At 42.7% G+C, this 72,089-nt stretch overlaps 1 long non-coding RNA gene across 1 annotated transcript; it reads right to left on the bottom strand.

Moving 5' to 3' along the window:
- Positions 1-27,573: 27,573 nt before the first annotated feature.
- On the bottom strand, positions 27,574-62,360 carry LOC147751265 (uncharacterized). The gene is made up of 2 exons (XR_015295552.1): positions 62,227-62,360; positions 27,574-28,733 (listed from the first exon to the last, which is right to left on the bottom strand). It is a non-coding gene; the product is annotated as an uncharacterized LOC147751265 (long non-coding RNA).
- Positions 62,361-72,089: the final 9,729 nt, after the last annotated feature.

The following is a 72,089-nucleotide window of genomic DNA, read 5'->3' as shown; positions in this document are numbered from 1 at the left end:
ATCATAGCCTGAATGTCCAGCATCCTCTGGGGAGGAGGGGAGGCTTGATTCACTGTACTGTCCAGTACTGCCCCTATGAACAGGGTGTGCTGAGAGGACTCTAGGTGAGATTTGGGTACGTTGAACAACAACTAAGTGGTCAACTGAAAGTGATGCAACACCAACTCTGGAGTCTTGGCTTTGATCAGACAATCGTCCAGGTAAGGGAATAGAGAAATCCCTAGTTTTCTGAAATGTGCTGCAACCACTGCCTTCACCTTTGTGAAGACTCGAGGTGCAGAAGTACGACCAAATGGAAGGACCGCAAACTGATAATGTTGAGACCCTACTGTAAAACAGATATTTCCTGTGTGATTACAGAGTGGGAATCGGAAACTATGTATCTTGCAAATTGATTGAAACCATCCAGTCCTCCTTATCCAGTGCAAGAAGCATCCGTGCACAGGTCAGCATCTTGAACTTTTCCAGCTTTAGGGATCAGTTCAAGTTCCTGAGGTTGAGGATCGTGTGCAAGTGTACATACTTTTTGCGAATCAGGAAGTACGAGGAATAGCTGCCTTGACTCCACTTCTGCTCTGTAAACCTTAATGCATCCTTTTGAAGTAGAATGTGAACGTTCTGTTGGAGGAGCAGAAGAATAGGCTCAGTGAGCCTCATTAAAATTCAGCAAAGCTCAACGAAGAATTTGAAGAATGCAGTATCTCTGTTAATAAGTTACTTTTGAGTTCAGTAGATGGCAGAAGAAACTCCAGCATCTCTGCAGCCTTTCTTATCACAGAGTGGTATGATCATCAGGCGGATGAATGCAATTTTGGGAATAACAACTCCCATTCTGGGGAAATAGTCACTTGCTACTTCTGGCCTTCAAATTCTGCCTCTAAATAAATTATTTTATCTTCTTCTACATCCGGATTTTCTCCCACAAAGTACTGCTCCTCCTCAAGACTCCGGGAACTATGTTGCAGCACCGGTGTAGATGAATGTAGCACTGGCAATGTCGCTGGGGATTTTGGCTCCTGCATAGAAGACGTCCTAGGCACCGGAGTTGAGTGATGTGACGCCGGTACAGATCCAGTCGATGCCAAAGAAGGCTCAACTGTCGCAGGAGACTCTTGCTGAACCTCTTCCAGTAGCGATGGCGTCTCCTTTTTCGGCTCCAAGGGTGCCAGGAAACGTGGGCCATTGGCATAACTGTCAGGAATGGCATCTACTGATAGTGTGCCAGAAAACCTCCCAAGGAATAAGAAAGCAGACCCATGGGGCCTGCAGGCTGACCTGAAGGAGTCATTGCCCTACTGAAAATGCTGTACATACAATTCAGGAAACTCAACGGGTTGGACCCTGGAGTCAGGAAAGCTGGATAGTCTGGCTCCTGTATAGGAGGTATAGACTGAAGTGGAGCCGGAGGGTGAACTGGATCAGGCAATTACTAAAGATCAGGGCGCTCGGTGAATTTGGGGCTCTTGCACTCTAGGGTGACGCAGGAGTGACCCCCGGAGACAAAGTCAGTAACGTTTTTTCCCTGCAACAACGTTGCGATTTTGTGTGAAAAAAAATTGCAAGACTCTTAACACTATGGAAAGCCTAGAAAAAACTGTTACGCACCAAAGGTGGGGAAAAAAGGAAACTGACGTCAGCACAGCGACAAGAGCTTCTTATGGATCTGATGATGTCAAGCGGAAGGGTCATGTGCGGCGCCGTGGCATTATGACAAGAAAAGTTTCTGTGGAATGCTGGCGCATTGGGATATTCAAAAAGTAAGGAATCCACAGGCAGATGTATCCATCAGAATTACAAAACTCTCACACAATGCAGCACACTACCCAGAAATGCTCTTGAGGGTTGAATGAGAGGGAGAGAGAAGAACGGCGTTATATTTACAGAGATATGGCACTCTCCTCCCCTTTCCCTACCATACAATCAGGCTGCCGAGCACCACGCACACGACTTTGCGCTCTAGTGCAAGGGTGTGTACGTTAGTTTAGTATAGGCTTAGTTCTGGAAGGAAACCCTTCTAGGACAAAATACTATGCATAGACTAACTTTAAAGCGTTTCCCACATTGGATGGGTGCTGTACAAGCAAAGTGGAAGTGTTAGGGGCAATAAAAGCATTTCTCTTTTTTAACACCTGCTACAAAGCGGCGTTATTTTTTGGTGCAAAGCCTGTTTACTAATGTTAGTAGGTAGGATTTTGCATCAAAAAGTATGGGTGGCTGCATGGGAATGCCCATTTACCACTCATCTAATGCCCCATATGGCTAAAGCGAAAAACTACTTTGCTTTACTTTTAGGCAACTTTCCAGCGCAAACGTTTTACGTGGGAAAGTAAATAACCATAAAAACATTTGAGCCGGTTTGCGTCACTTTTTGTACGTATGATTAACTGTTCAAGTGAATTAATGAATTCTGACAAGAAGTCTTGTCTTTTTAAAATCCTAAAAGTTATTATTATTTTTATTGAAATTTAAATTCATTTTGGATTTTAGAATATTGTGAATACGTCTTCCTGCACAGTCCTCGCTACAGGAATTTGCCCAGGTGCCAGACTGGATCCGGAAAATTGAAACAGATCGCTCGCACCCTTAAGCTCAGAGCCCTTCCTGAATGTGACATCACAGAGCTGTATATGGGGCCACCCCTGCACTTTGACGTCAGATCCTTGTTTTTATTTTGCCCTTCACTGCGTTCCTACCAAACTCGTTCTATCTAAAGATAAAGGCTTTCATGTTAAGAACAGTAGTCAGATGGACACACCACTCTCTCAACCGACTCATCAAGGTCCTGTATTTGGGTTTCCACAATTCCAGTGACTTTTATACTTCTAAATAAGTGGATCTTAGTTGACACACAGTGATCTATTTAAATAGCATTCTTTTATGGAGGTCTTGTGCAAAACAGCCAAGATCCTAGCAGTGGTAAGACTAAATCATTGATAGAACTCCTGCAGCCCAGTTCCTCCACATCAGAAACCTTATTGCTTTTTCATGAGGTCCTCCTATCCCCTATTACCTTTGCTTGCTCTGAGCCAGCCTTAATCCAAGGCGGGTGCTCCCCGGTTACTTTTTATCACCATCAAGCTCCAGACGATTCCGAGTTGGGAAGCAGGTTCTTCATTCAAGCAATGCCGAATACCTGTTGCCAAGCTACTCCCATGATGCTCGAGAGATGGGCATGTGGTGCTTCCTCTTCTACAGGTTTCTTCCTCTCTTTGATAAAAAGGTGTGTGTGACCTGAGAAAGACTTAAACAAAGGTGTGCTAATAACCAATCTTGAGGCTTAGGTTCTTATGCGTGAATGACCCCTTGGCAGTAGGGGATATTCAAATGCTGTATGAGAATACAGTATGATAAGGAACACCAACACTATGAACCTGGTCAATAGCTGTGTGCTCCTTCCCCTAAAAGCAGGGGTCATAGTGTTTACTGATGTACCAAGATGAACAGGAGCACTATCCTTCCTCCTCTTCTAAAGCGTCCCCTGCCAGACCATTTTAGTGCATCCCAATAGAAGCACGAGTAATATCGGTTGGAGTCCCTTCTGACCAGGCGTGATAGCATTACATCAATGACTGAGCAAGGGGACATACCCTTGCTTTTTAGAGTCAATGCTCTTAATTGTGTGTCTTTTTGCCGTACATGACGTTTCTTCTAAAAGGGTACATCCTTAAATGCATCACTGGAACCTGGGTATATGGCAGTATATAGGAACAATAATCCCAGTGAACAATAAGTAAACACACAAAGTATATCAATCCAAGGCAATTATTCAAAAACACATATTTTAGTTGACACACAGTGTTATTTATTCACACTGGGTGTATGTATTTTTATATGATTATTCAATTGTTTTCAAAAGTGCCCCTAGAGTAGAGATGGGAGAAAGGGAGGTGACGTGTTGGAAATTAAAGTGAGGATAGAAAGGTGAGTAGGAAGTGTAAATCACCCACATATATTATTTACAAAAACACACAGGCTTCTATCTAAAACCCAATACATTTGCAATATAGCAAAACATTAAATCGCCATGATTTATGACATTAACACTGTGATGAATCGCTGTTGATCAAACTGGCTAGAAATATAGATGACGTTTCGACCCCTGGTTGGTAGGTTAATGTATCCCTTGCAGTGGGGTCTTCATCCGGACAGGGTCGGGGGGGATTGAGGGGGGAAGGGCTGGTCCCTAGGGATAAAATATAAAATGGCCTTAGTGTTAGATTCTGCATTGGGGTCTGTTTGAGAAACGGGGGCAAGAGCCTCAAAATTTATAATGAAAAAAAATCACTCCACCGATGTTGGAGGGATGGGTGTGGACACGTAGGCTCCAAATCAAGGCGGGAGTGAAAGCACCTGTGGAAGTAAGGTGCAAATTCAGAAAGGACCCTTTAGAATTACGAAAAATTGGGGACGAAATAGGCAGAGGAACATCACTCACTTGTATGAGAAAATGTTCAGAAAGGAAAAGTCCTGCCCGGCGCATCCGATGGGCCTGGGAATGAATCCGGTTCTAAGTGGAAAGAGAAATGCGGGGTGTTCAGCACGATCTAAAAGCCACCATTATGGCTTCATTGTTAGATTGGTTGCAAAATAAAACTAAAAATTAAAGCCATCCACTGAGGAAAGCGGTGAAAGTACAGTTGTGGCCCCAATGCAGGGTTAAATTGTAAATTATCCACTAAGGAAGCGGCAAAATACCTGGAAAGTCAAGGCATGCCAAACCACTATCCAAACCAAAGAATTCACATACAAACATCAAGTGATTACTTTGAAATCCTTTACAAACTGTAATACGAACAATGTGATCTATGGTATCATATATCCTTGCGGGCTCATATACATAGGTCAAACACAGTTGAAAATTAAGGCATGCATTCTCCAACACTGCAGCCGAATAAGATGCGAGGTGCAAGTGGCACCCTTAGTGGAACATTTTAAGACTGCAGACCACAGCCCAGATGACCTGCAATGGTTGGTACTAGAGAAGGCATCCCTTGGACCTAGGGGGTGGGGGGGCAACATTGCAGCAATTCTCAACACAAGGGAATGCAAATGGATGTCCCTCCCAGACTCCATACAGAAAGGCCTTAACAAATCCAAGGTCAGTCATGCCCAATTAGCCCATCTCACACTTGAATAAACTTACCAGTTCCACTGTGACATACATCTGCATTGGGTCTATGACATACACAGCAATGCGCAATTTCTCTTGTAGAGATACATTAACAGCTCTGACAACATTGTGAAATTGTTTCCGAGATAAGAAACATGCCTCCGTTACGATATGTCTTTATTTTATTTTATGTAGAAACATTGTCTCAATCCATTTTGTAATGTTTCCCTCCGGATATGAACTATGCTGTGTCACTTCACCAAATAATGACTGCTTATCTCTGTAACCTGTGCGGTTTCAAGAAATGCGAGGAGCAAGATGGCGGACTGAAGCCGCCACAGAGCGCAGCAGAGTGGAGGCTCTCACCGCACCCATGGCAGAAAACCAAGATTAGCGCTTAATTGCTTAAAACTGGACTTTCAGATCCTGAAGCCTTCTGCGAACTGAAAATTGAAAAGATCTCTGATCTGGCATAATAACGAGCACGGTCGAACGGATGTGGTGGCCTCTCAAGATTTGGATCGGGTGGTTGCTGCAGGCAGTGCGGTTGGCTTCAAGGAGATTGGCTGGCCAGTCGGCGTTTGACTGGTTGGGTTTGCTGCTTGCAGTCACTCCCACAGTGGCTCCGGTGCTCGAGGCTGAGACTGAGGCTGCAGTACAGAGGAGGGTGGCGCCACCAAAAAATGCCCCAAGAAACACCCGCACTGGCAGGAACGTCGCCGTAGGAGAAGCAGGTACTGCTAATGAAGGGGATATGGCGGAGAAACCAGGTCAGACGATCAGTAAGCCGCTAACACGCATGCTAGTCAGGCAAAGTAGCAGAGCTCCTTGCTAATAGTTCAGGGAAAGATCTTACTGGCAATAAAATTACTGAGGCTCTACTCACAGCGATCCCATCTTGCAACATTGTCGCTACTGACATTGAGACTGCTAGGGCTGACATGACTTTAGAGGCAGCTGAAGCTTCAAATAATGGCAGTACAGATTTGGGGGATCGGAATGGCACTGTAGTGGCAGAGACTCTTACCCTCACATTAGCTCAGCTGGTGGGTATGTAGGATATTCCTGGCAGGAGCCCGTCTAGCTTACCTGATCCTTCCGACATACTTAATGCATCTAGCCATATAAATTTGCCAAATCTGGGAGTTTGTTCCATTGATACTCTGAGAGCTGATGAAGTGGCAAATTTGGGGGCAAAAGTCTACGCGGCTATAGATGGCATGCTGGAAGAAGCAGGTGCAGGTGATGAATCAGGCTCAAACGAAGATTTTGAGGAGCTAACGGCATTGCAACTCAAACCCCTATGGACACAGGCAAAACAACTGGGGGTAAGAAAAGGAGAGGGAAGCCCAAAAATAAAATAAAAAAACAATTGGTGAGCAGAACACTACAACTCCACGTGGGAAAGCCATCTCTGATAATAGCCCTTTACGGAAATGGGTGCAGGCAAAGGGCGGTGTCAATACTATGGCATTAAGGCTCTCGGGTACTAGTCCTACGGATGGAAATCTAATGAAGGCTCATCCCCCGCCCATAACAGTAGCCAACAGCTCTAAGTTGGTCTCCCAGGATGAGAATCAATCCATACTTTCAGTTTCCAGAGTGGTTCATACTATAGAAAGCACTAATTCGACTCAAGTGGCAACGCAATCAAGAGCTGGGGCTACGGATAATCAGGAAGATACGACATCATCATTGTATCTGATATTACAGTCTCTAAACGAACAAAGGCAGGAAGCCCAACAGCATTATCTGCAGGTACGAGAAGATAACAGCCGAATGCAATATTCCCTGCAGAAGATGGCGGGTAAACTTGGAGGACTAACTCAAGAGATCTCAGAGCTGAAGCAGAGAGTCGCGGGCACTGAAGAACTGTCGGCTTGTACAGAGGTTCTTGCGAAGAAGCACGAGGCTCAGATTTCAAGCATACAGGCTAGGCTGGAGGATATGGACAATCGGAAGCGGCGACAAAATCTTAGACTTTTCAGAATCCGGGAAGGGGCAAATCGGAGGGCTTATATGGTCCAATTATTCCAGAAGGCATTTCCTGACCTCTCAGACTGGGACTGGGACTGGGATATGCAGCTTCAAAGGGTCCACAGATTAACGTTAATGAAGATTTTGCCTAAATTTCTTTATTTGTTTCGGTCCATTCCTTTGCGTGTGAATAATTCCTTCTCTAAACTTCTAGATGGGATTTTTAGCAGTTTTATTTCAGGCTATAAAAAAGCGCATTCAGCAATCGTTTTATTAAAGCTTCCCTTTATTCAGGGGGGGCTTCATTTCCCAGATTTCAAATTCTATTTTTGTTCAGCTTCTCTTGGTCGTCTTTGCAGTCTACTAAACCCTAGTAATAACTTTTTTTCATGTATTTATGCTAGGGGAAGTTTCTAATATGTTTCTTTTTAGAACTAACGACCCTAATGGGTCAAATTCAAGACCGCGTGGGATAGTGTCACCATTTGGCGTGCTATTCTTACTAAGTGCAAGACATCGTTTTATCAGGCTAAACTTACCTTGGTAATCAGACAAAATATCAAAATTAAAATATCGATATACAATAATATTGATGTTTTAATATCGATGGTATAGTATATCGATGTGACATAATATCGATAGACAGAATATCGATATAAAGGTATGTATGTTAGTAATATCGAAATGTTGTTGTTTAGTGTTATGTATTTTATTATGTTGTTTATATGTTTGCTAAATATGTTTAGAAATGTATGTTTGAAAATTAGTAATTTTGTTTACGTTTTGCGTTTTAGTATTAGAGCGGGTTGTGGGTTTATAGGGGAATAGGGTGGGGAGTAATTTAATAATAAGTAATTAATTTATATATGTTTGTAAATATATTTAATTCATAATTAATTGTTAAATAATTAAGACTAATTAGTTAATTACATTAATTAGATTTAATGTGCTAATATATTTAGTTTAGTGTTATTGTTAATTAGTAATTAATTGGTAATTAATTAATATTAGTTAATTTAATTTGATTGATTGTGGTAATATATTTAATTTAGTGTTATTGTTAATTAATTAATGTGTAATAAAATAATATTAAGTAGTAAATTACATTAGAGTTAAAGTGTTAATATTTTTAATTTATACTTTTTTGTTATTGTTAATTAATAATTAATTGGTAATTAATAATTAAGTGATTAAATGATGTGATTTTTTTATGTGTAGTGGGTTGTGTGTTTATAGGGGAATAGGGTGTTATACAATTACATGTAATTCATTAAAGAGATTGTATTTATTTATTGGTATTTATTGTTAATTAATTGGTAATTAATAAGTGTTAATTAGTTCATTTATACTTACATCAATTTAATAATATTTATTGTTATTAATTGATTCATTGAAACTTTTATTAATTGTGTTTTTTTTAATGTTTAGTGTGTTGTGTGTTACGGGGGAATAGTGTGGGAAGTAATTGAAACCCTACGCAATCCAACTCTTTCCCTACTGTTGCACCCTCTGGAGTGGGGAATAGTAATTTTTACCCCTAGGCTATCCAACGCTTTCCCTACTGTTGCACCCTCTGGAGTGGGAATAGTAAATTTTACCCCTACGCTATCCACCGCTTTCGCTACTGTTGCACCCTCTCGAGTGGGAATAGTAATTTTAACCCCTACGCTATCCAACACTTTCCCTACTGTTGCACTCTCTGGAGTGGGAATAGTAATTTTTACCCCTACGCTATCCAACGCTTTCCCTACTGTTGCACCCTCTGGAGTGGGAATAGTAATTTTTACCCCTACGCTATCCAACGCTTTCCCTACTGTTGCACCCTCTGGAGTGGGAATAGTAATTTTTACCCCTACGCTATCCAACGCTTTCCCTACTGTTGCACCCTCTGGAGTGGGAATAGTAATTTTTACCCCTACGCTATCCAACGCTTTCCTTACTGTTGCACCCTCTGGAGTGGGAATAGTAATGTAAACCCCTACACTATCCAACGTTTTCCCTACTGTTGCACCCTCTGGAGTGGGAATAGTAATTTAAACCCCTACGCTATCCAACGCTTTCCCTACTGTTGCACTCTATGGAGTGGGAATAGTAATTTTTAGCCCTATGCTATCCAACGCTTTCCCTACTGTTGCACCCTCTGGAGAGGGAATAGTAATTTTTACCCCTACGCTATCCAACGCTTTCCCTACTGTTGCACTGTCTGCAGTGGGAATAGTAATTTAAAGCCCTACGCTATCCAACGCTTTCCCTACTGTTGCACTCTCTGGAGTGAGAATAGTAATTTAAACCCCTACGCTATCCAACACTTTTTCTACTGTTGTAATATGTGGAGTAAGTATATTTATAAATGTATATGTAGAAATGTAAATTTATTTTAAATATATATGTATTATTTATAATTTTTTACATGTTTTAATGTCTTTATTTAATATTTGTACACTTATATGTATTTTTAAATTAATTTTAAATTATTATTAATATATTTAAAAAAAGGAATTTTTAATTTCGATATTTTTGTACTACGATATTATTTTTTCGATATTTTTGTACTTACCATTATGTAGATATAACTTCGATATTTTTAATTTCGATATTTTTGTGTCGATATTTTTGTATGGAGATATTCTGTCTGTCGATATTATGTCATAGATTCACTTACCTTGTGGGATAATCCAGGCCTCCCAGAAATCTTCCATGATGGGGTTGGTAAGCGATGGTCTAGTTCGGGCATAAAAATCCTTGGAGGCCTGTATGATTTAAGTGGGTTAATGACATTGGAAAGAGTGAAGATTTTATATAATCTCTCGGAAGACATGCGGTTCAAGTACTATCAGATTCGCGATTATGTTATACGTAGTATGAATCTTACAGCTGTTCTGGATTCTGATATATGGAATTGCTTATATTCGGTCAAGGATAAATCATTGATTAGTATCGGATATAAAAGCTTTAACTCCTATAAGGAGGAGGATTGTACGAGATTAGCTGATCGCTGGAGCCAAAGAATGGGGACTACTATCACAGCTAATACTATCTCGTCAGCTCTCAGCAGTATTAGTAAGTCTGTACATTCATCTAATCTGAGATTGCAGCAATATAGAACAATATGTTTGTTATATTACACACCCGAAAGGATAGCAAAATGATCTCCAAATAATTCTACTAGTGACTGGACAAAGAGCCCAAAATTTGATTTTTTGGCAAGTGACCTGAAACATGTTTTTTCTCGCTCAAATTCTGAGTCAGAAACTTGGGAGATCTATATCACTTACAGTATTGGATGTAATGTTGGGCAGGCAGAATAGGAATTCTGCCAGTAAGATCTAATAACTATCTTATTGGCCAGTGCCAGACTGACAATAGCTCAGGTCTGGATCTAGCTGGGTCCACCGTTGGTTCTGGAGTGGTGAGGACTGGTTAAAGAAACATATAATGGCCTTGAAAGAACATACCCAGCAACTCAAATTCTGAAGGGTGTATGGGAATTAATCTGAAAGCTGATTGGATGTCACTATTTCACCATCTCCGCTCCGCTACCCATCAGTGTCACCAAGTGTATTGCCTCATCTCCTGTTGTACATGACACTGAAGTATCTACTACCAAGATGAAATCGTTGATAGGGCAGCCCTCTGGCCTGGACAGATATTGTATCACCCTATACTTTCTTCTTTCTTTTTAGGAATGACGCCCGGTGGGGACACCATCAGACTGTCTAAAGGACATTGTGTGAAAGGACCCGCTATCCTGCCTGCGCTTATTTCAGCATCCAATTTGCGTGGTAGCACCACCTGCAACTCTTGCATAACGCAAATTATCAGCCCACCTACTGTGACGAAGGCTCTCCCCCAATATGCACCACTGCTCTGTTCTGGAAACCTGTGCTGCTCATTAAATCGTTGACCGCCAAAGACTCCCATTGGAGAACCACAATGCGTGAGTGGATATCGCCCCATACACTGCGAACACTCATGTCTGAGGCTACATAATTGTCTAAGGCACAGTCCCCTATTGTAATTCCCGCAATCCCTTGTCCCAGAACTTTGCCCCCGTCCCCAAACGACTGGCAACCCGCTTGCCATGTGTGTCGTCGCAGGTGTGTGATGCATGGACAACCATTATGGCCAAAGCTCGGAGTCCACATCCCCCCACGTCTTGTCAGCGCATAAACTGATTCTCGCTCTGAACTCCCCATTATAGTTTAACCATGAATACCTCCCAAAATGCAATTGTGCTCTTCTGACGATATCCATGCATTTATAAAAGGGGGTACAGATTTCTCAGGATATTTTGCACCATAAATACTCGCATATATCAGAAAAGCCGAAGTCCAGTTTTTTATTATACGAGGAACCCTGGGACGTCGCGCTAACTCCCATTCCTCTTCCTTTGACCCCTCTTTAGCTTGTATATCTCTGTGAAGTAATTTGAATACGTACACCAACCCATGATTCCATATTTTGTTTACTTTTGTCAGTTAAATGAGTTCCCAGCGGCATCGCTAGACCCATATATGGAAGCCTTCTCTCAATGTTAAGGGATACAGTTCTATCAGACCCTTCATCTGAGGACAACCCCTCCGCTATACCGGATTGCCTATTGTGTGGTCCGACAAAACCCACTGTGCTAAACGGTGTCAACACACCATTTGATACTGATCCGTCTGACAACCCACCTCTACTACCTTCCATATCCACCACATTCTTTGTTCCAGGCTGCATTCTCCCCCCCGCCCTCTTCCCCTGCGTATCATCCCCAAGCTGCCCACCAATGGGGCTTACCGTATAGTAAAGTCTCCGCTCGCTGCTGAAAATCCGTCTGAGACATCCGCTCCTGATAATCTCTCGGTGTTTGTTGTTATGAGAGAAGTCCGCACCTGACCTCTGAAAAGATAAACAGACTTTTGCATTGCACCCCCCCCCCCTTTCCCCTTTTTACCCTTTTTTGATTTTAGATACTATACCTGTGGTATCTACAGAAAATGTTATTATTAACCTTTGTTCTACTCTTGAGATTTGATAACTGTGGCTCTCCCAAGTTATCAATAGCAGTCTACAACGTCACACTAGTACTGGGACGCTCCATCCCACTCCCCGCCATCAAAGGTTTTCAAAGCCGAAAAAGCTCTCCGCTCCAGAGGCCTGCTCAACCGCACAAAATCCGCTCCAGATTCGCTATTATCCATGAAATTAAGTTCTCCCAGTGTCGCAGGAACATTGGAAAGAACCGCCTTGCCAGATGTTACATTGTGTGTAACACCCAAAAAATTCATCATAAAGGTCGCAGAAACCCCGTGAATAACTGGAACTTGTCTTATGCACTCTCCGCTCTTCTACGATGTCCTTAAATGGGCTTAAGCGCTCTACCCAGACCCATTGTTCTTCCAAGGTCTGTGTCTGAGGGTAGCCTACTTCATGCCTAGGAACAGGTGGCGGGCGGGCGCGCGGGAATAAATATCCTGTGTCCCATCTTTTATAGCTAAACCTGGAGCAACGGCGTTCCCCTCTTCTTCAAGAAAGGGTTCGTTTTCACCTTCATATTCACTGTCCCACCTAAAAATCTCCATATCCTTGACAGAAAAAACCTTCCTGTTCCCTGAAAGGCTGTGGCAGCATATCTTCTCTCCCTGATGCTGAATCACACAAAGGGCTTCACCAGGTAAGGTAAAATATCTTTATTCGATTGTTTACATGTAACAATCATAAAAGTACATATCATAAACATTAATCACAAAGTACAGTTTGTGCAAAAAATAAATAAAATATGTTACCACATCAACATAAGCATGAGCACAAGCGGAAATTTCAATATTATAGTTTAAAAACAGTAGAAAATATACAATATAAAAAAAGAAGAAACACACCGGGAATAGAGTTGATTAGCCTTCCATGCTTTTCCTGTGTTTAAGTGCAAGTTTTAAGAAACTAGATAAAAACAGGGTGCTGTCGCTATTTAGCATTTGAAGGTAATAAAGTGCCGGTCTGTATTGTGCAAAATGGAGCCGTTGTAGTAAGGGTTTTAAAAACAATTTACGAGGGACTATATAATATGAGCAGAAGAATAAAAAGTGTGCCAGATCTTGTGGAGACTTATTGTCGCAGCCACAAGCTGGCAACACTTGGCCCCTGTGTGCCCCACTTGGTACAGCTAGCAAAAGATGGAACATGTCAAATCGGAACCTTGTGAGCAAAAAGCGTTCGTGTCCCGACAAGGGCCAGACTAGGTAGGGTTCTATATGGAGGGTCGTTTTGGTGAGAGCGTGCAGTCTCACACTGTTTTTCGCATACTCTCTTTCCTCCCTTGCTAAGTACCTAGATGTCATAAAGGTATTTTTCACGAAAATGACATCGGATTTGGTTATATTCTCTGGGGCTAGAAAAAGGTCGGGCCGGCCTAATTCAGAGAGGCATCTTTTAATATATTTTAACCACGGGATCTTGTACTTCCCTTCCCACTCTAAAGCCTCTTGCAGGATGTTTCTAGTGAGGGGTATATCTGGATTTAGCCAGCTGTTTAGCCAGCATAGCAGGGGGTTTACCGCAATCCTGTCGCTTAGATAAGGCATACCTAATTCTGTGTGGACAGAGAAGTTTGCCGCACCGCTAGGGAGCCTTAGAACTTGCTTTAAAAAGTTGTTTTCGATGACCTCAAGGGCATCTATGGGTTCAGAACCCCATATTTCACTCCCATAGCATGCGACTGCAATGCTTTTGGCTTGGTATAACTTCAGAACAGCGGCCACTGGGCTATTTCCCATTTTCTTAGCAAAATCCATTATACCTGCGTTTACACGCACTATCTCGCCCTTTTTCTTTTGTATTGCAGGTGCCCAAGTTAGTTTATGGTCAAAAAGGACACCAAGGTACGAGAAAGTCCTAGTTATCGGTATTTTTTCGTTGTTAACAGAGTGGGGGTAACTTTTTTTGGGGCCTGAGCCGGTCATCATGGTGAAAGATTTCGAGTTATTAATGCTCAGGCCACGGGAATTCATAAATACAAAAAAAGAATCAAGCAGAGTTTGGAGGCCGATCGCTGTTCTAGAGATTAGGACGGCGTCGTCAGCATATAGCAAGACGGGCACGCCCTTCCTCCCTATGTATGGGTAGTCTGCTCCAGTTTTTAAAAGGTGTTCCTCCAGGTCGTTAATATAAAGGTTAAAAAGAAACGGGGCTAGGATGCACCCTTGTCTAACCCCGCGGCTTATCCTAAAGTCCCTAGTTACTGTCATATCCTGTGTGAGGCGAACATTTGCTCTGGTGTCCGAATGTAAAGCTGATAAAAAATTTATGAGATTTTGCTCCACGCCCATTTTTTGCATGACCTCCCAGAGCCTACCTCTGTCGACGCAGTCGAAAGCGGATGATAAATCCATAAAGGCCATGTGGATAGACCCTTTTCTGGCCAAGGTGTATTTGCCGTTTATTAGATACAGGTTCAGACATTGCGCTATCGTGGAATGGCCTGGTCTGAACCCGTATTGGATGGGTGACAGAATGTTATTTTCCTTGGCCCAGTGTACTAGCCTATTTAAAATGATACCCCCCACCACCTTGGCAATTGAGTTAATCAATGATATTGGCCTATAACATGTTACACTTCTACGATCCCCTTTCTTGAATACAGGTACTATGGTCGAGGACCCCCATGATTTCGGGCAACCTTTGGAGATCCCGGCATTTATTACTGCAGTGAGGACTGGTGCCCATAGCTGAGTGTCTGATTTAAAAAGGTCAGGGGGAAGGCCGTCAGGGCCTGGTGCTTTGTTGCTAGTCAGGCCCTGGATACCCTTTACTACCTCCCCCACTGTAAGACACAGTAATTCTTCGTCAGGGGTATTAAAATCAATGTCCGCTTGTGCCTCGTCGCTTTGGAAGATTGTTCTAAAATGAGTTAACCACTCATCCTCGGGTATGTTTGTCCCAATCACAGAGTTACTGGGGTCATCGAACAGGGGCTGATTTATAATCTTCCAGAACTTAGAACTATTACCCAGAATTGCTGGATCGCTCAGAGAATCCCAAATGCTTGCCTTCACTTCTTTCTTTCGGGCTGCTAGAGATGTCTTGTAGATGTTTCTCAGTTCTTTTACAAGGGTAGGATCTCTGGGGTTGGCCTTTAGTGCTTTTTTTAAGTTTCGTCCGGCCTTTGAGCAGGCTTGGTCAAACCATTTCGGGTGGGATTCATAATGTCCCTTCGCTGGTATAGTTAACAGTTCACCAATTCTGTCTACCACAACTGAGAAGGCAGTTAAGGTCGCTTCAGGTAAGGTAGTGGGGGAGGCACAAAGTGCGAGTTCTTTACCGCAGCTGTTATTAATTGAATTATACAGGGTAACACTGTCAACTTTAGACCACTTCAAACGACGATTTCCATTTATTGGCTTTAACCGGCCACAATCTTTCCTGGGCTTTCGAAGTTCGAAGATACCTCCACTGATTTTCATGGAGATGGGATTATGGTCACTAAACAGGCTTGTTTGAATTTCAAAGTCAGTTACTAGATCGGCGAGATCTCTTGAAAGGAGAATGTGGTCTATATAAGTACCGTTTCTAGGACCTTTATACGTGGGGACGTCAAAAATGTAAGAATCCTCTGATATAGTCATTGCAACTGTCAGGTTCCTGTCGTCGGTTAAGTTGTTAACATGAGTACCTCGTGGCGAATGATCAAAGTGGAAGCCAGATCTGTTATTACAACCTAAAAGTCCGATTGGTGTTACTGCAGGGTTACCACATGGGTGCGTATTAAGGTCTCCAGCAATGATGGTGCTGCGGGGCAGACTTGATGCTTTAACTTTAAGAAAGTTATGTAGATGAAGAATGTTGCACTCCCTATTTGATGATACAGCGTTATAGAAATTAATAAGGGTCAGTGCCCTTTTGCCCCTCCTGAGTACCAGAGTTTGAATATGTCTATTGTTGGATTCCCTTTTTGAAACCTGACAGATGAGTGCGAGGCTGACATAAACTGCCAAGCCCCCCTTTGATCTTCCACTGTTCGATGGAATTGCTGGTAGGAAGAAACTTTGGAAGCCTTCGATGTGGACATTTACGTCTTCCAGCCATGTTTCTTGAAAACACAGGATGGTATAGTTTTTTATATGTGATACCCATGTTGGATCCTTTACCTTGGCAGCCAGGCCTGCAACGTTCCAGGACAAAAGTTTTATGGAGCTTGGTGATGTATCATTTGGGCTTGCAACCTGGACGATGGTTATAGATGGTGGTGTCACTTGATTCCCTTGGTCAATTATTGTGTTTGGTTGTATATCAGTGCTGGGTAGAGAGTTTACGGCACCGACAATAGCGCAATGGACTTGAGTAGGCAGATGTGAGGGACTGGGCTCATGTAGAGGAAGTGTACTCTCTGTCTGCTTTACTAAAGAAGCTGCCTTGTGTATTTCAACTACCCCTTGAGTGGAATTATGTGTACACTCTAGTATAGTGCTCACTAGGTTATTGGGAGCTGTTTCCATGCGTAGAATCTCTGAGTGTGTGAAAAGGGGGATTGGGGGTACAGTATGTCAATCGATCTCGTCCAGATATTCTGGGGCATAAAGCGTATCATATCTGTTTGAGACGGGGACCCCATAGTACGTGTTTAACTGTTGTGGATATTGATAGTTCTGAAACTGTGGGCGGGGTAGAAACTTCCTTCTCTCCTGATGGTTTGTACGATGTCTATTTTGCCTGTAAAGCCATAAGGGTTCATCCCTCTGGTTAGTGTGGTCCAGCGGGGTAGACGGTTCATACATCCATGGGGTGTCCCTAGCTAGGTGAAACGCCATTTGCTCAGGCGGCCCCCCCTGTCCATGAGTTAGATGTGGTTGTTTTACATTGTGACCGGGATTATTGGAGGGGTAGAAATAGCTTAGGTCCATTGTTCGGATCAGGCTATTGGTCACGCCACTTTTCCAGCTGTTCCCAAAACTAGCTGCGCGACTGTCACCGAAGTTGATTTAAATCTGGTGCCCACCCAGTCTACTCTTTTCACATGTGAGATATGGCCAGTTATGTGTTGTGGAATCGGTCTATGAATTGTCAGCCAATGGCTGACCTTATTTTTTAGTTCCACGTGAGATTCTGTTTTCTCCTCCGGTAATTTAGGAACCCCAATCATAACGCTGGTATAAGGACTGGATTCTGGGGGGAGGTTTATGTGGGGTGGTCTTTTAGCTGCCGCTGGTTTTGGCAATTTATCCCCTATTTGCAGTATAGGGGTGCTCAAATGTGTAGTTTTAGTTTGACTCGTTTGTACTAGGTGGGGTTGTACTAGTTTGGCTGGGGAACTTTCAGCGGCCCATTCACTTTCATCGGTTTCATTGTCTGGTGGGATTTGGGCATTTGTCAAGGTAGTGGCCACTGTGGAAGGGGGGTTAGGCACCATGTCTAGATTTTTTCTCGACTTAGAGTGAGGAGTTTTATCCAGGCAAGCTGGCAGAGTGTGGTTATTTGCAGTGTTGTGAGTAGTTTGCTTTGACCTTACTGCTTTATTATGGCTTGAGGCAAGTGAGCTGCGAGCTGGTACAAAAGTGGAAGTGGTTTTTGGTGCGTTCAAAAAATTCATCATAAAGGTCGCAGAAACCCCGTGAATAACTGGAACTTGTCTTATGCACTCTCCGCTCTTCTACGATGTCCTTAAATGGGCTTAAGCGCTCTACCCAGACCCATTGTTCTTCCAAGGTCTGTGTCTGAGGGTAGCCTACTTCATGCCTAGGAACAGGTGGCGGGCGGGCGCGCGGGAATAAATATCCTGTGTCCCATCTTTTATAGCTAAACCTGGAGCAACGGCGTTCCCCTCTTCTTCAAGAAAGGGTTCGTTTTCACCTTCATATTCACTGTCCCACCTAAAAATCTCCATATCCTTGACAGAAAAAACCTTCCTGTTCCCTGAAAGGCTGTGGCAGCATATCTTCTCTCCCTGATGCTGAATCACACAAAGGGCTTCACCAGCTTCTCATTCACGTCCATTGTTGCCTCCGAAATAATGCTGTCAGTCCTTGTCACGAAAATTAGCAAGGAAAAAACTACCTCACTAAGCTATCGATCTCCTCAGAAACGCTCCCTGCTGCCTCCGCCTCGCTCGCGCACCTAACTGCCTTCTCTACGCCTATGCTATCGCGCGCACCTCCCTGCCTTACGTTCCCGTACACGGAGCGAGGACCGCTCCATATGTGCGAATATCCCCAGGGGGAAGACGTCTCGTGCCGCTGCCCCCGAGGACCCATTGTGGTGTGCTGGCACAACACTCCTACAAACCCAGTGTGTTACGGTTCGGTTTACTAACCGCAACTTTGTTTTTATTCTTTTTAGATCAGAAGACATACAGAGTTGTTTCACCCAAGTGGCATAACTTTCCAGGTATTTTGCCGCTTCCTTAGTGGATAATTTACAATTTAACCCTGCATTGTGGCCACACCGGTACTTTCACCGCTTTCCCCAGTGGATGGCTTTAATTTTAATTTTGCAACCAATCTAACAATGCAGGCATAGTGGTGGCTTTTAGATCGTGCTGAACACCTGCATTTCTCTTTCCATTTAGAACAGATTCATTCCGAGGCTCATCGGATGTACCGGGCAGGACTTTTCCTGTCGGAACATTTTCTCATACAAGTGAGTGATGTTCCTCTGCCTATTTCCTACCCGATTTTTCGTAATTCTAAAGGGTCCTTTCTGAATTTGCACCTTACTTCCACAGGTGCTCTCGTTCCCGCCCTGATTTAGTGCTTACGTGCCCACACCAATCCCACCAACATCTGTGGAGTGATTTTTCATGGCCAATTTTGAAGCACTTCACATTCCAAACCCCCAACCCCCCCCCTCCGTTTCTCCAAAAGACCCCAATGCAGAATCCAACACTAAGGCCATTTTAAGTTTTATCCCCAACACATAAAAACGTCACCTCTCTTTCTCCCCTCTCTACTCTAGGGGCACTTTGGAAAACAATTGAATAATACTATAAACTTATATAAGCCCAGTGTGATTAAATAACACCGTGTGTCAACTAAAATATGTGTTTTTGAATATTTACCTTTGATTGATATACTTTGTGTGTTTACCTATTGTTTACTGGGATCATTGTCCTATGTAATGACGTTTCTTCTGGCAGGCCACCTTTGTTCTCTATGCAAGAGGCAATGGAATTGGTTCCACATTTCAGAATCTCTCTTATTAGAGGGGTTGTGTGAGAAGTTGGCCTGATATATGAGGTTTCCAATTCTGGAACCACCTTGTTTCAGTCCAAACAATCCCTTATGGTGTCTGGTTGTAAGTCAACCTTGTTAGACAAGCTATCCTAGGGGTAGCATGGACTAAGCAGCCTTAAAGAGGTCGTGTTAAGCGAGCTGTTTTACCACCTACAATCCTGCAATATCAAATGAAAGGACACCACACAAGTATATATTATAAAAATATGTGTTTATTTCTAAAATAATCCCCAGTATTCTTTATGAGCAAAGGGGCACAAGCGTTAAATCAAAAGCACAGTATAACATACAAAGTTGCACAATTATGGATGAGGGCGGGTGGCCACTCAAACCATATATTAAAAAAGTGGTATAAGAGATACCAATCGAACAGTGGTTAGGCCTAGGGCCTAGGGAATCGCTGGGAGCAGTCTGGACTAGCAATCCTGAAGTCGGGAAAAGCCCGCGGGATTCGGGTGCAGCACGTAAAGTGCGGCTTGCACCAATGCAATGTCAATGGTGTGTAAAAGTTACACAAAGAGAGTTTAAAGATACTTCCGCTGAACCTAGAGGAACAAAACTTAAGACACAGACCCTAGAGGTGTGTACCAGTGTGGGAACACCGGCGTTGCAATGTTACCTCACCCACAGGAAGCGGGTGCACAGGGTCGAAGTGGCGTCGGGTTTTGACACGCAGGCTCTTGGTGCTTGGAGCTAAAGATGCTGCAGGCGATGGGAAGCAGAAGTGTCCGGTGTGATCCAAGGGTGGATCGAAGTCGAGAAGTATCTGAAAGCAGAGGGGACAGAGTCTGGGTCACTCAGCAGTGACCAGGGTGGAACCAGGACGGAACCAGGCAATGTCAGGCGCAATCAGATGGTTGTCGAGGAGCTTCTCTCAGCTGTCACGTGGGCTCAGGGGCATCTGCGACGTCCAGGAGCTGGTCACGCTCTGTCCCACGCAGGCTCTCGCCGTCAGCGCCGTCGGCTTCGAGAGTGGAGCAAACAACACTTGGCAAATGCAATCAACGCGGAACCGGGAGATTGCTTCTCACTCAGACCAGGAGGGTCAGAGCGGGGGCTCCTTTTCACAGGAGCTGGTGGAAATCTGGAGCAACCAGAAAAGCAAGTCGGTTTAAGGTTTTCGTCGGCACAGGGGCCACAAGCCAGTTGGCAAGTGACCGGGCCATCGCGTCGAGCCAACACAAGCAGAAGGGCCCCACGCAGCACTCGTCGAGTGTGGAGGGGGTAGCTTCGGTGCAAGAGTAGCTCAGGGTTGGGGCTTCTCAAACCCCGGTGCACAGCTTCGAGGGTCACTCGTGGGCTGCACGGTCAGCGTCTCGTGGCCTTTTCAAGATGGCGTGCCCCACGCTTCCGGTCGCCTTCACGGGTCTCAGCTCTGCAGGGACTGTGGATCGGGCTGGAGTAAGGCAGGCAGGCTTGATCTCGTCGATCTATGTCGCTCGAGTTCCGGCGGGAACTGCAACAAAGCAAGGGTCGAGGTGCTGGATGGTGCCTGTATGCACAGGGTGGTCACTCCTTGACCACAAGGGAGATTCTTCAGTCTTCTACGTTGAGTAGGATGTCGAAGGGTCCAGAGTTTCGTTTCTTATGTTTCTTCAGGATAATCTGAGTTTTATTGGCACTGCTCCCACTCTTATTCGAATCTGGTGGGCTGGATTACCTGCTAGGTCCCCTCCTATGAGTGGGACCCAGGAAGGGGGTGGATACACCCCTTTCCTTTGATCCAGGCCGCGCTGGGACTGGGGCTGGTGTGCCCCAGAACCGGTTTGGCCGGATTTTGCAAGGGGCAGCCTTGTGCTCCCCAGGCAGTGTCTGGTTTCTTTCAAACCTCCCTGCTACAATCCACTATCTCCTGTCTGGGGTGGTGTAACACCGCCCTGCGACAGGAAACCCTTTGTCCAGGCCACCATCTGCTGAGTTTCGGTCAGCAGCAGGAGGTCAGACCCGTGTCTGTGGAAGAGGCATCCATTTTGTGGATCTGAGGCTCTTTTAAAATCAACCGCGTTTCAGCAAAGTAACATGTCTTCTCCCTCTAGAGGGGTGGAATGCTACCCCCGTCGCCAGAACTGGCGAGGGGGTAGTATTCCAATTCGTATGACACCTTACACGACATGTTTTGATAAAGCCAAATCAAAGTTGCTATATAACCGCGAGGATTATAAGGCACTTAATAGTATATGGTTTGGCATTATCCCGGAACAGCTTAGGGAGTTGTTCCTGACAGCTGCAGACAGGCTCAGCTCATGCCAGAGCTCCATCTCACATTAAACCACGCACTCTGCCTCCAGGATTGATAAGGCCTTCCATAGGAGTGGCTCACAGGTTTATACGTGTCCAGATATAGGTTTAGATATAGGTATACTATATCTAAGCAAGGGGTGGTTACACCCACTTGCCCCAGCTGAGTGATCAGCCAGTTGTGTCAATTTAAGAACCAGCCAGGGGTGGCAAAAGATATGCTGCAGCCCCTGGTAGGCCTTGGCTGCACCTATTCCCTGGGCACCTATAGTGCTCTGTACAGGGGCTGATAAGGTGACCCAAGCCAATCTAGTTATGCACCTAGGGTACATGGAATCCATTTTACAGAGAGAGCAGATAGCCTGGGGCCCTGATTAGCAGGGAACCAGGCCAACTAAGTCGAAAACCAGCTAAACACAAGGCAAATAATCTGGGGTAACCATAGTCAGGTAGCCACCTTCCTACAGGTTGTAACATAGGTGTCCTACCATTTGTCTGCTTACCCTGTAGAATGTATATTTCCTTCTTTGTTCCTTGAGATTACAGGACAAATTTTGTGTTCTGTAGTAAGATTCATTAGTTGTCAGCTTGCATGTATGTTGTTTGGCATGACACGAGCGATTCGTGTGTTCCACAATTTATATCGGTGATGATAAAGCATCTTAGTGGATCAAGATGTAGGTGTTCATGTGAGCGAGTAATGGATAGTCGTTGAGATAGATTGCTGCCGACCCGAGTTGCTTTGTGCCTGTCTGTAAAGTTTTTGTCCTTCTACGTCGCACCACTCCTCTTACATGTGACATGGCTACTGCCAGGTGCCATCAAGATTTTCCACCTTCCTAGTGAGGCCTAAAGCATACAGGAAGTGCTTCCATTATTTTGAATAACATCTTCGGTCAGGGAAGCATGGATCATGTTTGCAGGGTGTTGGAACTTGATGACTTTATCTTTATCTTTTGGACTGAGCTTGCAAGGTATTGTTGACTGCTCTTCAGCAGACCAATTTGCTGAATACAAGGGCAGTGAACTTTGTTTTTGTTGACATTTCCTTTGGGAGGAGACTTTGACATAGTCTCCACTGTGGGACCGCTGGGAGAGTTCTACCTCTTGGGTGGCACTTTGGTTCCGATTCATACTTTCTTGTCTTCTTCTGTTTCTTTGTCGTCAGAGGAATCTTTGTAATTTTGGGGACAGGTGATCTTTTTTTTAAAGGAGACACATTCCACACAGACATGTTCGTCTTCAATCTGTGTCTTTCACTACAATTTATGATAAATCTCCTCTGGTTGAGGACAAACAGGTTCTTCATTCAGTCTGTTAGTCATGGCTATATCATCAACAGAACTAGGACTCTGTGACCTGGCTGTTTGCTTTGCACCTGGGATGTCATATTGGTTGCAGGCTGCCCTTCTGTAGCAACTGCATGACAGCAACCAGATGTGTTTTTCCATGTGCAATAAAGGAGTTAGCCTGCCTTTGGCCAGGGCCCACTGTTGGTATGTGCTGGTGCTTGTCATGTTTGCTTTTGTAGGGCTGACTCTTGTGTTCTCTTTTTGAACAATTAACAAACAAGACCTTGGCAGCCTTGGCTTGGTAATTGTTTCTGATGAACCACAGATGGTTGCCTTTATGACTGAGCGACTTGATGCCAGTATATTTTTGGTCTTCTAGTTTATTTGACATATTTCAGTGTTAATGATTTAGTGGGTGCATCTAACCTTTACTTCGTTATTCATGACAGTTTGATGCTACTACTGTAGGCTTTTAATATTTTCCAGCGTTTTCAGCATCAGCCCCAGTATCAACCTAAAGATCAAATGTGGGCTGCACTACCCACATCTTACTGGCACTTGAGTTTATATTGTTGAAGCTTAACAATGTACTGCTTGGCCTTTTCTTATTTTGATTTGATTTGGTGAGGTATAAAGTGCAACAACTAGTTCCCCAGAAGTCTTCTGGCGATATCGCCAGAAGGGAGAAAGAAATAGCTGAAACAATAACATATATATATGAGCTTCTGGAAGCATTAAACAGATACTTCCAATGGATACACTAGCGATAAGGGGCATGGGTGCGAGCTATGGACTTTAGTCCAGCCACACCAAAACAATAAGTGCTCTTGACGATATTCAGGCCCACTGTACCAAATAAAAAAACATTTATTTGCTGTTCTCCAGGTTTGTTAAGCTAGTGATGTGGGACTCGGGTCACACTTTTGCCGGACATTAGTCTCTGCCCTGGACTTGAAGTACAGACGCTTCAATGAGCCTGTGTCACAAGTTTTTTTACTGTGTTATTGTTGTATTATGTTCTCAGACCCGTCTGCTGGGGAGTACAGCTTTTAATAAGGATTGTTGAGATGAGGATCTGTAGATAGAAACAACCATCAGTGGAAAAAGTTATTTTCCTTTGCGAATGATCCTTCTGGTGGATACTCTATTGGCAGATTCTTCACCAACCAGCTGAACCTCCCCATTCTGAGGACAATTTTTATAGGGCTCCTAGTTAGTCTTCTGCACTGTATTTCAGCCGGTTTCTAAAGTCTTATGTCCAACTCTAAGAGCATGCAGTGGGAAACTATATGGCTCTGGCATGTAGCATTGGGGGAGGCAAGGAACTGATCTGATTTTATGGCATTAACTGGGGCACAGGAAAGCTATTTCAAATTTTCAGATCCACTCTGGTGCCTAGGGAAATTCCCGAGGTGAGGAATCTGCAGGCAAATCGAGTATCCGCCAGGTTCATCATTACCGAAGGTAAGTAAATCATGCTTACAGGCCACAATCATATTTATTGAATTTCTAATAATCTAATCTCCTGTAACTGAGCACGGATTTTAGCAATAGACCGGACATAATGTATGCATAGATCCACTACCCACCTAAAGTCCAATGAGACACACTGCCCCACAAAAAAGTTTCTCTTGCCTTTTTTCTGAGATACATGGTACCTGATTTCTCTCGGATTGTTACTCAAGTGTGTGCACTTTGTTTTGACCTTTGTTGTAGGTTTCCAGTATGTCTGTTGATTTAAAATAGTGGCATGTCGATCCCCTCAGAACAGACTGTCAACAGAAAAGAGAAAAATACACTATATTACTCCACTGATGGGTTAAAATCATTGTAGACAAGGGCCGCGATCAGCTTTGGTTACAGTGAGCTGGATACCTTAACCAAACAGAACTCTTTGTCCCTGCCTTGATGTATGAGTGTAAACACAGGATGTCTGGTTTGAAGGATTATCCATAAGATAAGTCAAAATCAAGTTAAGGTCCTACAGATCTACACAGAGGAAGGCAGTGAAAACCTAATCTGTAACCCTTTAAGGAATATGTCGGACAATCAGGATCTTACAAAAAGAACCTAGATCCAGAAGGAAAGGTAAGCAGGCGTGGCTGCTCCTTGACTTTTCATCATGCTGATGATAAAACTTTTTTTCAGTATTCAAAGAGTGAACTGACATTGCACTTGGATTTCAGAGGGTCCTAGGACATGGCCCTCACACCAAGAAATGAAGACGGGCCACACGCTGGAGTAGAGAACTCTTGTAGAACAACACTTAGCAGACACAAATATATCAATGACCTCGGTATCCAATGGAAATTTAGTCAAGGTCAACCACTTCAGATCCAAGCATGAATATTCAGAGAATGAGATTGGGAAGAAATAAGTGATTGTGAAACCAATACAGGGAGTCTTCCCGACAAGTAGCCTCTAAGGCGTGTACTGCACTGGTTGCAGCATGTCAGCATACCAAGGTCTTTTGACCCAATCTAGTGCCACAAACAGTCATGGATTTGTGAAATCTTATCTTCTGAAGAACTCTTTGCATTAGAAGAACTGGTGGAAAAGCATACTGTAGATTAAATGTCCAATGGAAATTAAAAGTGTCCCACAGAGAGCCTGTAATTGACATCTGTCTCAAGCAAAGGAGATGACATACTCTCGGTTTAATCTGCAGAGAAATCAAACTGAGGTGTGCTCTACCTTTTGAGAATCTGGGACATGATCTGCTGTAACTCCAATTTTAGATTTGAATACATGAGATACCGGTGGTAGTCTCCTGTCTCTTCCTCTATGCCAGTCAGATGAGCTGCTGACAGACCATCTCCCATGCATATGGCAAACTGCCAAGGTTTTCTTGCCTCCTAGTGCATTGCACACTTGACTGTCAAATTCTGTACTGGTCTGTATCAGACTTTAGGCAGACATAAAGCAGGAACACTTCAGAGCTAGATGAATCACTGTCAGTTTCAGCAGACTTAAATATATTCCGATGTTCTTCTGCGACCATAGTACATTTAAGGTCAAGGTGTCCAGATGCATTTCCCACCCTGTCAGCGACGAATGTCCCCACATAGTAGTATTAGGACAAGGAGGATAAACATCTCCACTCTGAACACATTCTCCAGTGATGTTCACCATGCTAAAGTGTGAATCAACTGGTGGTCTGAAAGGGTCATGCCCTGCAAGTTCACAACGGCCACAAAGTGCCAATAGCAATTTTCTCATATGAACACAAGCATCTGGAACTAGGAAGACAAAATATGCCTGAACACCCAGCAAGCTCTGGCTGACTGAGTTGGAAAGATTGAAAACTAAGACGCCATGTCCTGAATATGAACCACCTGCTCGGGAGGAAAGAAAGCTTTAATGTTGTGAGAGTCTAGGACCGCTCCTATGAATTAGAGAGATTGGGTTCGGTACAGATTGGATTTATCTTGATTGATGAAAAATCAAAACATCGCAAATGTGAGGCTGTAATTTCTAAGTTCTTCAGAAGGAAAGCTTGCCTTCAGCAGCTAGTAACAGATACGGACAGTTATAAATAGCTTGATGGTGTAGGTATGGAACCAACACAGCCAGTAATTATGTAAATAATCAATAGAAACACCCTGAAACTTAAGTGCAGGTCTCTGGCCATAGGGAGACAGTATTGCCTGTCTTGCAAGTCCAGAAAAACACATCAGTTGTGTGACTTAAGAGCAAACAGAATATGGAGGTGTCACCATCTTGAACTTTCTAACTTATTTATGTTTTAATTTGTTTAAATACTTGAGATACAGAAATGGTTTCAACCTCACTCCTCATCTGGAAATGAGGAAGTATATGTACCAAAAACATTGACTCTCTCTTGGAGAGGGGCATTAGCTTCACCGCTTTCCATGCCTCGAAGAGAGGGAGAATCTTTTTCATCAAGATTTTTGTGTGGAAGGAGGAAGGGGTAAGATTAGTAAAACAAAATTAGGTTTCTTCACAAATGATAATGCATAAACTAACTGAATGAGCTGCAGAGCCCACCGGCATGAGGTTACTTTTAGACACCAGGAAGAAAATTGAATAAGTCCACCACTGACTGGGATCATATGGTTCAGAACACACAAATCAAACTTGCTTACTGGTCGGAGCACAAGAGGGTGAAGAGGAGTAAGGAGGTTGCTTGTTCCTATATGGGCCTTTACCGCTGTACTTTCTGCAGAAGTATTGATGCTGTTGTTGCAAGGAAGCCTGCATCAGTTGGAACTTATGTGACTTCACACAAGTCCACAACCACTTATACTTTTAACTCTTGTACCCTGTTCAATAACCGAAATCCTACGCCTATGCACATATACTTATGAGAAATGCTAGAATTCACTCCTTTAAAAAAACATTGTGGTTGCCTCTTCTGCAAGCTATCCTCTTTCTACTGCTTTTAGTAAGCAGTATTCATAATCAGATTCAAGAGTCTTATAAGGAATCTGTATTAAAATTGCACTTCAACCCAAGGATCAACAGTGTATCGGAAGAAAAAAAGTGAAGAGAAACTCGCTCCTATGAAATAATGTTTGGGGAATAGTACTTCAATCTACGATTTTATAAATGAGGCATAATTTTTATTTTGACAGCACAGTTTTTGAAAAATATTGGGTACAAAAGCCATAGAGTTAGGGCAGTTTTCAACAGATACGCGAGAAATGTTGAAATACCTAATTGCCTGGCATATTACACAGGCACATTACGTAGCATTCGCAACAAATCATTTGCATATAAGAAAATTCAGTCAGTCATTCAACAAACTTTATTTCGGCTGTTACTGCCATAAAAGCACAATATAATTTAACATTTAAATCCCCATTAATTTTAATGCATCACTATGTAAGAAGTCCCACCCCCCCTCAAGCAAATATCAGATGGGGGGGCATAAAACATGGGTAGGAGTCTCTGTCAAGGACACCTTTGAGAAAGTATTAGACAGTGCCATCAGTTAATTCAAAATCATTTAAAAACATAAGTTAAATAAAAAAAGTTAAGATGAGCTAATCCCATGATTAAGACAATTTAAAATCAAGGGTTAATCTAAAAAAGAACGAGGCTACCAAAGTTCTCTACTCTATTTTTTCAGTAGGTGTCTGCATTTGCACCACATTGCAAATAAAAACTTGGAGATTGCAACAGCTAATACAGGGAAAGTGTCATAATTTAATCTTAAAAACCTCTCTAAATTTTTTTATACCCAGGTTTCTACAAAGTTGTTGGACCCATTCAGATCTAGGCAGGCTATATGCGGGGCAGAAAAAGATCACATGGATCTCAGTTTCTTCCGCTTCAGGAAAGAAAATTATATAATTTACAAATTAAGTAATTCTCTAAAGAGAATGACTTAATATTGGGGCTAAACGAGTTTTAGCTCACCAAGCCTTGTGGCTCGCTTGGCGAGTCCTTCTTGACTCCAAGAGCCAAGTCATGGTTCCAACCAAAAGAAAATACATTTTTTTTAAACGAGATACAAGAGTTATCTACAGTTCAGTTGAAGGTACATTCACAAATCACAGATAAATAATGTTCATGAACAAGCTACAACACAGCTAGATAATGATAACGTTTATTTTACATTTAACTTAATAAAAATACTTCTTAGAAGTAATACTGCAGCAGACCTACAATTAACTTAGATGTGTCTTAAACAATATGCATGAAAACTTATGCAAGAACTATTTGTATATTTTTGACACTCTATTAACACGATGTAAAGGCATTCACTACAAAAGGCATTAACATTCTTCAAGATCTTGTGTAGGGTCCTTTGCTGAACCAGGCAGGAGTTTGTAGCTATAAACCATTTATTTATTGGGACGTTTGCACTTTTTCTGTTTGGTGGGGTCGTAGTCCAAGTAGTTCAGTCCGGAGTTCACCAGGGTTGGGAGGAACATCGGGTATGCTCTGTAAGACACCAATTATAAGCTAAAATGAACACGTGCCAAGGGGAAAATAAAGCCACAATATCATAATAGCCTAGCAAAGGAAATAATATTACCCGGGAAGGAAAATATTTCATGAAAGTGAATAAACAAGCACCTATTGGTATTAGCAAAGTGTACTTCGGAACTATCAATGTTGGCAACTCTTATGAGAGGTAGATTTACTGTCTGCAGCAGACAAAATTGGGTTGTACAACTATGGAAATAATTCCAACTATACAAGATTAGTTCATTCCTACTATCCTGGTGCTGCAACATTGAACTTTCATGCATTAACTGATATTTGCAGAAACATCTATGGCCAAGAACTTAGCAGATGCATTCACTCTATGGAAAGATACATTCTCCTTTATCTTTTCTATTCCCTCAACCTTGAATGGGTTTGACAAAAACATTATACTATTGTTTGGCAAATCATTGAGTTTGACTTCTATGTTCCGGTGATGCAGCTAATGAAATGAATAAATAATACCATTTTGAAAGGGGAATGTGAATCAAATGCCAGTAGTGGTTTTGTCAAGGTTATCCAATATATTTTTTTAAAGAAGACAAGCAAAATGTAAAACTAAATCGGATGCAATTTCGGTGGCATTGAAGATTTTAATATTGACAAGCAAGGATATAAACTTTTCTATAGAACTATGTATGTATTAACAATTGTGAATTAATTACTGTTATACCTACTTAAATCTCACTAAAGCCTTAGCATTAACACACATTAATATGTTTTAAATGCACAGCAATTTTGTTATCCAATATCTTTTTAAAGAAGACAAGGAACCATGTACAACTAAATCCAATGCAATGTAGGTGTTTCGAGTACAAATGGTTTTTAGAGGTCAGAGAATGGGCGCACTGCCAGTATGGAAGCATGAAAAGATAGAGTGAATGGTGGTGCAACTGGGTGAGTGGACAACCATATAACCACTCAAAGGAGAAGTCAGCTAGCTGTACTAATCCAACATTACAAAAAGAGACATACCCTATGCACACACTCCGTAAGGTTGAGAAGGTCACAATGTGGCCATGAACAATTGAGCAATTAATTGCAGAGGAACAACAGTAATACACAATGATAAGCAATCAATGCAATTGAATACACATATAAACGCAAAAAGGTCTTGTTGTCTTGGTTTAATTTATCACAGCTTGAGAACAACCAGCCGACACGTGTTTCATCGCATCTCGCGAATCTTCAGGGCTGGAAACAATACAAAAAAAGGGGCTATTCTTGCGAATGTATACAATTTCAACATGGCAAAAAATAGCCTATAATCCACTCGTGGCCGGCTATCGAGACAAGCATGATAGAAGAAAACTTCATGCATAAGTCTATATCCTTGAGAAGGTTTGAGGAAGACATCCTTTGGTGTGCTATGGTGCCCTTAGTGACATCATTCACTATATGCCAGTATTGTGTACATTTCATGCGATTGAATGAGCACTCATGCACATTGACACCCCAAACAATTCGTGTTCGGTCTGTGTGTAATCTGTGATTTTATGCCGAGACTATTCGTGGTGATGTGCTAAATTAAGTTCGACGGTGTTTTGAAAAAATCATGCGAACAATGAGTGCACCGTGATTGAATATAAAGTATTCCAACACATACCTCTGAATGGTTGTGCTTGGACCAAGAGGTCTAAATTTAGAAATAAATGAAAAAAGACAGGAGAAGGACAAGAGGCAAGGGAGACAAGAACAGAAAAAAGGCAGGGAAAGAAAGGGGAAAACAAGGAGAAAATCAAAACTAAGTATGTAACTATGCGCAGACTTAAGGTCTGATCTTATCTGTTGCATCAAGGATAATGCTCGCCTTGAAATGAAATAAGTGAAAAAACGAAAGGGGTGGGCTCACCGCTCTTCCGGTGATAATTCCGACCTGGAGGGGCCCAAGACCCACTTGTGGGACACCCCCGCGCCGCACGGCCACCAGCTGCTGCGTGTGTTCCCCTCTGCCTGCCTTCTGCCTCGCCGCCGGCCTCGCTGACGCCGTGGTCGCTCCCCTCTGGTTTCCCAGTTGTTTTGCCCTAAATTTGTGCTTGTCTGTTTCTGCCGTCTGCTCGCGTATTTTGCTGTTTTTCCTTGTTTTGCCCGTAATTTGTGCTTGTCTGTTTCTGCCGTCTGCTCGCGTATTTTGCTGTTTTTCCTCGTTTTGCCCTAAATTTGTGCTTGTCTGTTTCTGCCGTCTGCTCGCGTATTTTGCTGTTTTTATTTGTTTTGCCCTAAATTTGTGCTTGTCTGTTTCTGCCGTCTGCTCGCGTATTTTGCCGTTTTTATTTGTTTTGCCCTAAATTTGTGCCTGTTAATTTCTTTGTATCCCCTGTGCCGTGTCCAGTTTCCTTCCTGATTGGCCGCCTACCTCGCCGCCCTCCGCTCTCGCTTCCCGCCACCGACATTGGCCCCGCCCCTTTTTCTCTTCTGTTCCCTCCCCGCTCCCGCCTCCCAGCTGCTCCGCCCACCCGCGCACTTCGCCTTAAATGGCGACCGTGCGGACGCGCAGCGGTCACGCGCAGCGGGCGCGCCGATTGTGCGCCGAAGGCGCGCCAAAGGTAAGCCCGTCTACGCCCGTCCGCGACCGGATCGCGACCAGCGCCAGGACCCCTGGCCCCCGAAGACCCCGACCGACCCGCCTGACGTACTCCGCCGCCACCCTCACCGCTCTCAACACCGGCCGACTCCCAGAATGCCATCAAGCCTCTCCACGACGTACCCACGGACCCTTCAGCTGCCACGCCTGCAAGTTCACCTGCATCCGGACCTGCCTCGCACCAGCACCCACCAAGCCGAACACCAGCAGTACCCACCTCAAGTGCATCCTGCTCAACACCCGCTCCATCCACAGACATGCCATCGAACTCTGGAACCTCCTCGACACCACAGCTCCAGACGTTGCCTTCCTCACGGAGACCTGGATGAACGCCTCTTCAGCTCCCGACATCGCCATCGCCATCCCAGAGGGCTACAAGATCGTCCGGAGGGACCGAAACGCCAACCAGATGGGAGGAGGCATCGCCATCATCCACAGGAGCACCATCCGTCTCACGACCAGCACCGACAACTCCCTGACCACCGCCGAACACCTGCATTTCCAGATCCACACCAACCCGAACACCACCCTCAGAGGCACCCTGATCTACCGACCCCCTGGACCACGCACACAATTCAGCGAGGACATCGCCGACTTCGTCAGCCCACATGCCCTCCCCTCCGCTGACTACATCCTCCTGGGAGACCTCAACTTCCATCTGGAGAACAACAACGACCGCAACACCAGCACCCTGCTCGACAACCTCACCAACCTGGGACTCAAGCAACTGGTGTCCACCCCCACCCACCTCGCCGGACACACACTCGACGCTGTCTTCTCATCCAGCAAGGACATCAACTTCAGCCACACCACAGAGCTTCAATGGACGGACCACAGCTGCGTCCACTTCACCTTCAAGAAAACAACGACCCACCACCACCAGCAACAGACCGCCCGCAGAAGCTGGAACAAGATCACAGCAGACCAGCTCGCCACCTCCCTGAGCCAGCACCCTCCTGCCAGCTCAGCGAACCCCAGCCAGGCCGCCGACAACCTCACGAAGTGGATCAGCAACTGCGCGGACGAACTCGCCCCACTGAGGACCCCGCCCAGCAGACCCGGCAGCAAGAAAGCCCCATGGTTCACCGACGAACTCAAGAGCTCCAAGAAGAACTGCCGAGCCCTCGAAAGTCTGGAGAAGGGAACCGACACCGGACAACAGGACCTCCTTCAAACTTGCCACCCGGAAACACCACCAGCTGATCCGCGCCGCCAAGAAAACAGCATTCAAGGACCGGTTGGACAACAACGCACACAACTGCAAGGAACTCTTCAACATCGTCAAAGAGCTTTCCAACCCCAGCGCAGGAAACAACGACATCACCCCATCGCAAGACCTCTGCAACTCCCTGGCTTCATACTTCCACAACAAGATCGCGGACATACACAACAGCTTCAACAACCAACCAACGCACACCATGACCGAACAACCACCCCCCACCACCACCCTCCACGCCTGGACCCCGATCAGCACCGAAGACACCATCCGCACGATGAACTCCATCCACTCCGGATCACCGACCGACCCCTGCCCTCACCACGTCTTCAACAAAGCCGACGCTGTCATCGCACCCCACCTGCGAGACATCATCAACACATCCCTCGACACCACCATCTTCCCCGAGAGCTGGAAACACGCCGAACTCAGCCCCTACTCAAGAAACCAACAGCGGACCCCACCGACCTCAAGAACTACCGCCCCATCTCGCTCCTCCCGTTTCCAGCCAAAGTCATCGAGAAGACCGTCAACAAGCAGATGGCCGCTTTCCTCGAGACGAACGGATCCCTCGACCCCTCACAGTCCGGCTTCCGAGCCAACCACAGCACCGAGACCGCCCTCATCGCCGCCACCGACGACATCCGAGCCCTGATGGACAATGGAGAAACAGCGGCCCTCATCCTCCTAGACCTCTCCGCGGCATTCGACACGGTCTGCCACCGCACCCTAGTACGGCGCCTCAGCAACGTCGGAATCCAGGACAAGGCGCTGGAGTGGATCACCTCCTTCCTCGACGGGAGAACACAGAGAGTCCGCCTACCACCGTACAAGTCAGAGGCCACCGAAGTCATCTGCGGCGTCCCCCAAGGATCATCTCTGAGCCCCACCCTCTTCAACGTCTACATGAGCCCCCTCGCGGCCATCGTACGCAAACACAACCTCAGCATAATCTCCTACGCCGACGACACCCAGCTGATCCTCTCCCTGACCAACGACCCCGCCGCCGCCAGAGCCAACCTGCACGAAGGGATGAAAGAGGTAGCCGAGTGGATGACGACCAGCCGCCTGAAACTGAACTCGGACAAGACGGAGGTCCTCATCCTGGGCCCCTCTCCCTCCGCCTGGGACGACTCCTGGTGGCCTCCCGCCCTGGGCACCGCACCCAAACCGACAGACCATGCACGCAACCTGGGCTTCATCCTGGACTCCTCCCTCTCCATGACCAGGCAAGTCAACAACGTCTCCTCGGCATGCTTCAACATCCTACGCATGCTACGGAAGATCTTCTGGTGGATCCCCACCGAGACCAGGAAGACCGTCACCCAGGCCCTCGTCACCAGCCGACTGGACTACGGCAACGCCCTCTACGCCGGGACCACCGCCAAGCTCCAGAAGAGACTCCAGCGGATCCAGAACGCCTCAGCCAGACTCATCCTCGACATCCCACGAACCAGCCACATCTCCGGACATCTGCGAGACCTTCACTGGCTCCCCGTCAACAAAAGAATCACCTTCCGCCTCCTCACCCACGCACACAAAGCCCTACACGACCAAGGCCCGAGCTACCTCAACAGCCGAGTCAACTTCTACGCTCCCAAACGCCACCTCCGATCAGCCAACCACGCCCTCGCCGCCGTCCCCCGCATCCGAAGAGCGACTACAGGAGGAAGGTCCTTCTCCCACCTGGCCGCCAAGACCTGGAACTCCCTCCCGACCGACCCAAGACCACCTCTCCTTCAGGAAGAAGCTGAAGACCTGGCTGTTCGAGCAGTAGCGGCTCCCCCCCCCCCCCAGCGCCTTGAGACCCCACGGGTATGTAGCGCGCTTTATAAGTGTCACTGATTGATTGATTGATTGATTGAAGACCAGTTTTAATTTCAATAGTCGAGTTGAATTGATTAGCTGCAACAGAGTTAATGAAAAATAGATTCAGGCGTGAAAGGAGTAGACTGGTAAAGCTCATTTCATAGCTGAGGTACCAATGATGAAAATGAATCATTGTCACAAGTGATATTTGTATCTGAGTCCCACTAGTCTATCGGTTACTTCTGACATCTGTACTTGCATGCCAGACAGAGTTTGCAACATCTTAGTAAGGTATACATAGTAATGTAGTGAGATAGAGGAATCCTGTATTATCTGCAACCCACATCACTCTATCTGAATAATCCTCAAACCGTGTGGAAATTGTGTCCATACATGACGACAATTTGAATGAGTTAAGAAAATAATAAATATTGCCAAATTACCTGAAAAGCGTAATGCGCTCTGATAGATCACCCGGGAAATAGTATACGGGTCAAAAAAGTATTTAAATCGTTCCGTATCTGAAACATGATGTACAGGGGTAGTATTAGGGTAAAATATTTACACGTAGCATGAAACATGCATATATATCAAGTCAATGAAGGTAACTCAAGTCGCTTACCCACGTAATCATAAACGAGGGCTGAAAGAGGTCGCTCTGTGGCCTCGTGCACTTAGCCGTCTGAAAAGCAAACAGTTAGAGCACAACGTTATGCTCTATTGTGGAAAGGATTGGTGGTCTAGCCCCTAAAGGAATCGACTTATTGCGCTTACCTGAAGACGTCTTGTTTGCTTCGTATCTCCCGGGTTTCTGTGTTCGAAGTGCGGACACGTGACCCGGAAGTGGTTGTTATTTTAAAGCGTCCGGCCCATAGGTTACGTAATCGGCGTTTCAGAAAAAAAGATTTAAAGAAACAGCAGCAAGGATCGGAAGCCGGGATAGTGACACACACATATCGGAAGTGTGAAAAAAGTTTAGTTTATTAACTGGACAGTGGCGTATAGCCAAGAAAAGAAGTGTGCAATCTGTGTAAAAATTAATGTTCTTTTAGAAAGTTGCAACTGTATATAATGGTGGGGCATAAACTTAAAGATCATGCTGTGGTAACATGCCTTATATCATAAAGGCACTGTCAGTGCGCAGTATACAATGTGTGATTTAAGAGAAATTCTCGCAAATACCGCGCATGCATCGATACCTACTTCATGCCAACGTGAAATCATCAATATGCGGCGCAGAAGATGTTGTAAATGCCTCGCATGCAAAACCATTTGACATATAGGTTGAGGGAGAGGTAAAACGATATCTTCCCAACCTCTCTTACAATTCTAAGTACATTGTTGAATTCCATGTCGTTGTAGAAATGACAATATATGGTATATAAAATATTTACAAAAATTCACATTGCAATTCACCAACGCATATCTGCAAGTAAGTTTTCGTTTGATAGAAAATTGACAGTGAACCTGATATTCTATGGATACCTCCATAACAAACATCATATTCCTTTGAGACAAGTCACTGTATCCATTTCATCATGAAATTACATCGTGGTTTACGAAAACAAGATATGCTAGCCTGGTATTTATCGGTATTACTCAAATTTTAGTCGCCCAAGAAAAATTGAAGCTCTGAGTCGAAGTTAAGACCTAGGCCAACTGCGTACATTTTCATAATCCACATGGCCTCTGTACGTCTCAATTTCAGTTCTCTATTGCCTCCTCTGACTCCCAAATTAACCACATCTATGCCAAAGAAGGAAACAGCTTTGTCATGTTCAGAGTTTTGGCATCCTGCCACATGTAAGGCTACAGGATACCTGGGATCTTGTTTAATGATAGCCCTCATATGTTCTGCAATTCTGTCCTTAAGGGCACGTATAGTGCTCCCTACATATTGTTTACCACATTTACATTCTATAATGTATACTACGTATTTGGTAAGACAGTTGATGTTAGTATTGATAGTAAAACATTCGCCTTTGGATTACAGAAATGTTTAGTATTGCGTTTAGCCCATCTACACATGGCACAAAATCCGCATTTAAAAAAACCTTTGTTACGTGTGGACAGCCAATCTGTTGCATGTAGGCCATGTGGTACAGTAGGACTGAGTCTATTTCTGAGAGAATTACCTCTTCCAGATTACCCATGAACAGGTTGGCGAACGATGGGGAAAATTTAGATCCCATCGCCACACCCTTATTTTGGGATACCATTTCTTGTCAAAGACAAAGAAGTTGTTATTCAAGACCAATTCCATCATTTCTGATAACATTACAGTATGTTGATACAGAGAAGCTGGTCGGTTGTGTAGAAATCTGTTCATAGCAAGGAGACCCAAGTCAATGTTGATGCTTGTATATAAGGACACAAAGTCCATGGTAACAAGAAATGTGTCAGGTTGCCATTGAATATCTGATAAAATGCTCAGGATGTGTCTGGAGTCTTGTATGTATGAAGGCAGGTTGTGTACCAGTGGACCTAGAAAGAGATCAATGTATTCTGCCATCCTTTCCGTTGGACCCCCTATACCTGAGACTATTGGTCTACCAGGTGGAAAGGGCTGATTCTTGTGTACCTTGGGGAGTGTGTACAACCAGGGATACGTTGGTCTGAAGATTTTTAGATAAAGGTATTCTTGGTCATTTAACAGACCTGATTGTTTCCATATCAACAGTTTGTCATTAATCTTAGTTGTTAACGGACCTATAGGATTAATGGATATTGATTCATAGCAGGTGGCATCAGCTAATTGGCTGTGGATTTCCCCTTCATAGTCAGTTCGATTCATAATTACCACATTGCCACCTTTATCGGCCTCTCTAATGACGAGGTGTTCGTTTTTACTGAGAGATGTAAGAGCTGCACGTTCTCCCATTGTCAGGTTGTCATGGTACTTAAATAATTTTAGTAAATTGTTGGTATTGAGTTTATCAATGTCTTCTAACACCCGTTTGTGAAATTGATCTTTGGCATTACCCCCTGAAAGTGTAGGTATCCATCTTGATTTACTCTTTAAACCGCTAGAGAGACTGTAGTCTGGGTCTATGTCGAGTTCCATCAGAAGCCTATTCATGTCATGTGGGGAATCTTCCATCTCAGTAATTGATAACAATAAATGCGTTGCTTGTACATCTTTTATTGACAAAAAATCGTCTGTATTCGTCAACACAGGAATATTCTTATTACCTACATCAGTACTGGTTTTGTCAGAGAAATGTTTTTTAAGCTTTAAATTTCTAATGAATTTAAAGAGATCAATTTTGAGTTTACAGAGATCACCTATAGCAAAAGGATTAAAACTCAGACCCTTGCTCAATAGTGAGATTATATCTGGAGTTAAATCATAGGAAGAAAGATTAATTACTTGAACTTCTGTCTGGTTAACAGTGTTCAGTTCCTGTTCATTCCTGATCTGAGCTTGCTTCTGTATCCTACATTTTGGTCTCCTGCCCCTGCGGGTTTTGGATCGGGTGGATCTCTCTGGACCGTGAATCTGTTGCCTCTTCTTATTCTCTGGACCTCCTGAGAAAAAGTTACCACACTGCCAGTGGTTGAGGTCTCTGGTTCTCCATCACTAATCCCAGCAGTGCTGATTGAGGCATTGCTGGATGAAACGGAGCTTGCTCCTGCTGTAGGTGGATTGTTGGTATTTCTAGTTTTAGTATTAGTATTTGCACTACCATTCACTCTATCCTTTAGTGCTTCCATACTGGCAGTGCGCCCATTCTCTGACCTCTAAAAACCATTTGAACTCGAAATTGTTGCAGTCAGTCCAGGGTTGCCGCCTAGCACTCTTCAAACAAATCCTACTCGATTTGTTTGTCTTAATAAGACCGTTGCCAGATCTGAGCTCACATGGATCGTGGGAAAGCAGCAGAGGAACTCTTTGATAATTTAGCGAAAGGCATGTCCACCATAACTGCCACCACCAGTACCAATCCCCCACGAAAGGAAGGCTTAAGAGACAAGTTTATCAAACTTGAACGTCTAAAAAAACAGGAGAATGCTAAGTGGTGGGACGGCACCACTCTCAAACAGTATCAGAGATTAAAAAGAATACCTAGAGGTCTTAGGGGTCAAATTTTCCCCACCTATGATGACTTGGACACTGATATCATGTCCAAGTGGGAAGATTCACTTACTGTGAATTCAATGACCCTCATGGATATACTTATAGAGAGTGCTGACCGCAAGGTGACTAAATTGCAGGCCGATATCGCAGTGGTAGAACAAGAAATAAAAGATCTCAATATACCCGAAGCGACAATGAAGAACTATGATATTCTTGACGATATTCTCCTAAAACAACAAAATGATATCAAAAGTAGAAAAGCCAGACAGATCAGACGAGATGAGATTGACTATCAACAAGGCAGGGTATTCACCTACGCCAGTAAATATGATTCACTCATCCCTAGTACTAAAACTAGAAATACCAACAATCCACCTACAGCAGGAGCAAGCTCCGTTTCATCCAGCAATGCCTCAATCAGCACTGCTGGGATTAGTGATGGAGAACCAGAGACCTCAACCACTGGCAGTGTGGCAACTTTTTCTCAGGAGGTCCAGAGAATAAGAAGAGGAAACAGATTCACGGTCCAGAGAGATCCACCCGATCCAAAACCCGCAGGGGCAGGAGACCAAAATGTAGGATACAGAAGCAAGCTCAGATCAGGAATGAACAGGAACTGAACACTGTTAACCAGACAGAAGTTAAAGTAATTAATCTTTCTTCCTATGATTTAACTCCAGATATGATCTCACTATTGAGCAAGGGTCTGAGTTGTAATCCTTTTGCTATAGGTGATCTCTGTAAACTCAAAATTGATCTCTTTAAATTCATTAGAAATTTAAATCTTAAAAAACATTTCTCTGACAAAACCAGTACTGATGTAGGTAATAAGAATATTCCTGTGTTGACTAATACAGACGATTTTTTGTCAATAAAAGATGTACAAGCAACGCATTTATTGTTATCAATTACTGACATGGAAGATTCCCCACATGACATGAATAGGCTTCTGATGGAACTTGACATAGACCCAGACTACAGTCTCTCTAGCGGTTTAAAGAGTAAATCAAGATGGATACCTACACTTTCAGGGGGTAATGCCATAGATCAATTTCACAAACGGGTGTTAGAAGACATTGATAAACTCAATACCAACAATTTACTAAAATCATTTAAGTACCATGACAACCTGACAATGGGAGAACGTGCAGCTCTTGCATCTCTCAGTAAAAACAAACACATCGTCATTAGAGAGGCCGATAAAGGCGGCAATGTGGTAATTATGAATCGCACTGACTATGAAGGGGAAATCCACAGCCAATTAGCTGATGCCACCTGCTATGAATCAATATCCTTTAATCCTATAGGTCCGTTAACAACTAAGATTAATGACAAACTGTTGATATGGAAACAATCAGGTCAGTTAAATGACCAAGAATACCTTTATCTAAAAATCTTCAGACCAACGTATCCCTGGTTGTACACACTCCCCAAGGTACACAAGAATCAGCCCTTTCCACCTGGTAGACCAATAGTCTCAGGTATAGGGGGTCCAATGGAAAGGATGGCAGAATACATTGATCTCTTTCTAGGTCCACTGGTACACAACCTGCCTTCATACATACAAGACTCCAGACACATCCTGAGCATTTTATCAGATATTCAATGGCAACCTGACACATTTCTTGTTACCATGGACTTTGTGTCCTTATATACAAGCATCAATATTGACTTGGGTCTCCTTGCTATTAACAGATTTCTACACAACCGACCAGCTTCTCTGTATCAACATACTGTAATGTTATCAGAAATGATGGAATTGGTCTTGAATAACAACTTCTTTGTCTTTGACAAGAAATGGTATCGCCAAAAGAAGGGTGTGGCGATGGGATCTAAATTTTCCCCATCGTTCGCCAACCTGTTCATGGGTAATCTGGAATCTGATCTTATCTGGGGGGAGAAGGGCTCTCAATACATCAACTCTATAATCTTCTGAGGACGTTATATAGACGACTGCATTCTCCTATGGTCAGGCTCGGAATAATTACTCACAGAATTTTTCACCTATTTAAACAATAACACGTGGGAAATCAAATTCACTATGACATATAGCAAAACCAGAATCGAATTTCTAGACATCGAGTTGTATGTGATAAAGGACACCTTACATAGTAAACTATTCAGAAAATCTACTTCGTGCAACTCCATATTACATGCAGACAGTTCACACCCACCGCATCAGATTAAGTCTATTCCATATGGGGAATTTTTAAGAGCTAGAAAACTTTGCAGTGAAGAATCTCAATTCAAAGACTGCGTACATGACATGAAAAACAGGTTCTCTAAAAGAGGATATGCCAGTAAAATCATCAAACAGGCAGAAACAAGAATTAACAAAACGGGAAGAACAGAGATTCTGCAGCCCAAAAAACAACCTTTATCTACAGATAACACAATCAGGTTGATTACTGAATTCAATTTCTTTCATCATACTTTGAGAAAAAGCATGAGCAAACACTGGGGGATATTGAAGAATGAGAAATCCTTAATGCCTTTGTCACTGACAGACCCCAGATCTGTTTTAGAAGAGGTAATTCTCTCAGAAATAGACTCAGTCCTACTGTACCACATGGCCTACATGCAACAGATTGGCTGTCCACACGTAACAAAGGTTTTTTTAAATGCGGATTTTGTGCCATGTGTAGATGGGCTAAACGCAATACTAAACATTTCTGTAATCCAAAGGCGAATGTTTTACTATCAATACTAACATCAACTGTCTTACCAAATACGTAGTATACATTATAGAATGTAAATGTGGTAAACAATATGAAGGGAGCACTATACGTGCCCTTAAGGACAGAATTGCAGAACATATGAGGGCTATCATTAAACAAGATCCCAGGTATCCTGTAGCCTTACATGTGGCAGGATGCCAAAACTCTGAACATGACAAAGCTGTTTCCTTCTTTGGCATAGATGTGGTTAATTTGGGAGTCAGAGGAGGCAATAGAGAACTGAAATTGAGACGTACAGAGGCCATGTGGATTATGAAAATGTACGCAGTTGGCCTAGATCTTAACTTCGACTCAGAGCTTCAATTTTTCTTGGGCGACTAAAATTTGAGTAATACCGATAAATACCAGGCTAGCATATCTTGTTTTCGTAAACCACGATGTAATTTCATGATGAAATGGATACAGTGACTTGTCTCAATGGAATATGATGTTTGTTATGGAGGTATCCACAGAATATCAGGTTCACTGTCAATTTTCTATCAAACGAAAACTTACTTGCAGATATGCGTTGGTGAATTGCAATGTGAATTTTTGTAAATATTTTATATACCATATATTGTCATTTCTACAACGACATGGAATTCAACAATGTACTTAGAATTGTAAGAGAGGTTGGGAAGATATCGTTTTACCTCTCCCTCAACCTATATGTCAAATGGTTTTGCATGCGAGGCATTTACAACATCTTCTGCGCCGCATATTGATGATTTCACGTTGGCATGAAGCAGGTATCGATGCATGCGCGGTATTTGTGAGAATTTCTCTTAAATCACACATTGTATACTGCGCACTGACAGTGCCTTTATGATATAAGGCATGTTACCACAGCATGATCGTTAAGTTTATGCCCCACCATTATATACATTTGCAACTTTCTAAAAGAACATTAATTTTTACACAGATTGCACACTTCTTTTCTTGGCTATACGCCACTGTCCAGTTAATAGACTAAACTTTTTTCACACTTCCGATATGTGTGTGTCACTAGCCCGGCTTCTGATCCTTGCTGCTGTTTCTTTAAATCTTTTTTTCTGAAACGCCGATTACGTAACCTATGGGCCGGACGCTTTAAAATAACAACCACTTCCGGGTCACGTGTCCGCACTTCGAACACAGATACCCGGGAGATACAAAGCAAACAAGACGTCTTCAGGTAAGCGCAATAAGTCGATTCCTTTAGGGGCTAGACCACCAATCCTTTCCACAATAGAGCATAACGTTGTGCTCTAACTGTTTGCTTTTCAGACGGCTACGTGCATGAGGCCACAGAGCGACCTCTTTCAGCCCTCGTTTATGATTACGTGGGTAAGCGACTTGAGTTACCTTCTTTGACTTGATATATATGCACGTTTCATGCTACGTGTAAATATTTTACCCTAATACTACCCCTGTACATCATGTTTCAGATACGGAACGATTTAAATACTTTTTTGACCCTTATACTATTTCCCGGGTGATCTATCAGAGCGCATTACGCTTTTCAGGTAATTTGGCAATATTTATTATTTTCTTAACTCATTTAAATTGTCGTCATGTATGGACACAATTTCCACACGGTTTGAGGATTATTCAGATAGGTTGATGTGAGTTGCAGATAATACAGGATTCCTCTATCTCACTACATTACTATGTATACCTTACTAAGATGTTGCAAACTCTGTCTGGCATGCAAGTACAGATGCCAGAAGTAACCGATAGACTAGTGGGGCTCCGATACAAATATCACTTGTGACAATGATTCATTTTCATCATTGGTACCTCAGCTATGAAATGAGCTTTACCAGTCTACTCCTTTCACGCCTGAATCTATTTTTCATTAACTCTGTTGCAGCTAATCAATTCAACTCGACTATTGAATTTAAAACTGGTCTTGGGCCCCTCCGGGTCGGAATTATCACCGGAAGAGCGGTGAGCCCACCCCTTTCGTTTTTTCACTTATTTCATTTCAAGGCGAACATTATCCTTGATGCAACAGATAAGATCAGACCTTAAGTCTGCGCATAGTTACATACTTAGTTTTGATTTTCTCCTTGTTTTCCCCTTTCTTTCCCCGCCTTTTTTCTGTTCTTGTCTCCCTTGCCTCTTGTCCTTCTCCTGTCTTTTTTCATTTATTTCTAAATTTAGACCTCTTGGTCCAAGCACAACCATTCAGAGGTATGTGTTGGAATACTTTATATTCAATCACGGTGCAGTCATTGTTCGCATGATTTTTTCAAAACACCGTCAAACTTAATTTAGCACATCACCACGAATAGTCTCGGCATAAAATCACAGATTACACACAGACGAACACGAATTGTTTGGGGTGTCAATGTGCATGAGTGCTCATTCAATCGCATGAAATGTACACAATACTGGCATATAGTGAATGATGTCACTAAGGGCACCATAGCACACCAAAGGATGTCTTCCTCAAACCTTCTCAAGGATATAGACTTATGCATGAAGTTTTCTTCTATGATGCTTGTCTCGATAGCTGGCCACGAGTGGATTATAGGCTATTATTTGCCATGTTGAAATTGTATACATTCGCAAGAATAGCCCCCTTTTTTTATATTGTTTCCAGCCCTGAAGATTCGCGAGATGCGATGAAACACGTGTCGGCTGGTTGTTCTCAAGCTGTGATAAATTAAACCAAGACAACAAGACCTTTTTGCGTTTATATGTGTATTCAATTGCATTGATTGCTTATCATTGTGTATTACTGTTGTTCCTCTGCAATTAATTGCTCAATTGTTCATGGCCACATTGTGACCTTCTCAACCTTACGGAGTGTGTGCATAGGGTATGTCTCTTTTTGTAATGCAATGTAGGTGGCCTTGACGATTACGAGATTGACATGTACGAATGTAAACTTTTATATATAACTTTACTTGTATTAACAATAACAATTTCATTATTGTTCTACATGCTTAAATCTCACTAAAGCCTTAGCATAAATGCACACTTACATGTGTTTTAAATGCACTGCCATTTTGTTATCTTGTGTTGTACATAGCACATTTTAGCCTAAATGTTTCAGAAAAGCGTAGCCTTGTACTGAAGTTGGTACAACGAAGCAAGAACTGCGGAATTTAGTGATGCCAACTGTTTTCCCTACAATACTGTATCAGGCAGTCATGGTATTCTTGCAATTTTATCACCACAAGAGCCAACACCTGCTCATTAGTGCCTAGCTGTAGTTTCATTATGCCACTTGATGCTTGCTGGCTATTTTGCATTAAACATATGTTAGACTTCTTTGCGCTATCTAGAGTGCCTTTTGTTTAAACACATACCACTTTCCCCAGAAGTGGAAACATGCCGATATGAAGCTTTTGCTCATAAACCATCTGCGGACCCAGGAGAAAGAACTACTGTGCCAACTCGCTGCTCCTCTTCCCTGCCAAGGTCATCGAGAAAACAATCAACATCCAGCTCACCAGACATCTGGAGAAACCATGACCTCCTGGGTCCCTCTCAATCCAGCTTCAAAACTAATCATAGCACTGAAGTTGCTGCCACAGTTGACATCCAAATGCTGCAAGACCAGGGACAAACAGTGGCCTTTGTCCTCCTCAAACTTTCTGCAGCTTTCAACACTGTATCCCACCACACATTGATCATCAGGCTCCACCACATCGGAATCCAAGGAGCAGTCCTCAAGTGGATTGCATCATACCTTACAGGAGAACACAGAAAACCATCCTCCCTCCCTCCTTCCATACATGACCCCCTTGGCCAACATCATCAAAAGCAATGGACTCAATATCATCTCCTACGACAATGATACCTAAATCATCCTCTCTTTGACCAACAGTCCAAGAGCCATCAAAGACAAGTTCCAAAGATGCATGTAAGAGCTTGCCAATTGGATGAACAACTGTCTCAAACTCAACACCAAGAAGACAGAAGTACTCATCTTCGAGAAAGACAAAGACACACACTGGAACATCGAATGGTGGCCCCCGGAGCTTGGCCCAACCTCGATACTCGCAGAACATGCATGCAACCTCAACATCCTCCTTGACCACCAGATATCCATAAGGAAGCAAATCTGTGCCATCTCCACTGTCTGCTTTCAAATGCTCATGAAGGTTTTCAGATGGCTCCTGACCAACACCAGCGAACTATCATACAGGCTCTTGTCACCAGACGATTTGACTATGACAACTCCCTCTACATAGGAATAACAGCCCAACTCATGAAGAAACTCCAGACGATCCAGAAAACAGCTGCCAGACTCATCCTCGACCTCCCTAGATGGACGCACATAACCCCTCACCTCAGGAAACTCCACTGGCTACTAGTCATGAAGAGATGCAAGTATAAGCTACTCATCCACTGCACTGCACAATGAAGAACCTGCATACCTCAACCAACATGTGACTTTTTACAAGCCCACCAGGAAACTCAGGTCTGGATCCCTTGCCAGAACTGCCACCTGTTGCATCCACTGGACAAATAGCAGATGCGCCTCGTTCTCCCATCTGGAGGTCAAGACCTGGAATTACCTCTTTTTGCACCTCAGAATCTCATCATTGCTCCAGCAATTCTGGAAGGACCTCAAGACCTGAATGTCAACATATAGGAGAATATGTAGCATGATCCGACAGCGCATCTAGACCCTCACAGGTGAAGCAGCTGCGCTCTACAAATCCTGATTAATTGAAAGTAGTAATAGCCGGTTAAATAGCAGGGAGTGCTTAGCATCAGATTACAGTTTTCCGGCAGAATGTATCTATTCATACAGAGCAATTTTTCTCTTATCCCACATAAAAACACTATTATGACACTGGCTGCCCAAGGCACAGCCAATTAATTTATTATGAAGCAAACTTCAAGCCTGCACACTCAGGATTTCACCTGGAGTTCATCTATAGAATGAGCAGATCCAAAAGTGCTTACAGAGGTTGGTTGGCAGGGTAAGATGGTGGCTGCATTTTAAGCGGGCTCCCATTGGGACCATTATTAATTCTTAGTAAAAGATCATGTTCCTTGCATATTTTAAAGCAATGCTATCTGGTTTGAAGAACGGCTCTTCCTGTGCTGCGGAAGCTGCTCGGGCTCACCACCAGAGCACCAACATTTACAAAAGGCCCAGACCCAGAGGTGAGCAGATCAAAGCAGCGTAATGCTGTGAAGGGCGCTGGGGCAGCCAGGGGTCAAGAAGCAGTCCTGCGTTGTTGGGCATAGCGCTTTGAAAGACAGGTGTTGATTGAGCTGGTCCAGTTGACATGCTGGGTTGTTGTAAAGAAGCGGTGTGGGATCCAGATTGCAGTTTTGTCCTGTTCGGCTTTGCACTCTGAAGGAGGAGGTGCAGCCAAGGCAACCAATGAGCAAGTGTGGGGCCTCCTCCTCAGCCTGGATGTCCCACCAAGAGATGAAAGGCAGTGCACTGTGGCGACGGGTTTGTGTATACCGATGAGCTGACTGTCTCCGATGGTCAGTGTGACCGCACTTATTGCAAGCTGAATGAAGTGCTGTGGCCCAAACAGAAGTGGTGCAAAGATGTAGCAGGATGTGAAAAGGGTTGGTCTGTGCCAGCCTACGATACTGTTAGCAGGGAAGGTTGAGAACCAATCTATGTAACTATAAAATCAAGCCTTTGACTGGTACCACCTGGCTTCCTCTATGGCGAATTCAGTGGGCCAAGCATGAGATCTTAACATTGCAGGGCTGAACTGGAAGTTCCAGGTGTTGCAGCGAGGGAATCTGATTCCAGATATCACGTTACTTAAAGAGACTGAGCTAATGGGCCACAACTGCAAATTCTTAGGCAGCTATGATTTTTACAAGGCTTCGCATGCTAGTTCTACCAGGGGCCTGACGAGAGTTGCTGTCCGACTTTGTACTGAAAACAATTTCAGGTCAGCTGCGCTTGGCATATATAACTTATGGTAACAAGGACAGTGCAGGGACCGGGCTGATAGTTCTGAATGTGCTTGATGTGTTCCCACTGTCAGATCCCTACCCAAAGACAATGGGTTCTGCCCTCCTACATACCAAATCTAGATTAACCATGACTGGAGTAGTGGATGGATCTTTAGAACTCAAACAGATGTTGTGCACTAGCTGTACCCTTCTAACTGCTTTTATAATGCTGTTTTGACTAGGAAATGTCTGGCATCAAAGTCACCCTGCAGCCCAGGAGTAAACTTTCTTTTCAGGAACAAACAAGCCTTTCTCATGTTTGAATATTTTTTAATAGGTATTTCTCATGACAAAACATACCATAGTGCATAAATGATTATTACCTTTTGCAGTGTGAATACAGTTAAAAAAAAACACACCTTGCGTAACATACTTGAAAATAATTAAGATAAATTGTATATTATATTAAGATTGTTATTGAGTTTCTCCCATCTGACTGATCAGAATACTGCAGTAAGCGGCCAAGAGAACACTTTGGTGTCATTATGTAGTGGATGTAGTATTTCTGCATACCATAGGCAACATGTTTGTCTTGTTGGGCATCTGCTGTGAATGTTGTTAGATGTATCTACAGTGGGTCTGGGAATTTTCCCACCCATAGTTATTCTCAGGGTAGCCAATCACAAAAGGTTTGCCAGTAAAGGGACCTATATTTCTTCAAATTTTGAAATGATGTCATTAAATGTATAAATTGTTCTTTCATAAACTGCTAGAGTCGCAATCGTTTCAGCCCACTCCAGTAGTGTCGGAAGTGAAGAAGACTTCCATTTGCCCACTGTACATAGTTTGGCCCTAGCAAACAATGAGACCAGCCACTTTTAGGAATGGGGATTCATTTCTTCCACCTCTTCTGAGTCAGGCAACTGTGCTACTTCGATAGATGGTTAAATAGTACATAGACTCGAGTGGCCGAGCATCCTCCTGGTTCCATCCCAGTACATTTGGAGATGGAGGCAGGACTACAGGATATGGATACGGTTGTCTCCCGATTAGTGGTAGCAATTCATGGTTGGAGCCAGCCCTGGCCTGTTGAGCTTGTTTGGGGTCCAATACTAGAGGTGAAATATCTTAAAATATCCAAATTTCAATCACGCTTCTCTCAAGCCTGAATCGTGGAGGGGGGAGGTGGGGTTGCAATAGTTCCCAGTCTTTTTCAGGTTAGTTTTCTGGGTGAGAGATGACGATTTATGCTAAAGTTGACTTCTCGTGGATTTCGAATTAATATCCTCCCTGACCAAATTATACAATCCTGACATTAGTTTCTTATAAGTGCCTCACTCCACTAGATAGTCGTGGATGTGGGAGGATTGTAAACTATTGGGCATGTTTCTATTTTAACGCTAAAACATCTGCTCAATTGGGTATGCCGCCAAAATTGATTTATCTCTTCACGCATCGTGGAGAAGTTATTACATTTTAACATTTGTTATGATATGGTGGAGGTAGTGAAAGCCTTTTGAGAACCATTCTGCCAGTCAAAAGGGCATTGCTTATCTTAAGGTAACCATTTACCTAAATGGGGTCCGAGATTTAATGATCTATTCTGTTTGAGTAGGTGGTGTAGCGCCTCCCAGCATTTCACCAAGGAGCTCAATATTAGGTTTGTGGGAGCAGCAGACCAGTCATTCTTCCTGTATAAACCCGAGTTCCTGTCACTCCTTTCTGGAAATGTTTTTCTGTTAAAACCCAATAAAGAGTTTTAAATTTTTCCTGAAAGTAATATGCTAATTGCAAAAGTTGGTGGGTGTCATGATACTGCTCCATTTTGGAAAGTCTTAGTCCTCCATAAGACATGTCTGCCTGCAATTTCACCATGGGCACTCCGGGTTTAGCCTCTACTCTCCGCATGTGCTTTATTCTGGGCATCTATAAAGCTCAATAATGTGCAGGGGACAGTCAGTGCTAGCATTCTGAATAGGTAGTTAAAACTGGCATTACTGTAATCTTGACGGTTTGAATTCTGTCACACAGGGAGAGTTGTAAGTGATTCCATCTCTCGAAGTCCAGCTGCATTTGGTGTTATATTGTCGTGCACCATGCAGGTAATGTGACTGCTGATCAGAGTGCCAAGGTACTTCATTTTACATGAGTCCCTCTTAAAGGGAAGGCCACTTAGCGGTCCTGCTGTAGCAGGTGTCGCATGGAGATGGCTCTACTTTTTGACCAGTTTATTTTACTGCTGGAGAATGGCTTAACTGTGGACATCAGTGCTTTTAATGATGATACTGGAGAAGAAAATGTTTGAAGGACATCATCTCACAACAAATATATTGGAGGGTCTAACACACAGTGTATCCTGACAGGGTGCCCTATAGCAACTTCAAACCAGGTGTATCAAAAACAGGAGAGTCATCCCCATGATGATCAAGGAGGGATGCCCATCAGTCACCACACGGAACCGCCCTTAATCATTTGAGATTCCACCAAGACCACTACTGGGATAGCAAATCAACTATCACGGTCGGGGGTCCTGATGTAGGAAGGAGCTTCACCGCCGATCAGTGAGGTCTAACTATGGTCTTGCTTCTCAAGTTCTGAGGATGAGAATATCAAAACTTGGGGACTGATGTTGCAGTGCTCAGAAAGTGTTAAAACAAGAAAAAACTAGTGAATGTAAAATAGGATAGGGGGGTACTTATAACTTTATTCCGGTGTTACCCTGCCTTCCAATGTTAAAAAGTAGTAGTTAGTGACAGTCAAAAAATATAAAGACCGTCTAGATGTTCAATGTGGTCGACATGTTTCAGCAAATTATAGACGTATTTGTCATTGCTTTCTTCAGGACCATGTTAACTAATAGCTACTGCAAACTAAGTGATAGTGAATACAACTAAGTGCTCAAATTAAAAAAAAGATACAGAGGTCACCTGATGTCACTAGGGGCCGTATGTATGAACACATTTTCCCATAGACACAGAATAGGTAAAACCCTTTGATACATCTGGCCCTATGTGTTCTGCTCCCTCTTAACATGAATTCTAGAAAAAGAGGAAACAGAAAGGTTTGAAAGATGCAGTCAAGGTTGGTCTGTTAGAAAGACAATTTAACATTAAATTCATAGTTATGATTAATAATGAGTAACAATACAGTATACTGAATGCCTCTAAAAATGAAGCGCATACATATAATCATTGAGCCTAATCTGTTGACTATCAATGAAGAAATTTAGTCCCATCTTACCATTTTTGTAAGAGGTATAGACCTCACCCCACCTGGCCACGGCTCAGGAAAGAGGAGAAGCACCGCTCTGAGATAGAAAGAGATGTAAATATGCAAGCATTAATACACTCAGGCTACCGTTTTACTCCAGGAGTCCAAGTAACGCATGTCAAGCCAGGGGATTGCTCACTCTCAAATCATATACATAACAGCATATATATAAATGGCTAGAAATGTGCCATCACAAAGTAATTGCTTCAGTGAATAGGGCTCCATAATGTTGTTGTTGCTCCCTCAATCTCCAAGAGAATGGAGAAAACGAAGCCCACACATTGTTTATATATCTATGTTTTCAAGAATCAAGTCTGTACTGTGTGGTTAAACCGCTCGAAAGGGCAAATTCCTTCAAGTCACATGTGGCCCGTTGTCCGTGTCTTATCACTGGCACACACATTATCTCCCCCATTCAGCGTGTCACACACACACATAAGGAAAAAAGCATTTCCAGACCGCGAGATGACCCGCTGAACCGCTCGAAATGGCAGATTCATTCAAGTCCGTTGTCCGTGTCTTGTCACCGGCACACACATTATCTCCCCCATTCAGCGTGTCACACACACGCACAAGGAAAAAGCATTTCCAGACCGTAAAATGCCCCGGTATATACTTCTCACCTGTCCGTCGGAACTACGGCGTCGGCATCCAAGCCGATCGGGGAGGTACCGGCGGAAGGTCTAGAACCCGTTATATTGTGTCATCTGATTGGTCCTTCAGTGCTCACATGATGGTTTCTCATGGCCGGGATGTGAGCTCTCTTCTAATAGGCTGAAGAGAACGGACTAATAGCCAATCAGGAAAGAGGTCATGAATTTCTAGCCTGGTTGAACAATCGTAATGCCTTCCTCCGCTTTACAATTGAGATCGGAAGGAATAGATTGGCGTTTCTGGATTTACTAATCACTGCTACTACAGATGGTCTTCAGTCCGAATTATATAGGAAACCTTTGGCGAAGAACTCTCTTTTGTGTTTTGACAGTCATCACCCTAAGTCCCTACGAGACAGCCTGCCATATGGGCAATTTTTGAGGGTTCACAGGAACTGTTCAAATGCAGAGGCCTTTAAGACACACTCTCAGGCCCTCAAGGAACAACTTATCTCAAGAGGATATCCCCCCAGACTTGTTCAACGCTCTCTTAGATGTGCGCGGAACAATAATAGTCTGGCCCTCTTGGAACCTCCGGTGCAGAAACCTCCTCAGGAAAGGATTACTTTTGTGACCACCTTTGGGACATTGTCTAAGAACATCAAGAAACTCGGACAACGTCTCGATCCAAAGCCCTCTTTTTTCTTTTAAGAGGGGACCGAATCTTATGGATCAACTGGTCCATACGCGACCACATGAGGACAAACCTAGGGCTCTAGGTATGTTATGGGACCTCCCTCCGGTTGTAGGTCACCATCCATGTGGGATGTGCAACTCGTGTCCCCAAACGAGAAAATCTACTGAATTGGACATTGGCACTTCCAGACCGTGGATTCAGTCAAAGTTCACGAACTGCAATAGTGAGAACCTTGTGTATCTTATCACTTGCCCCTGTGGGTTAAAATACATAGGGATGACAACTCGTAAGATCAGGATAAGAATCTCTGAACACAAGAGGAGCACCATTAGGTGTAGGAGGCAAGCGACTAAACTCACAAACCATTTCTTAGAAGCACGTCATCCTTCAACTGCGTTCCAGTGGAATGTGATAGAACAGACTCACATCCCTGCGCATATAACTGATGTATCCAAATACCTTTTACTCAGAGAACAGAGATGGGTGTTTAAGATGGGCACCAACCGGGTGGGCTTGAATGATGACATACCCTGGTCAACCCTCTGACCCTAATAGGTTTCTCTTTGATTATCTATAGTCTGTAATGGGAGTGTAAGCGAATTTTGAACATGGACCTTCACTCACATGTTAGATACAAAATCTGTGGATGAGTGATGGCGTGGAGTTTCTACACCTTCCAATAGTTATCACAATTTTATTTTTTTTGAATGGCCAGACACCCCTGTGAGGTACAATCATCCTTTCTTCAATCTGAATATATCTGATTCTGTATATTAGTAGAAATTACATCATGGTTTGCTACAATCAACCACTGGTTTGGGATATCCCCCTACCCATCATCTGGTTGGTATATCCCCTTACCCTCTGTAACTTCGTGGTAATCTAAAGTGTTTACCTTTTGCAACATCGCCTTGGCTTGTCATCAGGCATTATTGTTATTAATATCGCCAAAAGATTCCATTGGATGTATAACAGTCTGTTTGATTCTTTGACAATCTAATATAGACAGTTATTTGCTATGTAAAGCCTTCTTGAAACATGTCCCAGTTGTCTAGCTTTTTAGCTTGATGACTAGAAACCCCGGTCTGAGTGTCTTTTTACCTTTACTCGGGAGATCGTGGACTTGAACACTTCCGAAATGATAGGCATACAGTACATTTATTCTTGCCTTGAAGTTTGATCGTGTTTTCAGTCCTTAGCGATTCTAACCAATAAAGTTATTTAGAGTTTGTATGCACTGCAGTGTTTACGAATTGCAGCATGGCTTCCGATAAATATGGCATCCTGATTGGCTATTAGTCCGTTCTCTTCAGCCTATTAGAAGAGAGCTCACATCCCGGCCATGAGAAACCATCATGTGCGCACTGAAGGACCAATCAGACGACACAATATAATGGGTTCTAGACCTTCCGCTGGTACCTCCCCGATCGGCTTGGATGCCGGCGCTGTAGTACCGACGGACAGGTGAGAAGTACATACCGGGGCATTTTACGGTCTGGAAATGCTTTTTCCTTGTGCGTGTGTGTGACACGCTGAATGGGGGAGATAATGTGTGTGCCGGTGACAAGACACGGACAACGGACCACACGTGACTTGAATGAATCTGCCATTTCGAGAGGTTCACCGGGTCATCTCGCGGTCTGGAAATGCTTTTTTCCTTATGTGTGTGTGTGACACGCTGAATGGGGGAGACAGTGTGTGTGCCAATGATAAGACACGGACAACGGGCCACACGTGACTTGAATGAATTTGCCCCTTCGAGCGGTTTAACCACACAGTACAGACTTGATTCTTGAAAACATAGATATATAAACAATGTGTGGGGTTCGTTTCCTCCATTCTCTTGGAGATTGAGGGAACAACAACAACATTATGGAGCCCTATTCACTGAAGCAATTACTTTGTGATGGCACATTTCTAGCCATTTATATATATATGCTGTTATGTATATGATTTGAGAGTGAGCAATCCCCTGGCTTGACATGCGTTACTTCGACTCCTGGAGTAAAACGGTAGCCTGAGTGTATTAATGCTTGCATATTTACATCTCTTGCTATCTCAGAGCGGTGCTTCTACTCTTTCCTGAGCCGTGGCCAGGTGGGGTGAGGTCTATACCTCTTACAAAAATGGTAAGATTGGGCTAAATTTCTTCATTGATAGTCAACAGATTAGGCTCAATGATTATATGTATGCGCTTCATTTTTAGAGGCATTCAGTATACTGTATTGTTACTCATTATTAATCATAACTATGAATCTAATGTTAAATTGTCTTTCTAACAGACCAACCTTGGCTGCATCTTTCAAACCTTTCTGTTTCCTCTTTTTCTAGAATTCATGTTAAGAGGGAGCAGAACACCTAGTGACATCAGGTGACCTGTGTATCTTTTTCTGATTTTGAGCACTTAGTTGTATTCACTATCACTTAGTTTGCAGTAGCTATTAGTAAACATGGTCCTGAAGAAAGCAATGACAAATACGTCTATAATTTGCTGAAACATGTCGACCACATTGAACATCTAGACGGTCTTTATATTTTTTGACTGTCACTAACTACTACTTTTTAACATTGGAAGGTAGGGTAACACCGGAATAAAGTTATAAGTACCCCCTATCCTATTTTACATTCACTAGTTTTTTCTTGTTTTAACACTTTCTGAGCACTGCAACATCAGTCCCCAAGTTTTGATATTCTCATCCTCAGAACTTGAGAAGCAAGACCATGGTTAGACCTCCCTGATCGGCGGTGGAGCTCCTTCCTACATCAGGACCCCCGACCATGATAGTTGATTGGCTATCCCAGTAGGGGTCTTGGTGGAATCCCAAATGATGAAGGGCGGTTCCGTGTGGTGACTGATGGGCATCCCTCGTTGATCATCATGGGGATGACTCTCCTGTTTTTGATACACCTGGTTTGAAGTTGCTATAGGGCACCCTGTTAGGATACACTGTGTGTTAGACCCTCCAATATATTTGTTGTGATATGTATGTAGGGAACATATTGGTGCGTGGTCTTTAAAATTCCCTTTGGTCCCAACTATCTGTTTATTGCTTGAAGGACATCATCAACATAGAGCACGAGTTTCATTTTTCCAGCTGGAGTCATGATCCCAGCGAAGCTCTCAACTCCCTGTGGCGATTACCAATGGTTCTAGCGCAATAAGAAATAGTAGGAGAGGGGGACAAGAGAGCATCCCTGTCTGATCCCCCTTCCTATTGATATTGTATTGGAAAAGAAGCCTCCACAATTAATTTGTGCCATCTGTTTATTGTAGAACGTTTAAACAATCTTTAGAAATCACTGTCCGAATCCCAATCTTCTCATGGTTCTAAAAAGGTAGTTCCACTCACTCAATCAAAGGCTTTCTTCACATCGAGGTAGAGGGCCACCGTCTCATGCGGGTCGCTCCTGATATGCCGGAACAAATGGAGAAGAGTCCTGAAGTGGCATCTGGAAGATCTGCTTGGCACAAAGCCAACTTGATCTTTGTGTATGAAAAGTGGTATTAATTTCTTAAGTCTGCTCACAAATATCGTTTCCCACATTTTTATATAAAAATTCACTAGTGTAATGGGTCTATAATTTGAAGAATGGAGAAGGTCCCAGTCAGTCTTCAGAATGAGTGTTGTGTATACTTTATTGAATTCTGATTTTAACTTTCCAAAGTCTGTGTCGTCCTTCTAGACCAGTGTTAGCAGGAGTATTGTCATCCTTACAGTGGTGTTCTAAAAAGAAATGGGGAAGAAGCCCACGCCGCGCCTTCCTTAATGGCATTTCTGTAAGATCCTTGGTGACCACTTCACATGTAAAATCTTGATCCATGTCAGATTGAAGGGTTGCGGTTATCATTGGCAGAGGCAGTTTATTAGGAAAGCAACTTCATCCAAACTGTCTTTCGGTTCCTCCGACGGACATAATTGAGTGTAGGAGGATGCCAATTTTTTTTGTGATGGATATTGGAACCGTTAACAAAGAGCCAGTGGTAGTGTAGAGCGCTGGTATTGCCAATGCCATTTGTCTTTGCTTTCGTTGCATTGACAGGAGTTTGCTGGCTTTTTTGCCATGTTGATTCTGTTTGGCATGTATCCTTTGCAACACTTTTTCTGTTTCGAGTGAGTACTGTGTATTCAGATAGTTCTTTATTTGGGTCAGCTGTCTTAAGTTGTCATGCGATGGGGATATCTTATAGCTTTTTCGGTGGCCAAAATGTCTCGCTTCAAAGGAGGTTTCTGAGCCTTTGTCTGTATCCTTTCCGTGCTGGCTTCCTGAAAGAGTCTGCCACGCAGAAATTCTTTTCCTGCTGCCGAAAAGGTTTGTACAAATGAGACTGCACTCTCATTAAGAGCTAAGTATTCTCTAATTTGGTCACAAAGCTTCTTTTCTTCACAGATTGTTTATGATATGAGGTGTTCATTCCCCATGTCTTTGCTTTGGAAATGGTTACCTCAAGATTCAATGAGATTGTTATGGACATGAATTGGTGATGCACTTGAACAGTACCGGACTCCCTCTCTGTGAGGCACTTGTGAACTAACTATGTAAGCCTACTGTGAGATATCTCTGAAAGTCAGATAATTGGAATACACAACTTTGAAATCCCCAGTGCAGCTATGAACTTTTTAAATGCAGAGCAATTCAGATCGGTTCGCTATAAGTAATTCGGTTGTGAGGACCAAGGAAAGCAGGAATTCTCTGTGGTTTATAGCCGAAGGGCAGCAGAAGGCTCCATTGCTGTGTTTATGAGTCCTGTTTCCTTCTAAAGCATCAGATACCAGGCTCCATGGGGCAGAATGATCCAAAATGGCTGCAGCGCAGATCTGAAAAAACGGGGCCCTGCGATACTCTGGTCTTGAGGGGGTAGTCCAACACAAGGCCCCTGTTGCCACTACATGCAGACCACTAACCTATCAGAACCAGGTGAATGCGCAGGGTATCTGGAGGAGCTGCATCTTCAAAATAAAATTGAGTGAATATATACTTTCCTGTTAGAAAACCGGTTCACCCCTGCTGGAGACAAGATAAGGGTAAAATGTATTGGTACAAAATAAAAGGTATAACCCAGTTTGTGACGCTGGACAATTTACTTGTAATTTCTGAGAGAATGTAGGCAAAAGACATAGCCCTGCGTTCAGAGTCATATTCACAGAGTGTAAAGAAATGGCCTGAGGGGCCACATGCCACTGTGCTACACTTTGGGGCTTGGTGTGCTATGTGGCAGCCTTAAAAGTGAAAGCGCAGTTTCCCTCTACATGATGCTGTACGACTACAAAACCAGTTTCCTTTGTATTTATTTTCGTTTGTAAAAGAAATGGCATGAAGTGTTTGGGCAGCAGTGCTGCTCTATGTATTATTAAACCAGAACGCTCAGTTAAAGATTCATTGTCATCTTTCTCAAGCAGTCAGATCTGCAAATGTACACTGTTTTCTCTAAGGAACAACTTAGTTCAACATTGGTAGCCAGGCCTAAGCAGAAAGGGGTTGCGGAGAACTCAAGTGTACTGTGTGTACATCAGCTAACCAAATAACATTGCAGTTAAGATATTAAGAACTTAGAGGTTCACATAAAGTTTTGTTACAAAGAGATAAACATTTAATGCAACAAGATAATTCACCCACTAAGAAAAAAAGCGATGTTAAAAAGTATGCTGTAAACTTACAAGAATTCCCTACGAATCAAATGGTCCAATAGTTCAATGGTCTCAAAGTACAGCTCAAATCAAATCCTTGAACCCTGCTACCGCCCCAGTAAACGTTATATCAAATCATAGTGAGCTAGCATGAAGTTATACGCTGCAGCAAAGCCGCATTGGCTCAAGGAGTCTAACAGCTGATGAATGGGTGTTGGGATTCTTGGTTTGAAATGAAAAACAAAAGCGGTCAGATGTTTTCATGGTTTAATATAAAGACTCAGTAAGATTAAATGGTGGTTTAAACCATGGACTGTGGTGGACTGAGGTGGGTCTCCCACTCGGGCTGAAGGTGTGTGTGCCTGGTGATTCTGTGAGGAATTCTGACCAGGTGCATGGACCTCTTATAATCACAGCCTGATGCAAGTTCAAAGGGCAAAGTTTTGGTTTATCGTCTGCTTAATATTTAAGGCCCTGGCAATTTAAAGATACAAATCAAAATCCAGGTAGATGTACAAAACCCACAATGTAAATTGTAGATTTCATCAGGACTGGCTCCATTAAAACCAATCCCCTTTGTCAGTCTCCCACAGAAGCAGCTACCTGTGGACTTAGGAGCTTCTCAATCCTACAGCACCTATGCTTCTCAGAGTAAGTCCTTTGCAGTCTCAGATCAACAATGTAAGTACAGGTCAATGCCTCGCTCACCTCTTGTACTTTGTGTGAGCACCCTTCGAGGGTCTTGTCTTGCTGAAGAGCCGAGTAATTATCAAGAGTGAAGTGGTGGGAATTACAAACAAACAAAAATCACAAAGCAATGCCAGGAGCTCTGGGTGGTTCCCAGGTTTATTTGGAGAGCTGCTCTTATTTACACTCTTACTCCTAGGAACTATGTATGCGTTGGGTTCCGTTCTTCCACTGTTTCCAGATTTCAGTTAACAGTATGGGCACTGCCTGGGGAGCCGGAAGGGGCCACGGCAGCCTTGGGGCTCTACCTGCAACTCCCAACATTTAGAACTGATCTGGGTTCCCCAATTGGGCTGCTCCTACCCGCAGCCGGTTTGGGTGCTGACTGGGCGCCAACACATTGTTGTGGGTGCCTTGAGTGGGCACACATTAAAAAAAAAAAAGAACAAAAATAAATAAGAAATATATGAGTGCCAGGAGCCGCTCATTTATTAATCACTGATACATGCAAGCAGCACTCCATTTTTCTTTAAAATATCTTTATTTGCATATTTATATATAAACAATGTCATACACAGAAGAGGTAGAGTCCCTCCCCCCTATATATTACTCCCATCCGCTCCAGCCCTGCCTACCCCTTAGTTTGACTTATCCTGAACCTGGGCTGTGGTGTGTTTGAGTGTGAGTGTCTGAGTTCGGTCCTACTGCAGTTTGCGAGGGGTTGCTCTTGTGTTCCCTGTTTGTAAGCTTCAGCTCTGGACGCATTACATCCCAGTATTGCGCAATGGGATATTTGCGTAGACCAGCTATTTACTCCCCGTGTAAGGACATACTTTCTGCAATGCAAGCAGCATTCCAAATGCCCTTGGGCTTTTTTAAATTATAATGTGTTTTCTTTGTGTTGCCCCTAGAAGGGGCAAAGGTACTACCAACCATTTTGTTTAATGGTGTGTAGGGCTGCAGGGACACAGCAGCCTGTCAGCAACATTTAAAGAAAATACAGTAAGTCTCCCGAGTCTATGAATCTATGACCCCAGCAAAGCTTACCGTATTTTTTAAAGCACTTTAACCTTGAGCTGTATGCTCTTGAACTGGAGTGCAGGGCCTGGTGTTGTGGGCTCTAGAGTTGTATTTTGTGGCCTGAATTGTTTTCCCAAAAAAGACTCAAAGGCATGTTTTTTTTTTTTTTAGTATGGCTTTGTAGAAAATATTTAATGCCAATCACCTTTATTAAAATTTGTAATATGTGAATTTATAAAATATACATTTGATTATAATTTTTGGTGACTATACTGACAAAGACCAATGGTCTGCTTTATATATGTTGATGTTTTGACCCCTCAATAAAGTCATTAGGTCTGCTTTTTATATTTTGGTGTTATGATCCTTTGACAAAGTTGGGTGGTCTGCCTTATTTAAAACAACACCCTTTAAATTGTTACATCACAAAGTCAGCCGTGTGCGTGGGGGGGAGGTGGGGTAGGGTGCCCAACCAAAGTGTGGGTTTAGCACCAGCACTGGGTTGGGTGAAGGGCCTGAAGCGCAGGCCAGACTCTCCCCTTAACCACAAGCAGCACACAACTAAATGCTGGGCGCTGCGAGTGGTAGGGAGCACGTGAGGGCTGAATGCACGGCTTGGACCTGTGCCCGATCCCACTCATCTCGATGGACATCTTTATGTTTACAAAAACATAGAAATTCACTGAAAAAACTAAGTTTAATGTAAAGTTAAGAGTCAGGACTTGTAATATTATCTTACTTTACATTACAAAAGTTTGAAATTAGCTGAAAAAAAGTAAAGGTTAAAAGGATGTTATAGCTAGGGGGAAATGCCAGGTAAACATACCGTTTAAAAAAAAATGAAAACACTGAAATTCACCAGTTATAGTTTATATCTTTAACTCGTGCCCTAAAGTAACTATAACTCGGTCTCCAGCCATGCACAATGTTGTTGCCAATTATGTAATTTCAGATGGTGCAGTGATGTTATCAGTAATGTGATGGAACATGCCATGAGTGATGTAATATGTGAGGTATTTACCAGTGCATGGAGAGGAAGCGAGTTATAGTTAGTTTAGGGTCTGAGTTATAGTTAACTTGTGATAACTATAACTGGTGAATTTCAGTGGTTTTGCTTGTTTAAAACGGTATGTTTTAACTGATATTTTCACCTGACTACAACATCCCATTTAGACGAGTGAATATGGTATCTTACGGGAATGAATTATTACAAATGTAATTTTCGCCGTGAAAATTTAGATTAGTCACTGATGATGTATCTTCACTCCGGGTACGGGTACCTGAAGTGTGCATAGTAAAACACTCTTGACAAGCAGTTATTCATATATCACACAAGATGAAAGAGAAAAAGAACAAGTGCTGTACATGGTCTGAATTTACAATTTGCATAGCAACTAGAATATTTCTTCAGGCTTCCAGTTGTTCTTACATACTATGGCTGTGCTTCTTAATTATTGCACAGTTCATGCAGGAGGTAGTCCATAATGGGAACACACACAAAGGACAAACTCACCCTCTGTTTCTTAGTGGGTGTCCACAAATTATATTTGAAGGGTTTACATATCGAAAAAATGAGACTTCTCCAACTGGGGGTGTCAACGTGTTTCGGCTCTTCATGATTTGGAGCCTCTTTAGGACAGTGGAAGAATGTACAACCAGAGGGAAACTGGGCTTAGGCCTTTGAAAAAGTGTTGGCGCCTCCCCTGGAAGCAGATCGTGAAGGAATCGGCTGCACAGGATTGAGGACTGTCTGGATGCCAAATGGGTCCCAAGTTGGACAGAGGAACTTGCAGTCCTCTATGGTGCATCAGCAGTGATGCAGGTAAACGCACCTGGGATGGAGCTAAGCTTTCTGTTGGATGCTGAGTTTCAGATCCTATGGTGTCTCGACTGGGGAAGCCAGCTAGGATGGCGGTGTGTGGGTCCGCTGGCATCCTCCAAAAGGTAAATCATCCCATTAAGCTTTATTTTTTTAGTGAATGTACAACCATATATTATATTTATATGCACTGTGGCTAAGCTCAGACAAACAATATTATAGATCTTTCAAACAGCTAAGGTAAGTGGAATCTTAACAAGTGATCCTCACAGGTAGAGATATCCAGCGAGTATTAATACTACAGAAATGCCATGAGGGAGAACCGAGGTAGCAAGTGGGTAAAATTTCTTCTCTGTCCTATTCTTAAGTGATATGATAATCTCTAGGGAAATGGTAGAAGATTCAGTATGATATTAAAGTAAGTTTACCATTTTGGCAGCCTACTTGGAAACAGAAATCTGGAAACAGTGGAGGAACGGAACCCAACGCATACATAGTTCCAAGGATTATTTAAGAGTATAAACCAATATGTGGGTTGAGTCTGACTCCCAGTCATATATTATTATTAAAAACATGTTATACTGATGTTGCTTGTCTAAAGAGCATTAAGGAATCCAACCTGGATATTTTTTGAATAGCCCATGTTATAGTGCTTAATTTGAACTTCTTGCGCCCACCGGCATTCATTTTTGGGGACCATCACTTATTTTTTCTTCATCAAAAGAGGGAAAGAAGGAGGAAGAGAAATAGGGAAAAACAGTAAGCGAGGGAGTATGCAGGGATGGAAAAGAACATATAGGAGTGAGAAAAAAGGGGAAGAGAGAGTCTGGTGGTGGATTAAAGAGTCATGAGGTGGAAACAAGACTAAGCAGCCTTGGTATTTGGCACCCAGACTTTCAATAGCGTGGGCTTTGGTGCAAAACTTTGGGCCCCTGCAGTTAACCTTTTACAAATTAAGCAGTGTCAGATTGCCAGTAAATTAAATTGGATGTCCATTGAGCATAACCTGGAAAGAAAGGGACTTTAGGAAAGTGAAAAACCATTATGCTTGTTTTGGAATTTTGCAGCAGACCCTTTCGCAAGAGCAATATGTAGTAGGGTCCACCACTGGAGTGCCATGTTAATTAATTACATGTTTTGCCCCAGCATCTTTATTCTAGGAATGACGGAAACAGAGATTTGATCAAAACAAAAAGAATAATAAAATTGTTCCCCGACATAAACAACTCTTTCATGGGCTGGTCAGAAAACCAGCTCTGTTCAGAACTGCACTGTTCAGGAATTTGGAAAGGTCTTTGGCCTGCAAAGGGTACAATTACAAATGATAAATATAAAATATGTCATTAGCTCGAGTCTCAGCATTATCCTGAACAAAGTTGGCCTTAGAAACTGATGACAAAAACGGTTTGTTGCGGTTATTCAAATTGCTTAATAATACATTAATTCACATTACTTACTAAATCTGGCCTATAATATCTGTGTACAACCTCAGCTCCCGCAAACATGGACAGCACACTTGCAGTTAGCATTTTCATGTATTGCATCCATGACACCCCAGCCGGCATTGTAAAGGGTTTTTGTTAAAACTCTGCACCTGTGTAGGTAGAATGAAATTATACGCACATTTAGATTTTGTACAATGAGTGATAATTAGTACTTCAAAATTGAGTCAAAAGAAAGAGAAAACAGCTGCATTGCGGCTAACAGTGATAGATACTTAAACTTTCAATTATATGGCATCAGATATAATTTTAAACCTATTATCCAGCATAAGAAAGAAATGATGGGTTAGAGGGGGGAAGAAGTGGAAGAGGAAAGATGAGGGGAGGGGAAGGGGCATGAGGAATATGTAAATTGAATGAGGAAGGAAGACACCCAAATGTATCAGAGCCCTTACCAATTCTACAGGGTAACAGGCTATCTAGGCCTCTGTTTACCAGTATTCACAGATATTTCATCTTGCACACGTGCCATTTGAAATCGTATTCAGTTACTGAAGTTCTCTTCAATTCCCTTATTAAGGGCAGAATCTTGTTTTCCCCCCAGTTAATTTTATACGCCGAAAGGGTGGAAAAGCCGTTAATAAAGAGCCATCAATGGAGGGAGCAACAACTTGAGGTCTGCCAAGGTCAGAAAGATATTGTCAGAATACAGAATGAATTTAGACTCTGCTGGGGTGACTATGCATTTAATGTCTCTGGCCTGCCTTATGGAGGATGGGAGGGGCTCCAGAGCAAGCAATGGCAAGAATGGGGAACAGAGGTAACCTTGTCTACTACCTTTACAGGAGGGGAAAATTTAAGACGTAACAGCACAGTTTATGTGTGCTAAGGACTGAGTGTAGAGCCATTTGACTATGGAAATAAATTTATTGTCTAGTCCCGCTCTTTCCATTTTTATGAAGAAAAAACCCCAACCTTTGCACTCAAAGGCGATTTGCACATCATCAAAATGGCAACTACACCTTTAATATCGTCCTTCTCTTGCCATATGTTAGAGTACAAAACAGTTTTGGCATGATCGAACAGGCAAACATTCTCCACGGGAGTCATGGATACGACTAGGAATCATTCCTTCTAATGTATTTGCAGTACCTTAACCCTTTTGACGCTCATGACGAGCTCAGCTCGTCATGAGGTACACCTCTCGTACACTCATGACGAGCTGAGCTCGTCATGTAACGTGGGTTTTTGTAATCTTCAGCGCACCGCGGTAAATCATACAGCGGTTAAGGTGTTAACTAGAATCTTCTTGTCTGCATTTTTAAGGGAGATTGGACAGTAGCTGGCAAGGGCTACATATTTTGATCCCAATTTGGTGTATTGTCGAGGCGGCTCGCTTAGTTTTCCAGTTACTTTTCCATAGGCTTCACTCGTTGAGTGAAACGAGCAAAATACAATTGTGTGGACTTAAATACTGTTGACACTTCTCCAATCTTTTTTCGGTTGGCAAAAGAGACGCATAGCAAAACATTAATTCATAAATCTTGCAAATGACATTTTTCTTGGCCCCTTGATTTACCTCTGAAAAAAATGTGTTGTCTAGTGATTTTCATTGTCGATTTGTGTTTTTGTATCATTAGAGAAGTAATTTAGCTTGGGTAGACATTTCTAACCCGGACCGAATTTTTCTGGGCAGATGTGTTCAGGGATAATGTAATATTTTGGGAAAGGTGAGACCTATGTACTTCATTTTGGTGTCAAAACATAGTATGTGGTCTTATAGAGACAGAAAATAACTTCTCAGATTTTCCAAAATGGTGTCTCTATAATGATGTGTTTTAGCCATCATATTGTTAATTTATTTTAATATTATTTTTGTTTCAGGTTTTCCACTGATTATTCGGAAACATGAGCAAAGCAGATGGAAGCAGAGGATCTTTACCCCTGACAGAGTGTTACTAACTACAAAATCTGAGGACTTCTTCAAAAAAGTTAAATGTGTCATATGCCAAACTAATCCGAAAGAAAAGCGAACATCAACTGCAGCCGGACAGAAGAGAGTTCAAGATGCTGCAGATATACGCCAAGACGCAGTTCACAAAAGATTGAAACTGATGGGTGAAGAGGATCAAATATTTTATTGTTGTAACAAGTCGTATACAATGGAATTTTTTTTTTTTCAAAAGCAGAAACCAGTGAATCGCAACAAAAATCTGAGTCTTCTGAGATAGCGACGACAACGAAACTCAATGCCATGTATTTGGAAGATCGATAGCTACCCCTCATTCCCCTCCAACAACTGATCAGAAAGCAGAGGATCTTCAATTTGTTATCCGGGTTTAGCCAAAACAACGGCTAAAGGGCTTGACGAAAGAACGAAGTACAGAGTATGTGAGTCTCAAAGGGCAATGTGAGTACAACACCTAGGACATCAGCATAATTAGATGACCAAATTAGTCTAAACTAGCAAGTGTGAAAAATAAACAAAAACTAAAATTGCATATAGTATATAAATTTAATATGTATTGATTAAAAATCATATAGACAGACAAACTATATGATAGGGCTAAAAATACAATTCATTAAAACCAAACAAGGATATCATACTCCACTACAATTCCTCAAAATCATACATATAGAGAAGAAAGCAATACATTCATGTAATTAAATGGCATAAAAAATATAATCATAAAGCAACTCGACGCGCGTTTCGGCAGAAAACCGCCTTCTTCAGGAGTCTCTGCTAATAATCTAGAAAAGCAATTATGAAGAGAAAGATATATGTCATACAAGACTAGGTAGTTTTCACATATTAACATATTTATGTTAACAAATTTTAAATATTACTAGCTTCCCTATACTCTTCTACAATATGAGTGCATATTCTACATCGCGACCTCGTCTAGACTCACACTTACTAGATTTAAACATTATACAATTTTGGTCATCTCATGTCAGTTGATTGACAGATATTCATAGAACTACATTGCACAGTACTTATCCTTATTAACATGCTGTTTTCAACATATATACATTTACAATATGGGAAATTTCATGAATACATATAGCTTGAGCCACTTGTTCAATGCTAATACCTGACTAGTGATAAAACCTTTATATATGAACCGGGATAGGGGAAATGCTTTGAACACATGATGCCAGAGATAACATTTGTAGGATGTATGGTCAAAATCTTTCCTGAGGACATATTTTGTTTACTTTAGTGTATCCTCCCTGATAGTTTTATTAAGCAGGAGAGGTTTCAGTTTGATGGCTTTATTACGATGGCGCGAGATCAGAGTGATGACTAGTTCATATTTCTCTCCTACTAGAAACAAAATATTACCTTATATTCTACAGATAGCGTCCTATTTTTCACTTGATGTTCAATCGTTGAACCACCAAAGGGTAGTTCTGAAGTACGGACGATGATCAATGGGTGATTCTATATAGTCCTGGTACTCTGATGATGCAAACAGAACAGACACTGTAGTATAAGATGTACGCCTAGCTATTTAACTTGATCAAATTTACTCACTGACAATGTCTATCTACACATAAGAGGTTGTTACCCATGAGAAGGGGAATTACCTTCAAGAATCTAAAGAGTGCGCTTCGTGTTTTGCCGTGGTTATTGATGCTGCCAGGTAAGACACTTTATTTTGATAGCTGTCAAAATTCGAGAAGAAGGGACCATAATCGGTAATTGTAAACAAATGTAGCCAGCCTGTAAGGTATTTGATATTCAATGATCATAGCTATATATTAGGGCAAGCATATACCTACCTCTCGATTTCACAATGATGATCTTAAAGGGGGATTCTGTAATATATTTGGCGCAGCTCGGTGTTTCCGAAAATTGAGGAACCCGGAAGTCTGCAAAGATAGAGGAGAGATTTCTACAATAATGGAATAATGAAGATTGTCGACTAATGTAGAGTGGCAGATGCCACAAATGGCGACTATCTGCTCTAGGAAAGTTTAAAATAACAGTTAATTAATAGTGTCCGCTACCTGTAAAGACCGGTGAAAACATACCTTTCGTATTTATAAAACGTTTATTGTAGGGATTCTTGATCGTAGCGGTAATTATTCGGCGTTCTCGAGATGGTGAAAAATAATGAAACTGAAAGGAAATATAAACAAAACGGTGTCAGGGTAGTGCACTCCGTATTTTTCCGGCTATTGATGTTAAGGGGGGGGGGGTTGAAAGGAAAACCCCAGTCTGAACTTGATGGTTCTTACCTTGGTCAGACGTTAGATCAAACGGACAGCAAGATGGTGCTGCTCCAGTAGGACGTGGACCGTCACATCGGGTCCTTCAGCCGTGAAAGATACGCTACTTCTAGTGGGCTTGTATTTAAAGCTCCAAAATTGGCGCGAAGTATGCGAAGAAAAGGTAGTAGCCAAAGACGAGGGACTGTATAACCCCGGCTTTTCGATATAGCGAACCGCTTCAAAATGGCGTTCTAAATAGTCACTGCTATGATAAATGAGTTAATGAAGGCCAGTCCTCATATTACTTTCACTTCAAGATAATGGCCCAACTACCAACGTTTGGCTTCTCTGATGAAGTCTTTGCATCTCTCGTTGGGACTAATGTCACACCCACCATTGGGAATCAAACCAGCATATCAAATAATGAGGATTATCTAAAACTAACCGAACTTAAAAAGAGACTTACATGGATGGAAGCCCATGGGGAATTCATGTTAGCTTATCTGAAGAACGGTATCATCCCCATGGGACTTAAAGTAAGGAATGTCCCTGGTCTGTTTGTCAATCACAGGCCATTTCTAGAGAGATGGAGCCTTATTGCGAATAGGTGTTCCAGAGATCTCATGATCCTCATCATTGAGACATCCAAGGAGCTAGCTAGTGAGATCAAAAAAGAAATTGAAACACTGGAGAATAAACTTAAGAGTACAATCAACATTGACGATGCAATGAAAAAAATAGAAGAGGCCAATAAGGAATTGGAGTCCTTTAGTACATATCTGAACAAACGTAAGAACGATAAATTATCTAAAGACAAACAATACTATACATTGGAAGGAACTTACCCTTATTTAAGACAAGACTTCTATAAACAGAATCATTATGTTGATGAAACTAGACAAATACCCCAAAGAGTTAATAACTTCACGGACTCATCCGACTCAGAAAACGAAGGGCCTAATAACTACTATGAAGCTGAAGGTAATTCAAATCAATATAATGGCCCTCTACCAAAACAGCCTTTTTTGTCCAACAGGGGCCCAAGGAGAGGGAGACCCAGAGTCCATTTTCAAACCCAGACCAGGGGCAATTTCCAACAGGCCCATCACCCACAGCAGCATCAGCCACAATACCAACAACAACCACAATACCAACAGCAACCACAATATCAACAACAAGTACAATATCAACATCATCACCAGCAGCAACAGCCACAAGAACCCCAGTTCATCCGCGAAACACGCAACAGACAATACTGGGGACAAGGGACATAATTTCTATCTTCAACTTGTCTTCTAAAATCATTGATCCATCTACAGAATCACTATTATCCAAAGGGTTATCCTATGTTCCGCATTCCCAAGTTAATGTTTTCGAGCTCCAAAAAGATATCATTTCCTTTTTTCGAAAAATTAGGTTAAAGAAATACTTTTCTATGCAGACAGATACTAATGAAAACCCCCAAGAAACTAGACAACTCTCATTACCATCGACCTTCAATCCATCATTAGATCAACTAGGCCCTGAGGTTGCGACTTTCGAGTTGGTGGTTCTCCAACAACTAGAAAGAGCTCTTCGGTATATATCTAAGCCTATATATAACCTCAGCCGAGAAGAATCAGTCTCTCTCAATAATTTAAGGCATGACAATACTATTATTGTCAAATGCTGTGACAAAGGGGGCGGTATTGTCCTAATAGATACGGAGAAATATGAGCAAAAAATGAGGTCTATGCTTTCTGACCTCACCACCTACTCCCCTGTTAGAAGTAATCCAATAATATCTGTTTCTAACAAAATCCGACACCTAACTACTTCAGCACTCACCAATGGAGATATCAGTCAGAAAGAATTTGAATTTTTAAATCACCATCAGTCTAAAACAGCATGTATTTATGGCATGCCAAAAATTCATAAGAGTACAATCGACCCACCCTATAGACCTATTGTGTCGACCATAGGTACCAACACAGAGCCCCTGTCAAAATATATTGATTCAGTGCTACGACCCACATACCGAAGATTACTTCATATATTAAAGATACAAGTGCTATGATATCTAAAGTTGAATATCTGCCTTTTGATCCCAACAAAGATTTGTTAGTAACTATGGACGTCGAGGCATTATATAGCAATATACCCCAAAAGGAGGCTATTCAAGCAACAAGTTGGTTCATAGATACTTTTAGCATCGAGTGTCCAAAAGCCTTCATCCTAAATATTCTACATATTGTTCTCACTGAGAATATTGTGGAATTTGGCAATACCCTCTATCGCCAGATCAGAGGCGTTAGTATGGGAGCCTCTGTTGCCCCATCTATCGCCAATATCTATATGGCAGCTTTCGAATCTAGAGTTATCCACAATGAAATAGCCCCGTTTTATGAGTCCATTTCCCATTGGTCCAGATATATTGATGACATCTTTTTTATCTGGACCAATGGGGAAGAAACTCTGAAGGAATTTTTAGAATGGATCAATCTGGCCGATGATAATCTTAAATTCACAGCACAATACAATAATAACCAGATTGAATTTTTGGACATAATTATAAAACATTGGAATAACAAACTTATTTTGGATCTTTTCGTAAAATCAACCGCTAGGAATACTCTTCTCCATTTCAAAAGTTTCCACCCACGATGCCAGAGAGAGAGTATACCATTCTCCCAGTTCCTTCGGGTCAGAAGGAACTGTTCAACTTTAGCCGACTTTGATATCCAAGCGAGCAATATGCGACAAAAGTTTCTCAATAGAGGCTACCCTCATAGGCTAATCAGGGACTCATACAAGAGAGCTAGATTTTATGATAGAGACTCTCTCCTCAGACCTAAGCCCACCAATGCAAACACGCAGCTAGTGTGCATCACGAAACACTCTACTCTTGACAACACGGTGCGACACATTGTAAACTCTAATTGGCACATTTTAAACTCAAATCCAACTAATTGTAAGCTAGATAAACCAATGTTCGCCCATCGTAGGAATAAAAATCTCAAGGATCTGGTCGTGCACTCCCGGTTCACCAATAATAAAGCTTGTTCAGAATTTGTCCAAAGATCTCTTACAAATAATTTTCCGGTTAGAGGCACAGTTAAATGCTCATCCTGTAAATCCTGCAATAATATCATTACGGGAGAATCCTTTGAACACAATGGTTGCCTAGTTAGCGCCAAAGACATGTGGAACTGCAAAACAGCGAATTGCATTTACTTTATCAGGTGTCCCTGCCTTTTGGGCTATGTGGGTGAAACTCCTAGACCCATACAGACCAGGCTTACTGAACATCGGTCCGCCATTCGTACAAACAAAACCATGGCACCCCTTGTCAAACATTTTGCAGAGAAACAACATGGACCCGATGATTTTAAGTGGTGCATTCTAGAAAAGATTAGACTCCCTGACAACAAAGGGGGCGACAAAGTCAGACGTAAAAGAGAAGTCTATTGGATTTTTGCCATGGGCACCTTCAAAAGAGGAATAAACGCTGAGATGCCGTGGGAGAACGCTATTACCTAACCTAGCAATCAACAATAGATAAATGACTGTTAAGGGTTTTCAGTATTTCTAAACCCACCTATCTACCATTTATTTAAATACCCCTTATAAATGACCCACTCTGTTGAAATGACTACCCCTTTTATTTTTTATTTTTTGAAAGCATGACCCTTTTCACGACAATAACTATGAGCCCTACTAATCGATTATACATACTTTTTCATATGTTTATTGGTTCCTTATGTTTTGACCTATTGGCGCGTTTGATATGCCAATCCATTAAGCATGAAGTATATTTAATTAATTATCCCTTGACTATAATACTGACTTTTAATAGTTGATAACTTCACAACAGCTGTGAAGCAACATAATATATATCTATTTATGTAACGCTTCCTTACATTGAATAATATTTAGGAATGCCATCTTCATCTCTGTCTGCTCCTTTAGGAATAGACACCACTCATCATCATTTCGTAGCTGCTATAAATATCGGAATAAATCTCTGTCCATAGTGTAATTTACGGACTAGTCTGCTTAATGGGTGCTATCAACGGTATCTCGGTCTATTTGCAAATATCCGGCCACAGCGATATACAGTGATAGCTAAATGGAGCGCCATCTTGGAATGAGTTCTTTCCGGGTAGGCAACTACAGAACCCGAATGACTCATCGTTTCTCCTGCTCTGGACTGCATACATATATCGTTCAGCCATGCAGTATTTGAACTTAGAATGTTATCTTGAAGTGAAAGTAATATGAGGACTGGCCTTCATTAACTCATTTATCATAGCAGTGACTATTTAGAACGCCATTTTGAAGCGGTTCGCTATATCGAAAAGCCGGGGTTATACAGTCCCTCGTCTTTGGCTACTACCTTTTCGCATACTTCGCGCCAATTTTGGAGCTTTAAATACAAGCCCACTAGAAGTAGCGTATCTTTCACGGCTGAAGGACCCGATGTGACGGTCCACGTCCTACTGGAGCAGCACCATCTTGCTGTCCGTTTGATCTAACGTCTGACCAAGGTAAGAACCATCAAGTTCAGACTGGGGTTTTCCTTTCAAACCCCCCCCCCCCCCCCCCCTTAACATCAATAGCCGGAAAAATACGGAGTGCACTACCCTGACAACGTTTTGTTTATATTTCCTTTCAGTTTCATTATTTTTCACCATCTCGAGAACGCCGAATAATTACCGCTACGATCAAGAATCCCTACAATAAACGTTTTATAAATACGAAAGGTATGTTTTCACCGGTCTTTACAGGTAGCGGACACTATTAATTAACTGTTATTTTAAACTTTCCTAGAGCAGATAGTCGCCATTTGTGGCATCTGCCACTCTACATTAGTCGACAATCTTCATTATTCCATTATTGTAGAAATCTCTCCTCTATCTTTGCAGACTTCCGGGTTCCTCAATTTTCGGAAACACCGAGCTGCGCCAAATATATTACAGAATCCCCCTTTAAGATCATCATTGTGAAATCGAGAGGTAGGTATATGCTTGCCCTAATATATAGCTATGATCATTGAATATCAAATACCTTACAGGCTGGCTACATTTGTTTACAATTACCGATTATGGTCCCTTCTTCTCGAATTTTGACAGCTATCAAAATAAAGTGTCTTACCTGGCAGCATCAATAACCACGGCAAAACACGAAGCGCACTCTTTAGATTCTTGAAGGTAATTCCCCTTCTCATGGGTAACAACCTCTTATGTGTAGATAGACATTGTCAGTGAGTAAATTTGATCAAGTTAAATAGCTAGGCGTACATCTTATACTACAGTGTCTGTTCTGTTTGCATCATCAGAGTACCAGGACTATATAGAATCACCCATTGATCATCGTCCGTACTTCAGAACTACCCTTTGGTGGTTCAACGATTGAACATCAAGTGAAAAATAGGACGCTATCTGTAGAATATAAGGTAATATTTTGTTTCTAGTAGGAGAGAAATATGAACTAGTCATCACTCTGATCTCGCGCCATCGTAATAAAGCCATCAAACTGAAACCTCTCCTGCTTAATAAAACTATCAGGGAGGATACACTAAAGTAAACAAAATATGTCCTCAGGAAAGATTTTGACCATACATCCTACAAATGTTATCTCTGGCATCATGTGTTCAAAGCATTTCCCCTATCCCGGTTCAT

This window comes from Lissotriton vulgaris, chromosome 1_1 (assembly GCF_964263255.1).
Source record: "Lissotriton vulgaris chromosome 1_1, aLisVul1.2, whole genome shotgun sequence".
NCBI lineage: Eukaryota > Metazoa > Chordata > Amphibia > Caudata > Salamandridae > Lissotriton > Lissotriton vulgaris.
The sequence above is the reverse complement of the archived record's forward strand: the minus strand, read 5'-3'. Positions and strand labels throughout refer to the sequence as shown.